This window comes from Malurus melanocephalus, unplaced genomic scaffold (assembly GCF_030028575.1).
Source record: "Malurus melanocephalus ecotype Western Australia unplaced genomic scaffold, MMel_1.1 scaffold_283, whole genome shotgun sequence".
Taxonomy (NCBI): domain Eukaryota; kingdom Metazoa; phylum Chordata; class Aves; order Passeriformes; family Maluridae; genus Malurus; species Malurus melanocephalus.
The window spans coordinates 5,342-76,926 of NW_026623515.1; the positions used below are offsets into that span (position 1 = coordinate 5,342).

General features: G+C 43.3%; 2 protein-coding genes and 1 long non-coding RNA gene across 5 annotated transcripts in view; all 3 read left to right on the forward strand.

Moving 5' to 3' along the window:
• The first annotated feature begins 8,913 nt into the window (after window positions 1–8,913).
• Window positions 8,914–11,286, forward strand: LOC130579641 (heat shock 70 kDa protein). Its single transcript, XM_057376595.1, has one exon. The coding sequence runs from the start codon at window positions 9,001–9,003 to the stop codon at window positions 10,903–10,905; it is 1,905 nt and encodes a 634-aa protein (XP_057232578.1). The 5' UTR covers window positions 8,914–9,000; the 3' UTR covers window positions 10,906–11,286.
• A 218-nt stretch (window positions 11,287–11,504) lies between these two features.
• On the forward strand, window positions 11,505–34,915 carry LOC130579642 (uncharacterized). 3 transcript variants are annotated; one of them, XR_008966033.1, is made up of 5 exons: window positions 11,505–17,241; window positions 17,557–21,073; window positions 23,599–23,747; window positions 32,232–32,388; window positions 34,284–34,915. It is a non-coding gene; the product is annotated as an uncharacterized LOC130579642 (long non-coding RNA). The 3 variants fall into 3 exon arrangements; XR_008966034.1 differs by lacking the exons at window positions 32,232–32,388; window positions 34,284–34,915 and adding exons at window positions 25,152–25,324; window positions 26,534–26,932; XR_008966035.1 differs by lacking the exons at window positions 32,232–32,388; window positions 34,284–34,915 and adding an exon at window positions 26,534–26,932.
• A 17,753-nt stretch (window positions 34,916–52,668) lies between these two features.
• BRF1 (BRF1 RNA polymerase III transcription initiation factor subunit) overlaps window positions 52,669–71,585 on the forward strand; it is a 171,584-nt gene continuing 152,667 nt past the window's right edge. Inside the window, exons 1-2 of the mRNA XM_057376599.1 lie at window positions 52,669–52,900; window positions 66,442–66,522. Of these exons, the coding sequence (XP_057232582.1) occupies window positions 52,714–52,900; window positions 66,442–66,522 (268 nt within the window). The 5' untranslated portion in view covers window positions 52,669–52,713. The remainder of the gene's footprint in view (window positions 52,901–66,441; window positions 66,523–71,585) is intronic.

Sequence of the window (71,585 nt, forward strand, 5' to 3'; positions counted from 1 at the left end):
ATGGCACAAAACAAAAGCCTTTTGTCCCAGCTGGCCTTTTTGCCCACCAAAAGTATGTGACATGGCACAGAGGGCAGCTAAAGGACCCAGACAAGCCTGGCACATGCAGTGAGTGAGTGAGGGTCTGGCCATAGTGCACACCAAGGTGTGGAGCACCACTCGAGGCTTTCCTCTCAAAGGTGAGCCAGGAAATTCAGCCCTGAGCTGGCCTGGAGGATGCTCTGGCAGGTAAGTAATGCAAAGAGCTGCTAAACCTGGCTTCATGTGCTGCCTCTGCAGGGTAGACACAGCCACGTGGGTCAGGGCTGCCACAGTCGCACAGAAACATCAAGGGTAAATTATCCAGAAGTGGCACAACCATATACTTCGTACAATATGATTTACGTGTCCTGAGAAAGAAGTCAATATACAAAAAAAAAAAAAACCCTGACAGCGCTGAGGATTGTCTTCAAAAGTTACATCCATGCATTTCCAATTTCTTGATTGTTCATATCAGACACAAAACTGCTCATATGTGTTATGAATTAGTTTGGTTGAAAGAGACTTACAGAAACTGTAACTACTTATATGATTTATCTGCATTTAACTTAAAATAAGAATTTGGTGTGTGTGTGTGTGTGTGTGTGTATTAAGTAAATACGTAACAGTTACCTCTGAGTTAGGCAAGATAAAAAAACCCACAACCAAAAATACAGGCAAATATGAAACAGTAAGAAGTATTCCAGAGTGGGGGTGTTCCAAACTATGAGTGGTTGAGGGGAAATAATACCCGTGCAATATTTTGAGCATCCACTAAGCCAAGCCATAACCACTGCTCAAAACTAGCACATGCAGTATCAAAAATAACTTCTGGGAGGTTTGGGAAGTGAAGCTTTTCCTCAGCAAATCTTTAGTTGTATGGAAAACAGAAGGCAAAGGAAAAAGAAGCAAAAGTTTCTGAAACAAGGTGATAACATTGCTTAAGGTTGTGTTCTGGTGGGATAGGGGTTGAAGGAAATGTGTGGCTTTTAAAAAGAATTCCTGACTGTGGTGGGTGCTCTGAATATAACTGAAGGATGGGTATTTAGAGCAAAACCACACATGGTGAGGTGGGAGGGACCACATCATGCTAGCAAATACAGTACTGCAGTGCGGGCTTCTGACTTTTAATATTTTTCTTGCATTTCTTTTCTGCATGGCAGTAGTGAAATAGGGACTTCTAAGCTTCTGAACAACTGAGAGAACCAGATTTGGAGAAGACATGAGGAAGAACTGGTCGGCAAAAGATTTCATAAAAACTCAGAACCACGTGTGCCAGATCTGAATTGGCACCACCTTTGCTTTTTTGACATACTACAGCAGTCGCAAAATGCACCAAAGCAGTCAAATTAGAACATGCAGTAAAAAATGTTTTGGACTCTTCTATGTATTATAAAACCTACTTCCTTGTGACTATTATTTACACCTGTTAAAAACAAATTTGAAGCCTTTCATGGAGCAGACAGAAAGAGGCAGATGCCAGGTGTTAAGGGCTGCACTGAAATGAATTTGCAGGATTTCTATTCATATGCTGGAGTGCTCCTTTTCTGAAATGAGGCTTCTTAGAGTTGCTGTCAAAAACTGTTTAGATTTTTTAGTTCAAACATTACAAGTGTATACTCATGTACAATGCTAAACTATCAAGTGTTAAAAAAAAAAGAAAAAAAAAGAAAAAAAGGGTAAGAGGTGAAAAAAATGTTAAAAACTGAGGACAGAGGGTCCATGAGGAAGGACAGGATGGTGAGAGAGAACCAGCTGACTTGATTTCCCCTGCTGCCATGATCATCACTTGCAAGCTGAAGAGGACCTTCCATGGAGCACAGTGCTTGTATGTGGAGAGTAAAGAAATGGTGCTCTGGTCTTATAGAAACTATGGTGAAAATTTTTAAACAAGGAGATGAGTAAATGTGAAATAATCTTCACAGGGCACAGGGTGCACCTTGTTCTGGAGCTAAGCCTTGCAAAAGCTGGCTTGAAGAAGAGAATCAGGTGTTCATGTTCAGATTTGAGCATTTTAGGAATCCTAATGTTTCCAGCTAAATTAATGGGGGAAAAAAAAACCCAACCAAAAAAACCAATAAGGCAGTAAATGTTCCAAATTAGGGCAAGCATGAATTAGAAAAATATTAATTTCTTTTGCTTTTCTCAGACAACAGTGGATCAAATTAAGACATGTAAGCAGACTAAACATGCTGATGATATTCTGCTGTAGTTATGCATCTTACTAATTCTACTCATGATTACAAAAGGATATTTCATTGTTCACTATAACTGTTATCTCAAGAAGAGTCTGTCTATAATTTTATTTATAATCGGCATCATTTTCATTACTGTTGTTACAAAGTGTGTACAATATTGTCTGTATTGCAGCTTGTATAGGGCATGTGTCTGTGCTTGCTTTACTCTTTTTGAGTTTATAAAGTTGCTATACAAATGCAAGAAAAGATGTTCAGGTATCTTTGAATGTGGTTGCTTAATCTAATGATGTAGCCCCCAGCATTTCAGCATATAGTTGTTGAAGGTATCAGCTCTATTAACACGTAACACCTTAAACATTGATGTAGGTATTTGAAAAGCTTTCAGTGCAGCACTGGAATGCTTACACTTCAGTCCCAGTGGCTGTATGGARCAAAGGAGAGGATGGTGAATATCTGGGCAAAGCCAGATACCACTGGGGACTCTGCTGGGAGAAGGCACAATGTAGCTGGGTTATCTAATAGAAAATGGGTGTCCTTTCGATAGAAAACATGAAGGACCTTCAGAGTAGGACCATCACAAAGCAGAAGAGAGAATGGAATACAGTTATAGCATCGCCTTCAACAGTATAAAGTGTAGGACATCTAGAACAGGCTGTTCTGTACCTTAGCAATTGCTTCTAGTCTATGTAGATATCAGTAAAGACATTCCAGGTTAGTTATCATCCTCTTTAAAGCTTATTCTGTGCTTTGCGACAGTATCTTTAATAAAATACTCTTACAAATCTGCTTATTATTCTCATTTAATTCCATCTTATACCTGAGTTAATAACAGTCCTGGCAACAGGGTGCAGTTCCAGTTACCACCTGCTTTATCAGCTCCTGTGTTTTTCCCATTCACCTGCTAATGACAAGAGGGAAACCAGAGATGAATAAATATCAAATAATCATAGAAATGAGAAAACAAGAGAAATTCATAGTCATACTCCAGTTCAATTATTATAAAAATCGTTTACACTAAGCATATCAGTAAATCTGARAAATTAATCACATACTGATCTGAGTATGAACTATGTCTTTGCCTGTATTTACAATACACCATTTATCTTGTTTAAGACAGCATAATTTTCCAGCTTTACAGTTACTGCCAAAAATTACAGAATATTGTTTAACTCCATCACAGCAGTTCTAGTTCAAATTCTCTGTTTTCATTTATTTACCCCCTGGACCATACAGAGTATTCTTTTAATATCGTCAAAGAAGACCAAACAGAGTTTAAATACATTAAGGGTAGAATTCAGAATAATCCTGGCAAGGTGCAGAGGGAATCTGAAAATATACTATTTAATAGGAACAAGTGCAAACTGGAATCATTAGTCAAATAAAGGAATAGCTGCTTCATTTCATAGAATCCTAGAATTGTTTGGAAGGAACTTTAAAGATCATCTACTTCCCCCTGCAGGGACACTTTTCACTAGACCAGGTTGCTCCAAGCCCCATCCAACCTGGCCTTGAACACTCCCAGGGATGGAGCATCCACAGCTTCTCTGGGCAACCTGGGCCAGTGCCTCAGTACCCTCACAGTAAAGGATTTCTTCATTATATCTAAACTAAATCTGCCCTTTCAATTTCTACTGAAAAGAACTGATGCATTATTTTGGATCATATTCTGAAAATTAGTCTGCAACATCATGATGTTGCAAATAAAGGTAAAAACTGAAGTGTAGAAACTGGAATATCATCTGCTCCTTCAGAATCACGAAGGCAAGAGCTGGTAATGTCTCCAGTTTTGAGCACAGCACTTGAAAATTAAGATACAAGGTRCATGCAGAGAATCCAGGACAAAACCGTGAATGTCTGGAAACTGAGAAAACTGCTTCTGAGCACAGGTTGAGTGCTTTTAAGTCATTTTACAGAAGAGGTGGTAGAGGGAAAACACAGTGATTTTCATATATAAAATCTTGTAAAGAAAAATGGCAAAACTGTTTCTCATATCCACAGTCAGTATGAATAAAAACAATTGCCTTAAATTGCAGGAAAGGAGATCTTGGTTAAACACAAAATGGGACTAAATGACCTGTTGAGATCCTTTTCTGATCTGATTCTGTGATTACTGGAAAACGTTTTGCTTTAAAGTAATTTGCTTAGGACTGTCAGTAGAGTTGGTACTGGCTGCAAGAAAAGGAGGCTGCAGTTAAAGGAATAAAGAATTGACTGCCTAAAATGCACAGCACACCAGTTTATCTAGTTAGCACTAGCAATACTACAGCTTTTAATCATGCCTCAGCAAACTGTCAGAAGTCTATGTAAATAGACGTGCTTTAAAACCACTTAATTATAAAATAATTATTCCTTGAAGCATCAAGCATTAGTTTAATCAGTGTTGACAACTTCCATGATTTTATTGAGTCTAATCAATCTGAGGCACCTTGGTTTCAGTTGTGAGATGGYGCAGTGAGCTATTTYATTTATTTAAAAAAAAATAGACCTGCAAATTACATGGAAAATCCTAAAAGTGTAATCTGAACATATGCTACAGATTAAAAAAAGGTGAATAAAGCCATGTATGTTTTTTAAACTCATAATTTTAAACTAGGTTTATAATTTTAAGAGATGTGACTCATAATTTTTGAACTCCTGGTTTGGCACTATGAAATTACAGTGCCCTATATTCTGCTGTTCTGAATATTTCCATAGTACTGATCATGCATTTGTGTAATTTGCCAAAAACACGTTACACAGATTTGCAGAACTTTATTTGTTATTCACAAAAACAAAGGAGCACTTATTTAAGTAAGATGATGTCTTGTGGCTGCCCTTTAAATTAAAAAGGAACAGCTGTGCACAAAACCTGGAGGTATATAAATACAAAGTAAGTTTCATAGTTCCCCCCACATACACTATGGTTTTTAATGCAACACCTTGTCAGAAGAATGTTGGCATTTTTTACACTGGTAGTTCTTGTCTGAATTCCAAGTACCAGACATAGGTTCRCAAATATAAATGAGATGAAGAATTTAAATGATGAAAGGTATTGTGACAGRGTATTACTTGTTCTTAGAATAGCACTTGCTTAGACTTTTTGAACTGGTTGCTGTGTTATAAAATAATCCATTCTCACTGATACAATCTGATTTATGCAATTTTTGGGATAGTTTTACTAAAGGGAAATGGGTATTAGGGAAATGGATACAAGGGAAATGCATACACGGATTTAAGGTCTAAGGTCTTCTGACTGCCAAATCTGAAAAAAATCATTCAATGCAGTTCAACTTTATCTTAATGATCCAAGTGGCTGATGTCTGATTGAACTGTAACTTGGGTTCAGTCCTATTTTTATACTACATCACCCTATGAAATACGTGGGGGAAAAGAATCTTCATTTTATCAAGATAAAGATAAGGGTCGAGTTCTCAGTTCTGCTCCAGATACTGAGGTCTTGCTTCACTGCAGAAATCTAAATATCATCTTCATTTCTGGCTGGGTGGTGTAATGGAGAATAGCCTACAGCATATTACATAACACTGCCAAACAGGAAACATGGGTGCATAATCGATCCTAAAAACACAAATAAATGGATCAGAAAGAGGTCTGCCACTTCCAGAGATGYTGAATTGCTGCTCTGGAAGTTGCTGTGAAAATATGGCTTACAGATTCAGGATGGGGGAATAACAGCAAATGTTTTTTTAAAGGGAAATTCAGACTTCAAACTTGTGCTGAAGTGCTCCCCATAAAGCTCACTCTTTAATTTCTGAACCAGTTGGTTTGGCTCACCTGTACCATGACTGCATATGAAGCAACATAAAAGGGAATCATGTGGCTCTTCCCGTATGAGAGGATGACTGCATGGATGAGTTGCTTCACAAACTGCTGACAAAAAGCAGGCTGGTAAATAGCTCTGCTGAGAAGAGAGAATCAGTCTAATGAGGTTTTAGAGGTCGCTCCCTCTTGTTAGACTGGACTTTCTCTAAGGGTGTCAGTAAGAGGTGATGGCAAGAAACCACGTGAACTTCTGATTGATTAGGAATGAAAGCTGAAAAAGCATCTGGGACCTGGACATCATAGTACAGAAGAAAACAGCACCTGCATGCCCAGCTGGAAAAGAAATGCTTCTGCAGCAGACTAAATGAAATATTGGGTAGTCTAAGTCCACAGACCTTTGAAATTTTCCTCAGAATGTCTCTTTACACTAGTAGCTTTAAAATTGTGTGCTCATGTGTTCCTCYGAGATCTTTTCCCCAGATTTACTACAGCAGAACAAATGACAAAATAAACAGGACTGAGGGAGTACTCCCAGGGTGGGCAGTTATCCAGTCAATGCAAACACCTCTTTAGCAGGTTATCAGCACATCTGGGTACCWCCACAACCGTATCAGGGCCACACTACTTACTGGGCCAAGGAAACCCCAAACAAGTTTTGTCTGGAGMTGTTGGAGATATTTTGTGCCTGGGCTGATAAAACATATAGCTAAAAGCTTTGGGCCAAATTAATGAAATGTCACTTTWAAATCTGATAAAACCTGTTCAATTATAGCTATAGTTAAATGAGACATCAAATTAATTTTSCTGCAAAGACAGTATATTGTGCTAATCAATATTGTGTTATTTCCTACTCCATGTTCTCTCCATCTACTGTTTTTTTACATGTTTTTGAGGCCGGAATCTTCTTTCAGCTCTGGAATAACAGGGTGTGAGTTTGTTTGTACTGCAGCTATTAAAACAGGGTTCCTGTGCATTACTAGTGCTCTTAAGGGACAGTCCTCACAAGGATACRAATAATAAACAACATCAACTTTTCAGCTGAAACAGAATTTATTATCCACCTCTCTTTGTATTGCTCTGGCATTTCTCCCTGTTCCACATAATACAATCAACTGAATGAAGTGGCAGTGAATTACAGGAAGAGATGGTTCAGTGATGAATCAGTCACTGGTCTAACTACAAGAGAAACCGACACCTTTCCCATCAAAGAAATATGCACACAGGATACACAGAGCAGCTCCTGTAGGCAGGGACAGCTGATGGTTCCCATTTTCCATTGACTTCTTTTGGATTTCTCCAAGGTCAGAACCCGTGTGCAAAAAAAAAAAAAGGACCAGGACCTGTTGAAGAGTAATAGTTATTTAAGTACATACAATATGTATGGTCAAAAATCCAGGCTCTTCCATCACAAAACTACATACACACTGCACAGAAWAGGTGGAGTCCTCATGTTTTGTAAAAAAGGCTTTGGAAAATACAYTAATGGAAACAAGGATGTTTTTGGACAGGAGTTACAGTGCCTGTAATAATTATGTGAATACAAATCACTCTGGGAAAAGCTGTAACACATTTTCTATGAGTCCAGGTACAACTGCTGAAGGCTGGGAAAAAAAATAAAGAAACAGGATTTAAGTGTACACGGACTTTAATCCTTCTCTCACATAACTCCTGAACTCTATGGATAGCAAACTTTTAGCAACACTTTTAAAGGAGCTGAAAAGGAGCTACTCACTAAGACTCCCTGTATTAAAAAAAAAACCCACAAAAAACTCAGGATGGTGTTTTGCCCTCCTTACTAGAACTGGGATATTTTGAGGTGTTTGTCTCCGAGTAAGGAGGCATAATTTGGAGGAAACCACGGCAGATTTTCATGTTTAATATATTTTCATCAAAGCACTTTCCTAGCTCCGAGTTAATAGCTCCATAGCTTTTGCTAAACGTAGGCGTGACGACATTTCACATTAGCGCAACAGACAAGAATTTGGAGGCGGCTCAAGAATGGTCACCACGCAGGAACACGCAGCAACAGGGTCCCCAAAGCCCCGCTGGTGCTGTTCCCTGAGTTCTGATCCCGCAGAAGGAGGGCACAGCCCGCTGCCATTCCCCGAGTTCTGCTGCGGGCACATGAGGGGRGAACCCGGTGCCACTCGCTGAGTTTTGGTACCGGGACAGACACGGGGCGTAGGTGTTGTCAGCCCGCCAAGTTCGGGCGAAGTAGGGCTGAACACGGGCTCGGCGGGGCTTTCCCTCAGGCACGGCGGGAGGGCGCGGAGCTGTGTGAGGGGAGGCGTTCCGCCATGACAGCTCGGGGGTCGCCGAGGGGAAGAGAGGCGACCGTTCCGCCCTGACAGTTGGGAGGGAGGTTGAAGGGTGGTGTGTGTGTGTGTGTCTGGGAGGGAGGGCGAAATTTCTGCCGCCCTGCGACCAAATAAGGGTAAATTCCCCAGCGCGGGGCTGAACGCTCAGGAATTACAAACACCGTGCGGCGAGAGCGGCCGCGAATCCCTGGCCCCCACACCCCGCGGAGCCGCGCGGGCGGAGCGCGGGGGCGTCGCGTAGCGACCACACAGCCCCGCCCCTTCGGCCCGTCCTCGCCTGCCATTGGACAGCGATGATGTCAATCCCCAGCATAACGTCATGTCAGCTGGAACTTTCTAGCTGAGGTTCGCGGAGGGGGCGGGGCCAGGGGACAGCGCGAGCGCGGATTGGCTGAGCGCSGTGGCGCACGAGAAAAACCCGGAAGAATCGCGGCCTTCGGGGGGGGCGGGCTGACGGGTGGGCGCTCGCGGTTCTGATTGGCCAGAGCGTTGGGGGCGGGCACTCCCCAGCGGCTCGCGGAGGCGATTGGCCAGACGATCGTTCTCGGGGCGTCCGGATTGGCCGTCAGGGTTCTGGCAGGTTCCAGAAACGGCCGCGGCGGGTATAAAACGGGCGGCGGCGGCGCGAACCGGGCACATCGCGCCGCGGCGGCAGCGGGAGCGGGCGGGGTGGACACGGGCGAGCAGCACCTCACACAGCCGACACCATGTCTGCCAAAGGGCCGGCGATCGGCATCGACCTGGGCACCACATACTCCTGCGTGGGTGTCTTCCAGCACGGCAAGGTGGAGATCATCGCCAACGACCAGGGCAACCGCACCACTCCCAGCTATGTGGCGTTCACCGATACAGAGCGGCTCATCGGGGATGCTGCCAAGAACCAGGTAGCAATGAACCCCACCAACACCATTTTTGACGCCAAGCGCCTCATCGGCCGCAAGTACGATGACCCCACGGTGCAGTCGGACATGAAGCACTGGCCTTTCCGTGTGGTGAATGAAGCTGGCAAACCTAAGGTGCAGGTGGAGTACAAGGGGGAGATGAAGACCTTCTTCCCAGAGGAGATCAGCTCCATGGTGCTCACCAAGATGAAGGAGATTGCTGAGGCCTACCTGGGGTGCAAGGTGCAGAATGCTGTCATCACAGTGCCGGCATACTTCAATGACTCCCAGCGCCAGGCAACCAAGGACGCCGGCACCATCACTGGCCTCAATGTGATGCGTATCATCAACGAGCCCACCGCAGCCGCTATCGCCTATGGCCTGGACAAGAAAGGAACCCGGGCTGGTGAGAAGAACGTGCTCATCTTTGACCTGGGAGGGGGCACTTTCGATGTGTCCATCCTTACCATCGAGGATGGGATCTTTGAGGTAAAGTCCACAGCTGGTGACACCCATTTGGGAGGGGAGGACTTTGACAATCGCATGGTGAACCACTTTGTGGAAGAATTCAAGCGCAAGCACAAGCGYGACATCGCTGGCAACAAGCGAGCGGTGAGGCGGCTGCGCACRGCTTGTGAGAGGGCGAAGCGCACCCTCAGCTCCTCCACGCAGGCCAGCATTGAGATTGACTCCCTCTTTGAGGGCATTGACTTCTACACCTCCATCACTCGTGCCCGTTTTGAGGAGCTCAATGCTGACCTCTTCCGTGGCACTCTGGAGCCGGTGGAGAAGGCTCTGCGTGATGCCAAGCTCGACAAGGGCCAGATCCAGGAGATAGTGCTGGTGGGTGGCTCTACCCGKATCCCCAAGATCCAGAAGCTGCTACAGGATTTCTTCAATGGYAAAGAGCTCAACAAGAGCATCAATCCTGATGAGGCTGTGGCTTACGGTGCTGCTGTACAAGCAGCCATCCTCATGGGAGACAAGTCTGAAAATGTGCARGATCTGCTGCTGTTGGATGTCACCCCCCTGTCCCTGGGCATCGAGACAGCTGGAGGAGTGATGACTGCTCTCATCAAGCGCAACACCACTATCCCCACCAAACAAACTCAGACCTTCACCACCTACTCAGACAACCAGAGCAGCGTCCTGGTCCAGGTGTACGAGGGTGAGAGGGCTATGACAAGGGATAACAACTTGCTGGGCAAGTTTGACTTAACAGGCATCCCCCCAGCACCCCGGGGAGTGCCCCAGATCGAGGTCACCTTTGACATCGATGCCAATGGTATCCTGAATGTCAGTGCCGTGGACAAGAGCACGGGTAAGGAGAACAAGATCACCATCACCAACGACAAGGGTCGCCTCAGCAAGGATGACATCGACCGTATGGTGCAAGAAGCAGAGAAGTACAAAGCGGAGGATGAAGCTAACCGGGATCGGGTGGCAGCCAAGAACTCCCTCGAGTCCTACACTTACAACATGAAGCAGACRGTGGAGGACGATAAACTGAAAGGAAAGATCAGTGACCAGGACAAGCAGAGAGTGCTCGACAAGTGCAAGGAGGTGGTCTCTTGGCTCGACCGCAACCAGATGGCTGAGAAGGAAGAGTATGAGCACAAGCAGAAAGAGCTGGAGAAAATCTGCAACCCGATAGTCACAAAATTGTACCGGGGAGATGGAGGGGCTGGGGCAGGTGGCTCTGGTGGCCCCACCATCGAAGAAGTAGATTAAAGAGGACTGAAATACAGACTGGTTTATGGACAGTCACTCCATTCTCTGCTTTGTTTTTTTTTCTAACGTTTAAGGAAAACGTCCTTGCCGATAACAGAGTTTATTCTGTTGGGTGTGTATAAGAGCAGATCTGTCAGCTTGGTTTTGATAAGAGGGAAGGCACGTCCTGCTTTATAAGGTTAGTAATAGACAAATGTTGTTAATTCAGATACAGCTGTTTGTACTCTGGATGTTTGTCTCTGTCTCTTCTAAAGTAACCACTTGACTGTTGCAGTTGACAAGTTTCAAGTTATGCATGAAAACCTTTACAGAAGTTGAAAAACATTTGCCAAATTTGGCTTCTGGAAATTTTGGTAATAAATAAAATGTATTAAAAGCATATATCTATCCTCTTTCTCCTCTCTGTGAAGGGGCAGTAGTGGCGTGGGGGGTGGTGTTTGTGGCTCTGGGTAGTGACAGCAGTGGAGCACAGGGGTTTTGGGCTCTGGAGGGGAGGTTGATGCCCCCAGAGTGGCAGTGGAAGAGAGCTTGAGGGCTTCCCGAGGGGAGCAGAGCTTGGGGTGGGGGCTGGCGAGGGGGTGYCCTGGTGGTGAAGCCCCCCAGCCGGGTTGGGAGTGTGGCTCCCGGGATTTTCACAGCAGGGAAAAGTTCCCCAGAGTTGCATGCAGGTGCTGTTTTCGGGCARGACCTGCCCTTATACCCGCAACTGGTGTCTGGGGCTGCAGTTCCCAGCTTGGGAATGCATCGTGTGCGTGTGGCTGGGGGAGAACGGCGGGGAAATGAGGACAACAGAAATAGTCCGGCTTGGCAGGTGGTGGGGCTTGATAAAATAGAGACCGGTTTGTGGGCAGCTGTACAAAGTGCTGAGTTATTCTTGGGTTCCTTGTGTGCACGCTGAGCTTTCGATACTTTACTGAATATGTTTTCCTCCTCTTAAGACAGTGTAAAATAGCACTGGTGAGGACACCCCCAGAGCTGGGAGTGCTGAGTAAGGAGCTGGTATGCCGAACTTAATAGAATAGGCAAAATCTGTAGTAGTTAAACTTGTCTGGCTTTGCTGCAAACTGTCTGCAGAGCTCTTCATTTGTATAAGAAAGCAAAAAACCTGGCAGGCAGCGTTAGGAGTCCGAGGCGCTGCGAGTTAATGAGCTCTCCTGCGGGAGCCTGATGGCACGCTCATTTCGGACTGGCTTGTCCTTTMAGGGAAAAAACTGCAGAGCAGTGGGCAGCCGAAGGCAATCGGCCGCCGTGTTTTGGTTTGTTGCTTGTTTGGATGTCGGGAGCGTTGGTGTCCCGGGAACCGTGGTGGGCGCTGCCCTGCCAGCTCTCCCTGCTGCAAACAGCTCCTAGGGCTCTGATTCCTTAATCTTGTAGGTGATGCATATTTAAAAAAAATAATAAGAATCTATAAAAAAGGTTTTTTGTGACGAGAAGGAAGAGAACAATAGCGTTATTCAGTATTTAATTATCAGCAGAGATATAAGRCTCTGGCTTACTGCATGGATTTCTCTCGAATTGCTTTCTAGGGCACTCACTGACTGGAGGTTGCTCTTAAGGGGTTACAGTTGTCACGGGGGGAATGTGAAACTTGTAAAAAGCTTGTTTGACAGATGTTGTTGCAAATKACTCAAAACTACTCCAGGTATATCGAGTGGTTTGCAGGTAAATGTCAGTGCCATCACAGTGAGATTGGAGGAGTCGATTGCAGCAACTTCAGCACCTGCTGTGGGCTTTAGAGAGATCTCCAAAAGYTGCAGGCAGGCTCTYGGTGTTCAGGTGTGCAGCACTTTAYTGGCTGTTTCCMGGTGCACTGCCTCTTGATTTCCAGGCTGTAACATGTAGAGGACCCCTGTGAATGAGAAGATACTGTGACTTTTATTTTTATTTTTTCCTTAGGAACTAATAGGTAAATAGGTTTATGAATGGCACTAGATTATCTGTAAATGAAAAGTTGTTGCTGAAAACTGTAATAGTCTGTCAGAYAAATTCTTCCTATCCAAAATCCCACTACCATGGGATGACAATAAGGAATAGGTAGCACCCATTTTCATTGTAAATGCAGGTTGAACTATTTTTTGTATTAACCAACTGGTAATTGCMCTTGCCACATAGTTTCCTTTACTTTTCAGCCCTTGGTTTGCATTCCTCAGCGACGCTTCCCAGTTATTAAACACAATTTTTTGTTATTTAAGTGTATTGCAGAGCTAATGTAGCTAAACACACACAGCAGACAGTTTGTCACACACCTATGCTATTGTCTGTCCTTCCACTCACCTCGGCCCTGCTGCTCTGTGCCTGTTCCAGCAGTGGGACAGGCAGGAAAAAGAGATGTGGAGTCCCCATCTGGATGGTGAAAGTGGCTGAGGACAACAACAGGTTAACACTGGGACAGTTGTATCTTTTTTTCCTACAAAAAAAAGATGTTTTTTGGTGTGACACACCTAAGGCTGTGTGTGGGGTATGTAAAGGATTGGACACTTGTGCYGACTTAAATGCTTGGGAAAAGATTTATAGTCTGAAGGCACAAAGTAGCCTTTCAAATATGTGAACAAGAAGCAGAAAACTTGAAGAGCTCAAAACTAGATTCCTTGCATTCATTCACTTAGTTTATAAAACAAAGAATAACTTCAAGYTGGTTTTTAGTATGTTGTACTAACTGCAGAGTGAACTCTGATCCTGTTAGTGGAAACATCCCACTGACTCCAGCGGGTCTCTATTCCCCCCACCGCCTTCCAGTTTCTTAAAGAAATAAAGTCAATTTTCCAAATGCTGCTCCTCATTTGCAAACAGGTGCATTTGGTGTGTACATGTTCTRGTGAGCAATTGCACATTTCAAATGAATTTGGCAAAGCCAGGAAAGTAATCTTGTCTAAAATCTGCAGTTTCACAGCTTTTGTGCTCAGCGTCTCTCATCCTGTGCCCTTCCTGACTCACAGGAATGCCAGCTGCTYCTCTGCTCCTGTCAGAATCATGGGCTTCTGAACTTTGCCATGTTGCAGCAAGGCTGTGCAAGAAAGACAAAGCCYGTAAGGGAGAATGTAAAGTGCTTTTAATTTTCTAGCACTTGTGCAACTCATGTTTTGGTGGCTCTGTGTATTTTCTGATTGAGTTTGGATGGTATTATTTTAACTAGAGGAACACCCGTGGCATTAATACTGGGGGGAATTTAATCACYCAAATTAAATCCCTACAGCAAAGCCATGCCTCCTGCATGTGGTGCAGGTCGCCCTGCAATTCCCCACCGTCGCTTTGCAGTGGAGAGGGGAGAGCCAAAAAAAAAGACAAATCCAAAAACATAACTAAAATAAGGCGCTGTGTGAGAGCCCTCGGAGGGAGCTGAGGACAAGGGAGCTGTCGGAGGGCAAGCACYGGGGAGCTGAGACGTGCTCGGACAGGCTGTGTCCACCCAGCCGGGTGAGTCAGGCCGGCCCCGCCGCCTCCGGAGCGTCTGTTTGAAGTTGTGCACACAGGACTCAGCAGACAGGCTGCAGCSCTGCTCATCCCTTGTGATACCATCTTAAAGGCAGGAATGAATACATCCCAGCAGCCTGCCTTTTATCTCTCGGGAGGCACTGCGTGGAGCCCTGCAGGCTGGGTAGTATTTCTCTCGGGAGCTGCCTGTCATTTAGGTTCTCCTTGAAGGTTTGGGGTTCTGTGGGGTGCMGCCAGGGTAGGAGATGAAGGATCTCAGGACCGCACCATAAATTTTGTCTTCACCATTGTGAGCCACTCCTGTGGATGCACAGGAGGAACAGAAAGAAAGGGAAAAAATGTTCAGGGAATTCCCATTTCCAGTCTTGGCACTCACATTAAATGCAATGCGTCACATTAAAAAACATGGGCTTACACCCATGCATACTTAAAGTTCCTTTTTTTCAGTCTTGACAGTGCGTTGCAAGGTAATAGCATTTCAAAGTCTACTTGTCTCAGAGGTGTYCCTTGTTTCTCCTCCTTGGCCCTGTGCCTGGCATGAGTTTCCCTCACTGTACCCCTTTGGAAAGCACACAGTGGTCTAATCTCTGCTCCGTCAGGTACACTGTACCTTGGCACACGGGCATCCTGGGATGTTAAACYAGCAAAGCATGTGGATGCTCTTACAGCAGCAAAATTACGTTCTGTAGYTGTTCATCACAGGAAAGTTATCACCCCTCCCTACCCCAGAGCAAAACAAGTTATGCTAGTAAAGCTTCTTTAGCACACCTATGTGGGTCAGGTATCACATCTCTCCGCCGCTCTTTTCCACATATTTATGCAGGCAGGAGCCTAGAGCACAGACCTGCCTCTRGAGCAGATTTTGCTTGCAGCAGCRTGGTGATTATAGAGTTGGGCAGGCCAGCATTTCCAGATGCAACAACATATTTCACTTCCACATATGAAACAGCAGTATTAWAACACCCGATGCACCCTTGAATGACCCATTTGCCTATACTCTCTCCTCCATCAAGAGGGTAGAGACAGAGACAAGTTGGTTCCTYTTGTCACCCTGATAACAGCACCAGCCAGGAATTTTAGAGAGGGGAGAAATTTCCTTCTGAGAGCCAACACTTTTTTTGTACTGTTAAAGAAAATCAATAGTACAGGAAACTTACTCCTTTCAGSAATTTTTTTKTGTGTGTTGGCCTCTGCAAAAGTTGACAGATTTCTTTTGCATTCTGGACCAAGCAGTGTGAGRTTGTTCTTGCCTGTGCTTTAGGTAGCAGTTGGCAGCACCCGGACCTTACCTGCTGGAGCAGTTAAAAATGTCACTGCTCCAAATCATTTGCAGGTCAGCAGTTAAAAATCTATTTTGAATAGGATTAAGAAGACAGAAACACTTCCAGAGGTGGCAATGCTAAGTACTTCAGGCAGCACTCTATGAAAACCTCTGTGGGTTTAGGAGATCTTGGTTGCCTTTCTATATTCACTGYCAAGCATCATGAAATACTTTCTGTCAATCCCTGTACGAGCTGCTGCACAGTTGCACTGACAGTCTAGYGATCAYGTCATGGCTGAAAGCAGCATTTCTGTTTGCCAGGCTGTATTTTAAAATGTAAACATATTTATTTCAAAACCACGTTTATTTCTCAATTGGCAGACTCCTTATTTTCCTGTTGCAGAGCTYGTTCATTTGCATTTGTGTTTGCAAGTGTTCCAACACAGCCTGGTTAAAGACATTTGATGCTAACTAGTCCTTAGTCCTACCCCAGAACTACAGGTGGGAGATAGCTAATTTAAAAATTCTAATAACATAAAAGTCTCTGTAATTCACTCAAAACTAAAAGTAAAATTTTCTGCCATAGTTTTATTCAAAGCTCACTGAATTGAATAGAGAAGAGCTTGTCTAYAGTACTTCTATACTAAGTTTTCATCTTTTTTCCCCCTCTATTTCTATAGCAGGGAGATGGTTATCAGATCCTGAGAAAAGCTAGAAACTAGGCTGTGAAATTTTTTGTAAGTTTCCTAGATTTCTGGGCACCTCAAAATCAAATCAGTATTTTGAAAATATCTTTTGAGTGTGAGGTACATTTTGATACTTCTTCCTTTCTGTCAGAGGCACTTTAATAACAAAAGGCTGATTGTTGGGGGCACAAGGCTGTGTGAAAAGGGCTGACAACTGCTTATGCTCAATAATTTCATCTGATAAAACCATGCAAGAGGGAGTAATGGCACGAGGAGTTCAGTAAAAGAATGTGCAGCTGGTTTTTCTGGCTTTCCAAAATCAGAGTGTGTGCCTGTAATTGGTGCCAGGCAGTTGCTGCCTCCTGATTTCCCTCAGTATTGTGGACTCAGGAGCTGATTCTGCCTTTTTCTTTCAACACCTTTAACCAGTCGGGTGCTGTGGATGTGGCTGTGAGGCCATGGGGCTCTGATTCTGGGGCATGGCTGTTGCTGGACATGAGGTGGACACAGTCTCTCTCCAGGAGCTGCAGTGCAGCTACCAAACTTTGGATTATCCAAGGAATGCACTGTTCAAATTGCTGAAAACAAGGAATTAGGAGTTTCCACCTTGCACAAATCTGGAGCGAAAACCTGCGCCAATGTTCTCAGTGTTTTGCCCAAGGACAGTGTTTATTCCATTCATGCAGCATGATCCTGTTTTTAATGAGCAGGCAGAGTCTTTGGCAGGTAAATGGCACGGTCATGGACAGTATTAGCTACTGTGAAATTGAAATCTGTGCTTGTGTGTCCAATGCAAACAGCAGGGCACACATGGAGTCTAATATTCCCAGAGAAACCAGAGCTGACATTTAACTGCCCCTGGGAAAAGAGGAGGAAATTAATACGGTGGGTATGGGAGACAGAGGCTTGACACAGCAAGAAGAAACAAGAGGCAGAGAAGAGGTGGATGACTGGATGGTGAGTCAGTGATATTTTTGTTGAGTTTATGCATGTGTTTATTTTCTGGGTGTGATATCCAAAYTAAACATTAGATATACCTAAAGAATGGGTACATATACATATTGTTGAGTGTTCCCAGCTACTGGGAYGCCCATGGACACACAAACACCACAAGAAACAGCTCTAAAAGAAACCTATTAAGGGTTCAATGTCAGTTGTTCAGAATTATGACAATTGGAGCAAGCCTATTTCTTGCTTTCTTTGTGCTTATGCCTCATAACCCAGTTTTTAATTATGCTCTAACAGGTTTTTCAAAATTTTTTTTTTCTGCAGGGCACCTGCCTCAGTCAGTGCACACGATGGGCAGAGTAAGCTCTAAGAAGGTAGAAGTGGTTCCTSGTTCAACAAACACCTTATTGTTGCTCAGCCTCAGTGTTGCTTAGGATGCTGYCTGTGGAACTCGTCACGATCACATCTTGAGTGTTTCACACTGTTTATTTGTTTTTTGCCCCTCAGATGTGTATAATTCTCACAGAAAGAAGGTGATAAATCAGCAAAAGCCAAATGCTATGTGTCTGTTGTGGCGTCTTCCACTGGCAATGCCAAGGAGCTGTTTTTCTCAGAGAGCTTAGTGTTAYACATTTCTTGGACTGTTCAGAGCAGATTTCCATTACAGTGGAAGGTTTGTCTCCCCTGCCTCCTGCACTTCAAGCACTAACACAGGAAGCCCTGYGTGTCTACAACACATCCCTCACTTGTGCCAATTCTTTTAGCACGACTTTTATTGGAGCCAAGGTGGACCAAGTGGGCTCCTGAGGCTGATGACAGCCCTGCTCTCTAAAAACAAGCCAATGAGCCATCAGTTCCATACATTCCCCATTCCCCTGAGCTTCTTTCTACAGTGCTGCCTGGCTGCCATGGATGAGATGTGAGGTTGTTCCCAAACCTGCTTCTCTCATCCTCTTAAATATGTAACTCGGCTGCCAAGTCATAGATGTRTACTTGGCAGCCGGCAATAGCAACTGGAAACACAACATACACAATGCAATTGTATAAAAAAATGGAAAGAGATGGCTGGAGAGAGCAGAGCCAGAGGGGAATTTTCAGGCTGTTTGAGATCCTTGCTTACCTATCCATGGATTGATTGTGTTTGCTCTAAAGAGTACTTACAAGAGAAAAGATGCAGTGTTTGGAAGGCTTTGGAAATAAGGGAAGTTAGGGACAGGTTGTTTATGGAAATCTTCTTTCCCCACATTTCATTGTCCATTTGTTCTTCCACATGCTCATGAACACCTGTGTTACTTTCAAGAGTATTTTTCCTAGTTAGAAACTATTGCAAAAATGACTGATGCCATTTTTTAAGAGGTGGAAACACAGGAAATATTCCTTTTGTCTTACTGACCTGACCTGTCTAAAAGTCTTAGATCAGGTATTTTCATCCTTTCAAAGTATTGCAGCAACATTTTCTTAGGTTGTAGCTGACCTGGTCTGCAAGGTGTGATCCTTCCCTTGTCCCCTTTTATTTATCTCCACTGGCCCCTGTCTGACTTCACCATGAACTGATGTAAATTGCTAACTCAATAGAAAGAGTCTCATTTATTTTTGCTGGATGACTACTTTTGACAGTTTAGGGAGCCGCCTTGCTGTGGGGTCAGAGAAGATAAAGAATCAACACAAAGGTGAATGATGGGAAAACTTTGATGATCAAGAATGCTTCTTCCATTAACAATTGGCTGTTAGGCTGGTTTAGCTGTAAGGTGAAACCTCACCCTTGATGGAGACTTGACTTCTATTGGCAAAAAGTGCTTTTGTTTGCACAACTTATCCCTATTTTGGGTGTGATATAAGCAGCACCAATCATACTGACCCACCGGGAAGAATGTGTGAGATTCTCTGCTTGAAAAACCAAATGCTACAAAATATCCCAAAGATTCCAAACCTCAAATTCATGCCCTAAAGTGATCTGTCTTAGTATATGAGAATTATTCCCAGGTGTAGCTTCCAAATCTTGAGCTGATTGATCGCATAAGGACCTAGGTCATGCTACRCACTTGTGACCCGGCAGATACATTTTTAAATCTTGTGAAGCCCAAAGCAAAAGCGAGTTTAACATTGAGAGAGCTGTCACTGCCCAGAACAAAAGGACCAGGACCACCTGCCCTCACTGCTGCCGGATCTGGGAAAATCAGGAAAACCTCTGCAGCTCCTGACTGTCAATGTCACAGTAAGCATGACTGTGAAGATGTTACTGCATGGAAAAATGTTTGTATTAGAATTTCCCTGTTTGGACTAAAATGTTACCCAGGAAAGCTTCCTAGCAGAGCTGGGAAGGAGCAGAGYACATTGGCCATGTGTCCCAGTGCCCAGAGCAGGCTGCAGTGGAGTTTGTGTGCTGGGATCTGCCGTTCCTGGGGTCAGCAGATGGTCACCAGGATACGGCCGTAAGCAGTGTCACCTTATCACCATCACTCCTGACAGTGTCCTGGCAGCTCTGTGCCATCTGTGCTCCTCCCCACCTTTCCCTGCTCCATCCTGTTGCTGCCGTTCCCGTTTCCCTCTGCAGCAGATCCCATGGGAGGGCAGAGATCTGTCCTGCTGCCCCAGCACAGTGGCTGGGGACAGCCATTCGCCATTTACATTAGTGAGAAGCAGCTGAGATGTATTTTGAAGACACAGGAGTGGAATTTTTTGCTTCCTGTGATGTGCTGGTAGGTCTTGCTATGCTGGATTACCACCTTTCCTATTTTTCTTTCATGGTTCATAATCCCTTGTGTGTAACATAAAGGTGYGTGGGCCTTTTCATCCAAGTGTGGTAAAACACGATTCGAAAGCTGAAACTGAAGACTAGAAAAGGCAAGTTGAAAGAACCACTTTTTGTCAAAGGATTAGAGCCATAATTTCCTCATRTTCATCTCTGTGGTCTCACCACTGCATGGGCTGTGGGCTGCTGACTTGAAATTATTCTGTTGTCCCATATCCAGCCTCTACTACTAAATTAGATTGAGTAAGAATTTGTGAGAGCTTTGTGGCTGCCTGGCTGATTGGTACGTGCCAAAAAGTCACAGGAAAGCTTAAAGTTTCACTCGGTTTAAATTTGTAAGCASAGGGATTTCAGCAATAAGAGTCACTTTGCTTTAAAGGTGACCTACAAATAATAGTTAAGGGTTTGGAAGACTCTCTTGTTAATTAAGAAAGGAGTAATAGACCTCATTTATTTCCAGGGGATGTTTTTGTTTGGAATTCTTAAAAATGTATAGATGCTCTAAAATGCTGTTACTAGTACATTTGTCCAGCATCCCCTGAACATTCTATCTGGTGTTTATTTAGAGTTCTCAGAATATAAGGAGCATGGATAATATATTCCATCTTTAAGCAAAGGTTTCCTTTCTCCTGATCCTTAAATTCTCCTRTTACATAAATATTATTAAAAACGCCAAAAGCATTGTGTTGTTTAATGCCTGGTTTCATTTGATTTCTCAGCCTTTACTGATTCACTGGCAATCAAAGAACTGATGTTCTTTAGCAAACTTCCCATTAGTTATTCATAACCTGAAAGACAAAAAAGGATAAATGCACATTTTTCTTTCATTTTTATTTCTTACACTGGCAACCTTTGAGAACTTGTGTTCAAATAATTCACACACAAACAACATCTGGGGGAAAAGCAGACTGAAGAATGATAGAAAGTGCCCCATATGCACAGAATTTGAATTATAATTACTTTGCTGGGCTGAGAATATGAGCATGGATTTATGACATGTACTTTATACATTGTTCCCTTGCAGGAGATAAAACTGACTKGAGGTGTGTGGTACTGGAAAGCTGATACTAACACCGTTGAATATTCAAGGTAAAAGAATGATGTTCAGTTTCAAATTATGCAGCTTTAGGCCTTGATAGATACAGCAGTTCCAAGTAAAATCAGTCTAATATTTTTTTCACCYGAGCATCAACTGCAGGACAAATTCTTACATCCCATTAATGGAGTAAAGGAGAAATACGCATTAACTCCATGTGGCTCTCGAGATAAACTGTAGAGGGACAGCTAAAATGTGTCAGAAATGTGCCCCACTGGGGCAGCAGTGCTGGACAYGAGGGCCAAATGCCACCCCAGGTGTCCACTCCAGGAGGTCACCAGAGTGATGTTTCCTGGTGTTGTGTGTGATTCTGTGCCATGGTGGGCACCGGAGGACTGCAGACCTTTAGGGAAACCACAACTCTGCAGGGGACAAAGAGCATTAAACTCTGCTTGGAATGGCTGTGGCAGGTGTGGATTAGGGCATTWTCAGGCCTTTTRAACCATTAGGGGRAAAAAAACCCAAAAAACTTTAAAACCCCCAAACTATCCCTCCCCCTGCTCTTCTCTCAGGGGCAGGGAACTGGTGGAGGGAGGCAGTGGGTCACTCACACACTGCCCACTGCTCCCTTCCACCCTGCTGGGCATTTTCCAAGCCTTAGTCCTGGTGGAGCCAGGCTGCTGAGCTCTCTCCTGGTCACACAGCTCCAGCAGACAGGTGCCTTTCATGGTCTGTGTCTCAGAAGCTTCAGCCAGCTTCTCCACTGGGCTTGGGAACGCTGCTGACTCTGCCTGGCAGCTCTCCAGGGAGAGGTGCGGGCTCCGTGGTGACCTCTGCCTGATCTTCCCTCAGTGATCCCAAAGAAGAGCTCTGGAATGGAGAAGTGTGCATCTGAAATCTTCCTAAAGCCACTTGAGACCTGCAGGAAGGGATTATGTCACAGGGCATATGGGGCAGGAGGCAGAGCAGGAGGGACCCTCAGAACCCCTTTGTTCTTTGCTTCTGTATTTTTGAAAGCAGCATCTCACGTTGGCCTCACCAAGACCCAGATATTTTCTTAGTGTCAACTAGAGGCCAAAACAGATATATCTTCATGTTCTGGTGTTGACCTCTTCGTACTGCTGTTAATAATTTTAAACCATACTGCTGCATGCTCATACCCTGTATTTCAGCTCCAACCCARCAGCTGAGGAAAAACCTCAAGGAARGAAAAAATGCTCTTTTTCAGGAAATGCGTGTTAAGACATTAAAAGAGGTATTTCAACTCGATGAGCCTAGCTCAAAAAGAAACAAGATCATTTGGGTGGGAATATTTTCACCCATTGTCTGAGGATCATGTCTGAACAAAGCACACGAAGCAGGAAGCCAGCTGTCATTTCAACAGGGTGGATGAGTGGTCTGAACACAAAAACGGAGCCAGACATGCCTGGTGTTGAATGCCAGCTCAGGCACTAGCTGGGTCTGACTTTGGTAAAGTCATTCAGCATCTTTGTTGGTGTTTCCACATCGTTCACAACGAGGTAATAATTCTCATCTGTTCCAAAGAGTATTGTGAGGTAATTAATTCATCTGTGTAAGGCACTTCAAAGATTAAATTATTATTATTGTTATTAATTTTATAAATTCATAACATGGTATAGCTAACTTTTATCCATTACTTAAACCTCTTTGATCTAAATAACACAGTTGCAATTTATTATATTAGCAACTAAAAGAGCAACTTCAGACGCAACCTTAGAGGTGAAATGTCCTGTTTCTCTCAACATCCCCAGCCTGGTTTGTAGGTCTAATAGTTGAAAGTTAGTTCAGGATGCCTGCCAAGCACATTTCACTGCCTGTCCCTTTGAAACTGAGTGCAATGAAGAGAGCATGTACCAGGCAGACAAAATTCTCAGACTGGAATTAGCATCATGTCCTTGAATGTTATGTTTGGTCAACCACCAGCATCTTCCAGGATTGCAGTGCCACGCTCCCTGAGAGAGGGCTGGCTGACCAAGGCTGTCCAAGTGGGTACAACATGACTCGGTGACGTTGGATGATGTCAAACGTGAGCAATTGCTGGTGTTTCACATCAGCAGGGCATTGCCTCTACAAGTTAGAAAGCTGTTTCTGCTGACACTAGCAACGCTGAGTTTATTTCGAGAATTTTATGTGTGTAGCTGGATATGGAGGGACCTCACTTCGGATTGAGAAGCAGAATAGGAGATATGAGAATGATTTAAAATCCCTCATCTGCGAGGTTCAGTGGGAAGCAATATCAAATTCATGTTATCCTGAACACATGCAAAGAAATAATTCCATCACCTGTTTAAAWGCTTTCTGTTCTGTTGCCTAAAGGAAGGTGAAGTGCAGAAAAAATGTTTCTTGGAAATAGGTCTGGTAATAYCCAGTTCAGTCCACTCTCCAGCATGTTTATTCGACTGTCAGTAATTCTCTAAAACCCTTCWAAGTGYCRGTGTGGGGTGGAGTGCTTGCTACAAACAGGTCTCAGCCATTCTGATCATATTTGGTATAATGCAGCCCTTGAGCAGAGACTTTGTTCTTCCTCATAATGCTCTGGTGSTGTCTCTATCTGCAGATCTGCAAACTTCACAGTGACCATTCCACCTTCTACTTAGGAATGAGAAATTAGATGAGTTCCTCACAGCCCTGCTCTTCCACCTACCTTTTCACCTGGGAAAGATTGCCCTGGAATGACCTGGAAAAGGAATGCAGATCCTTGATTTTGTGAGTACATGAGGGGTATAAGTACACAGAGCTTGCCTCAGCAAATCTGGAATCATAGATCAGACTTTTGGGTCAGAATCAGTGGGATTCTGCTTTTGAGCAGGTACTACTTGCTGTATCGGGATATATGGGATTCTACAGAGAAAGACCCCATTTATGTCCCCATCTCCCTGTCCTCCATGCTCTCCAGGACATAGGCTCCTCTGGCTATGGAGAGGCAGATTTTCTGGCAGGGTTTGATCCCAGCCCTTCCCTGAGTGKTGAATGCTGCTGTCCACGTGTCACAGCACCACCACAATCTCCTGTTCAAGAGGGTGGCTGCAATGGGGCCACCAAATAATTTGGGTCCTCAAGGCAATGCTGCAATTTGAAGAAATCATTTCTGCTACCACTGATGTTAAATCTATGTGAGTCCCCTGGACCAAATGATCATCCCTTAATGCCTTTCCCAGGAATAAAATTAGCATTCARCCATTTCTGCCTGCAAAACAGAGCAGCAAATAGTCACAACTCAGTCTGCTGGGTGTTAATTTGTGCTGTGGGTGACATTGCTTTAAGACTTCATTTCTAAATACTTTGCAAAGCAGGTTCTGATGACTCTTAGGTGCTAGAAACATGTTACAGCATGAGGAATAAGTGCTAGGAAAGCAGTTCCCAAGTCAGGGTGTGTGACCACATTTGCTGCCTTGCAGAGTGGAAGTGGGGATGCCAGGGGAGCAGATCAGGAGCTGCTGTGTTGGAGGGTTGTGTGCCTTGGGAGAAAGCACTGCAGAATTACAAGCCATGATTTTAACAAACTTYTGTGATTTTCTGGAGTCTGTAATAATTTCTGGAATTGATTCACCATTTTCTTAAAACATTTAATGATTGCTTGCTTCACAGTTCATGAAGCTTTGCTATAAAGATGTGCAGATTTATGTGGATTGAAGAATAAAGTGTTGGAGGTTTAGTTTCTCTAAGGAATTGATTAGTTCTACATCCATAAATTTACAGGTGTTTCTTTCATTGCTCAAGGGAAAATTTATAAATAAAGAAAACCATCAGCATAGTTCAGAACACAAAGGTGATAGCTGAAGTGCTCTGGGCTGCAGTTCACAGAATAATTCCCTCACCCTCAGCTGGTGGAGGACAAGGAGGCCACGCCATGGGTCGTGACACCTCACCATATCATTGGGTGATGTGGTAAATGCAACAGCAGACTGAAACACAGGGGAGTTCGAACTTTTTGCAATGTAGGGTTGTATTTCCTGGATCAAGGGACCTCTGGTTAGTAGGGATCAGCTTTAAGCTAGTGGATAAACCCTGCCAGATGAGACTTTTCAGTGCATTGTGCCATGCAGTGCTCCCAAAGTGATCCCTGCTTATTGGTGGGAAACATACACTGACTGTCCTTTTCYACAATAGGGCTTTATTTAGATTCATTACCATCCCTGAAGGGAAGTGCTGGCTTGTCAGGATYATCTGAATGGAGTGTTAGGAGAAGATTAAAGAAGAGGCACTTACCATGCAGAAGCAGGAATTCAGGATATTGATCTACTGAAGTATAAATAGATGTCAGGAAAATGAAATTACAAAAGGTCATTTTAAGTCCTATTTAATGTTGAAGTTCAACCTTAATTGTTGTAGTGCTTTAGCTGAATTGGAGAAGCAGAGAGATGTTAGTTATAATGTGAAGAGTTCTCTGGTATTGCATCTTCTTTCCTTGTTCAAGACCTCCCATTTCTTGTTATCCACATGGTATAATTATTTCAAATCAATTGTATCAAGGACTGTCTTTCCCCTCCTGTGGTGTAAAATTCTGGAATGGTCTTCCACTGGGAAGTAGTGGGGACAGGCAAGAAAACTGCTGTGCTTCTGAAGATGGAGTTGTGAGGGCTTGTGAAAGGGATTTCGTAACGACAGAACAGAATCAGAAAATTACACTTGTGATAAGAATCCTTGGGTTTGTGATATGCTGATGTATTTGGGCAAATGTGAACAACGATTGCGTAGCCATTTGTTTTCCTGCATCTATCCCACATAAATCCCATGCTCAGGGCTGCTGCTAGTGACCTGCTCAGGAAGAAAACTCCACCTTCTCCCTCCCAAGATATAATTTAGTTTCAGAGGCTCTTTTGCTTTCCTGTGTAGTGCTGGCAACGTGCCACAAGGAGAGACAGACCCGAGGCAAGACATGCCAGTGCCATTTCGAGTTTCTCGTTAGCGATGCCTGTAATTTGCTCCCAGTTAAACCCACAGACAGATTACTGGGAGACAGGGCTTGGGGACCCACCTAGCCCTTTGTCAGCCTCATGTGCCATAAGACAGGCATATCCAACGCTGTGCAGTCCTCCAGCAGCTCTCCTTGCAGACCCGGTGTGATAACTTAACCACACCAAAAACAAAGCTGGTAATTCCTGCTCCTTGCTGGTGTGTTTGGGGGTTCCTGCCATTTGGGCTGCCTGTTTGAGAGACTTAGCTCATCTGTTGGGTCTAATTTTGTCCATAATGAGCCAGACCTGATGGTCTGAAGAGCTCCTTAGCTGCCCTGAACCTAAACCACTGATACCTGTAGAAGCATCAGTGTCCACAGCTCCTCAGGGGAGCACCTAAGACCACCAAGGCTTCAGAATTCATTGTTTCTGTGCATTAAACTGTCTTTTGAAATTAAAGTATTGGAAGGGGTTGCTATCAGAGAAAGGATAGATCTGGACACCTTTCTTTTCTTGTGACTTTGCCTTTTGTTGATGCCCTGCTGATTCTTTTTAAATCCAGCCTGAGGCTTTGATGTTTTTTTTTTTTCCTAGATTCAGGAAGATCTTGTAAACTAACTTCAATAACAACCAACCATYTTTCCAAAGCAGTGAGCATGAGGCACTTCCCCACTGGAGACAGCTTGGGAGGATTCATCTGTGAAATATGTGACTCTCAGAACAAAAACTCACCAGCGGTGGATGAGACATGAATGGAACAAGGSCTATTATTTCTGTCCTGCATTTTATTTCTCCTTTAGTTTCTGGTTCTGCTTCCAACCCTTTCATGTCTTTTGGGGGAAATCTGCTGAATTTTATTAGCAATTATCCTTGAGAAGCCTGGAGTAATTGTTCTAATTTATTAAGGAAGGGTTGGGTAGGAAGCCTGAGAGCTGGAGCCCATCAAGGAAGGGCAGATAAAACCARCTCTCCTGCGTGTGAGAAGAGGCTGGCAGCTTTTAGGCCAGCAGCTAAACGTTCCCAGGAAACGGCAGACAGTCGTGTGGATTACAGGGGAAGCAGAGGAAATAGAAAACCCTTTGGTTTGGAATTTCCTTAGTGTTTGATCTGAATTGGTTTAAAATACAGGCTGGCGGTGTCAGCYGTCCCTGTTTCGAGGCGGTCCCAAAAGCGCTTTGTGGGCCTTTTTGAAGAGCAGTAAGTGGTGACTCTGGGAGAGCCAGACCCACAGCTCCAGGCTGCYGGTGACAAAGCCACCCTTGGGGATCCCTGCCCCCAGGGCTTTCTGCTGCCTTCAGGAAGGGCTTGTAAGCTCTGCAGGATCAAAGACAGCAGCCTGATGGGCTGTGGGCATGCAGCTTACACATTGTGTGGGGTAAGAAAGATGTTCTGGGCTCAAGCCCCAGCCCCTGTGGCCAAACCAGCACTGCCCAGCTGCTCTGGAAGCATCTGAACCCTGCAGAGGGATCCCTTCATGGTGGTGTCAGGCAGAATGTTGGTTTGGGTGCCTAAAATCCACACTGACTTCTCAGAAGCAGTCACCCTTTTTGCATCCCTACAGTCCAGAGCCCCTTCCCTGAAATAATTTTTGCCTTTTTGCTTTAAAAAGGACTATGGTATTTTTAGGGAAGGTGTGCTGGTGAAGTTAGGGATGTCCAGGTGCCAACATGGATTTTATCCTCATCCTTGGACAAGGCATGGCACAGCAGCACCCCATGCCCAACCCTTGTGGGGACTCTGGCTGTGTCAGGCAGCCCAGGGTCAAGTGTCTGTTGTGTGACACGAGTGGATGCCCAGGATAATAAAYGTCTTGTGAGCCAAGGAGTCACAGAGAAGGGGCCATGAGACAGAGAAGTGTCCTGATCTTTCTGCAGCTCTATTTTATCATATAATCAACTCCCAAAGTGTTTCTGGTGACCTGCTGACAACTGATTTGGGCACAAAGAATTGTAGCAGAGCTCTGGCTACCAGACTGGAAAGCTCTTGCCCTGGTATGCAGAAGCGTTGCTGAATACATGGAGCAGAAAACTTTAATGGGCTCAACATGAAGGTCAGCAGGGCAAAAATCAGTGCAGCCCTGAATCTTACCCCTGCCACTTCCACTTAATCTTGAAAGCAAATCACTGGGTGCCTGCTGGTTGCCATTTATGCTTGCATAAATCTTCTCTGATGCCAAGTCTGAGAGAGTGTAAAGACAAGTCCAGCAAGGGAGGGAGACTATGAACCTGAAGTGCAGCAAGTGCAGRGAGTTGAGGTAAGAAGAGGTTGTGCTTGGGTGTCAGGAGTGTAGGATCCCCCTCTGAGCGGGGAAGGTGGTGCTTGGCTATTTCAGAGTGGTGACCAACCATTCTTCAGAAGTGACGGTCAGCTGTGGGCTGACATGGGAGACAATCTGGTAGTGAGATTTAAAAAAGAACCTGAAGAAGGTAGGAGAAGATGAGAGAGTGCTTGAAAAGGGAGAGAAACTTAGGGAATGATGAAGACAGGAAAAAAAGGGGATTTTGAACAGGTGGTGAGGATGGTGTGGTTTAACCCTGGCCAGCAACTCAGCACCACACAAAAAAAAAAAAAAAGGTTAATGGAAGGAAAAAGTAATGACAGAGAGCTCGTACACTGTGCKGGTGCTAGGCATTCTTTCCTCCTCTTTCCTTTGTGTGCATGTCCTCACACAATGTTTCTTTTCCCTGGCSATACAAAGGAGCCGTCCCCACACAGAACTCCAGTTCCTTGGGATCCTCTCGGAGCAGTTTCATGAAAACTTTCAGTCAGTTGGTGTGACACTGCTGCCTGCTCCCCAGAGGAGTCACAAACATGCCCCTGCCTTTCTGCAACACAGCTCCAGGCAACCTTGCTCCTGGCTGGGGTGGGGGAACCTGGGTTTCCTTGTAATCAGGAGGAAAACATAACCCCTGAAATGATGGAGTCAAAGGGGAACTGAAATTGCTGTCCCAAAAGGGCTTCCATTTTACTGTGTCCCATAGTGACACATCATTTCTTCACCAGGCCACTCTGGGAACAGCCTTCTCTGCCAAATTCTCGGTCCCAAATCCTGCTGAGCAGAGCCAACCTTCTCTTTGGTTGGACAGGGAGGGTCATGACAGTATTTCATTGCTTGTTGGTTGGCTCTAATGTCTGTGCTTATGAGAGTCAGTTGGAGGAACTCATTGCAGTAACTTGGATTCAAGGGATGGATGCAGYTGGATAAAGCAGTCAGTTATCTCTGCTGCCTCCTCAGCCCCTCAGATTGTCTGCTGAATGGGAATGACTGAGACAAGAGAGAGATTTGGTGGTGAAACACCACCAGCRTGAGGGCGAGACTGAGTTCTTTATATTCCATTGAGTGAGGGTTGGAGGCTGGGTTGGGCTGGGGTGTTGGTGTCCAGGCTGTGCCAACACAAAGCTGTAAAAGAGCCGTGTCCTGAAGCCTTCACAAAGGAAGGCAGGGGAAGAGAGGGCTCGCTGAGTTACTCATGGCAGGGTGGCTGACTGCAGCTGCCTCAGAGCTGGGCTAATGCTGAGCCTGTTATAATATAGGACACTTCCCATACCATGCTGCAATTACATAAACATAATCTTTTCCAGGCTGACTCATTCCAGCCTTAAATGTTATCTGGATCCTCCCAGACCATTATATGAACAGCCAAATACAAGAGCTAAAGGACAGAACTAGTTAACACTCTTAATTATAAGATGGTTAGGAATTTTTTGAGCATGCAAGGGTTTGGTTGAAATGGAAACTGTAGGGAAGGTTACTTTTTATGAGTTATTTTTTTTTAGCATGAAAAATGTTTATATTAAAAAGCTGAGAAACTGTTGGTGGTGTATCACCCCCAGTTTTACTGTATTTACTTCTAATCCAGTGATGGGTTCATGGTGGTGTTGAAGCTGTTGCTTTTCATTCCAATTCACCATAGCAACATTTTAATGAAATCTTATACTATGTTGGCAAAGTGCTTTCTCTGCCAGATCTGCCAAATGTCTWTGTGCTCATATGAAACAAATGATGTTTCGTGAAGGTGTTTTCTCTGAAATTGTAAAAAGGTATGCTTAGGTGGAGACCATCTTCAGCTTAAACATTTACATGGTTTGTAAAATGCAGCATTAAAATCCTGTCTTGACACTATTCCAGACTGGAATTTGAGAGTTCCTCCAGACCTGTGATTTGTATATGTTAGCATTAGTCCTTTTGTGCCTCCAATGCTAAGGAAGGAATAGGTGTGTCTGGCTTTCTCCTTTTAAGTTACAAGGATTGTGCAACCTTTCTGCAGTGCCAGTTTCCTTATGGGCATTTGTCACGATGGGAAAAATACAGAGTGTTCCCGAAGCTGCAGCAGTGGGGCAAACAGGGCTGTGCTATCCTCCTCCTTTATGCATGAACTCACCCTGTCCCCTTCACAGCTCTGAGAAATCAATATTGCTACGCCAATTCTGTAATAAATATTACTCTGTTACTGGAAGCCATGATGCTTTTTGCTCACTCTTTCGAATTTCTTACAAGTCCTGTCCTGACGCTTGTTGCTCCAGGATGTTTTCCTGACCCTTTTCTGTATTTTTCTAATTAGCAACTGTGCCCTAGACATGGGAGGTGCCTCCTAGTTCAATACTTATTTTAGGAAACTTTGCTTCACTCCAGTCTTTTGGCTTAGTACTTCACCTCAGGGAAGAAAGCACTGGGAGAAAGAAGGGTGAAGACCCCTGGCCTTCTTTGTTGCTAATTATTAGTGCTATTTTCTGTTCCTGGCTTTTACATCATTTTCTCTGCTAAACTAGGAACTTATTTCCCAGACACCACATGAGCTGAATAATGTTMAAAGGTGAATCTGGGTTTCCTATTTAGATTTAAAAACCTGGGGTCACTTTAGGTTTCTCTTCTCTGGTACTCTGCAGACAGAATGCTGTGCTTTACCATAAGGAACCAAAATAATTGGAGTTGTTTTGGGAGTTTTCTTTGGCAAAAGGCCATACYGTGCATGCAGAGTCAGGCCTCTTTTCCCTTATGTGAAATATCAGCAGGATTGTGGCTGGTGGGAGCCAGGCATGGAGATTCATGGTCTTCTTGATCAAAAAAATCAGTAAATCAAAGTCCAAGGATGGTAAAAAGAGCTCAAGGGCTGGAAAGTATTATTCTCATGCACTGCTCTGCATTGATATTTCTGGGTTGATGGCAGCTGGGGATCCTCTSAAGGTGTGGACCGCTTGATGTTCTCAGGAAGATAAGGGACACATCAGGAGYTGGTGGGTTGATGTGCAGACAGGCTTTCCTGGGYATCTGGCAGGACCAAGCCAGATCCRAGGGATCTGTAGGCCAGCAGGGAAAATGTKCTTGCATTTCCACGAGGGTGAGTTGTGCCATCTCCAGGAGAGCTGAGTGGCTGCTGGGATGTGTGCATCACCCTTTGCTCAATGGCCAGGTCCATGATGGACCGTCATTTGGCTTTGTGTGATCATCCTGGGCTCAAGTGGGTGGTGGGAACATCTCTCAGGCTTCCATTGGGCRAATTGCTGCTTCAACAAAGGCTCTTTTTCGTTCTTGGGCATGTTTTACATTTCTTCTGGGAGATGCATCAGGCACCTCCTTCCTGGTTTTCAAGTTTATTGTCTCAGCACTGTCCTGGCTTTGTGCCCCCAGYAACTCTGCTTGTTGCTCTTCCAGTGATGTCAGGATGGGTTTTTTTACTGACTTCAGTGGGAACTGGGTTAGATCAGCACTGACCACTTTTGAGGGGCCCACGCAGAGAGCTCAGTCTAGATAGCACAGCAGGGGAGCCTCGCCTGCTCATCACAACCAGCTTTGTTCTCTGTCAGATTTAATTAACTCAGCCATACAACATTTTGCATTTTCTTCTTCTGAGGCAATGCAGAAGTCCCTTCTTTCTCTTGGACAGTGGGTCTCCGCGTGCTGTTAATGAGGATCCACCGGCAACAACTTTATTGCCCTGGTGGAAWGCCAGCTTGGCATAGCCCCATGAGTCACATTCAATGCTCTGTTCAGAGAACTGAAAGGACGACTGCTGCTATTAATTTTGTGCTCTTGTTTGCTGCCTTAGGAGAAAAACATCATTGCACAAAGATCGGGGCTTCTTTGAGGGAAGAAAGTCACAAAGATAAACGGAGAGTGTGGCTGAGTGCCAGCCCAGAGCGTGTCCCTCCCTTGCCCATACACCCAAATTCTCCTTTCCTTTATCRGTTCACCCAGTAGCTTATTTGTAGGGCAGAGTGCATAGAATGAAATTTTACCTGTGGGGCCTCATTRTCCCTGTAAAATATCACCTCTTTGTTCTTTGCTCTTCAGCCCAAACCTTTTCCCCTYGGAACCCTGAGCCTGGGGAGTTTCAGTCCCTTGGTGCCTCTTGGACTCCAGGCTGTTCCCACCACAGCCCGAGATCCCTCTGGGAATTCTGCTCTGTAGATTTGCTCTCATCATTGGCCTCACAGTTTCATCTCTGTAGGTAAGAAATTTTACAGTCTTTCATTTCTACTGCCCTTGGTGACATTGGTAGATGCCAGTAAGCTCCCGTGGTCTGACACAAACAGCTCATCAGCCATTTGTAAGACTCATCATACAGCAGGACTTCAGCAGATCAATACAGAACGTCTGGGCCCAAATTATGCCTTGCACTTATAAACTGGGAGCCTTTTCCTTGAAAGAGGGGAACTGTGGATTCAGTTCCAAGGATCCCCAGCAGCCCCAGTGATGACATCTTCTCAAGAACAGACTTGGCAGAGATCTGATTTATTGGGAGTTGATTCAGCTTCTGCCAGGGATGACAAATGTTAGATAGTAGTGAAAAGCCAGATTTTGTTTTTTTTAATCAGCAAGCAGAGRTGTGGAGGTGAGATGCAATGAGCTGGTATTTGGTAGTGGTATTTTCTGTGATCATAATGCTGTCATTCAGGGTGGGGATCATCTCGCCCACCTGCAGCTGCCCAAACACTGTCTGTCCAGTCAGACCATGGCTGTGGAATAAAGCTCAGGCAAAGGGTGAATTGTTACCCTTGAGATAGATCTGTGTGATAGGAACCCACACTGAGTGATTTATCCCATCAGTCTCTTTCCACTGATTATTGAGGGAAACTGGGCGGTGATCTCAGATTAGAGACAAACCAAGACTAAGCCAAACTGGTCAGAGTTGAGCAAGTTGAAATCCATCTCAGCTCACTCTGTTTCTAGCCTTGTCTGCATACCTTAAAAAAACAGTGCTTTCAAATCTTCACTGGTCCATGCGTGGATTTGGTAGCACTATGAGGAATAAAAACACCGAAATATTTCTCACTGGGAGAGAGGCCACTGGACCAAGGATTTGGTCTGCACAGGAGGAWCAGGAGTGTGGGTTCTGAGAGGCTTGAGAGAGCCTGAAGCTTGCAGATGGTTATCTGATGGCAAAGTATTTACTTCCCATTGTAGTGCTTTGTTAAAAATCGTAAGGTTTCTGAAGAAAGGAAATATGCATTAACATAAACTTGAGCAGAAATTAATCAAAACTTCTGAAAAATCAAAATGGGATTTAMTTCCTTGCTCATGATTCATTCCAGCTTCTTCAGTCTTCTTGACTTCTACTTTTTAATACTGTTCTGATCAGACATTACTGATATACTTTATTCCAAAAAAGTAATTTTGTTACTGCATTGTACTTRAAATATGAAWTTTTGATGRTAATAGAAATAGAACCTCTTCTCCYGATTCAKGATAAAYACAAAATMTTTCAAACCTGGATATGCCATAGGAGAGGARTTCCATTTCCCATCCAGCCGTGGTTAACAGCAGTATCACTGCAGTATTTTTAAATGTAATAACTCATGCAAACAGGATCACTGCAAATCAGCTTTGCTCTGTTGAAGTGTATGGAAAGCTCCWTTTAAGACTTAAATCTTCTTTTGCCTGTAAATGAGAATTTCAGAATTGCCTCCATGAATGCTACAGCATTGCACATGCAAAATCCTCGGACATGCCTACAGCACATGACCAGCGAGTCTGGTATTTCTTGAGAGTGTGAAATTTGCTGCAAACGCACACATAATTGTTTTGTGCATGCTCYGGGTGCATCCCGAGCATCTTGGCTTTATGCATTATGCACAGAGTCATGTAATTGGTATGTAAAAGAACCAAACTCTCAGGGAGMTTCACTGGGATGCCTGCAATCCATGCTGTGTGCATGCTCACTCCAGACAGGAACATGATGGGTTTTCATGGTGCTGAGGGTACAAGCACAGCTATTTGTTTTCCCCTGGGGCAGAGCAGACATTCTCTGCTAAAGGAGACAAGGTTGTTTGCTGCTTTACCTGGGAAACATTACCAACCTGTACCCCTTTCTGCTGTTTTTCTTTGCTTCATTGTGTCAAACAGGGCGGGCTTCACTGGAGCTCATTTTAGTGAGTTAAAATCCTGGATGAGCACACCCGAAGRGACAACGGAGGAGAGAAGGAAGAAGAAGAACAAGAATGAATAAGGAGTGGTTTCTCTATCATGACCTCAGTTTTCCACCCAAAGGAAGGCTGAGCAGTTGGAGCTCTGTGCTCTGAAGAGCAATGGCAGAAGGTGACTGCAGTCAGAGCAACTCACAGCAGCAGAGTCCGTGTTGAGTGGTTTCACTTTGCTCAGTAAATCACTTTGAARTTGCAGCTTAGGATGCCCAACTGCTTTGTCAGAGCTGGGGGAGTTTGACACACAAGGGACTGGGCTGGGTGACCGGAGACCTGGGCTGTAATTCATGGTCCTTCATCTTAATGCCTTTGCTGGGCCGTTTCTGAGAAGATTATTTTCCTGGCTGATTTTGAGAAGTGCTTGGACGCCTGCAGATGAATGTGATTAATGATTTCAATGTCAATCYTGTTTTTGTAAAGAGCAAAACAACCAGAAGACATGATTTTCTACAGCCAAAAAATTGGTGACATTTTCCTTTTGAAGGAAGCTACTCTGGATTTTCTAATAAATTGTGTGTGCTTTTTTTTTTTTTATTTTTATTTCCATAATCTCCTTTTTTTTTTTTCTTGGATAGAATTAGCTGAATTAACCTTATTTATGACTATTTTACGTATAAAACTATTTGTACCAGCTAATGTTAGTGTGGAAATTTAGGATGAAATCCTGACTTGGCCATAGCCATTAAGAATAAAATGGATGGAAATAATGGATGATTACAGGGTGGAAGAAAATCAGAAGTGTAATATTTCACCATTGCTAAGAAGAGAAATATGACATGCTAGTGCCAATTTGGAAGTTTTTAATAAAAATATAATGATGCTGGATAAGTATGTTACCCTTGCACTATCTGGTTCAGTTTTTAAAAGGATGAAAGATGAAAAATGTACTTCTTATGGAGTAACCAACAGYCCAGGGACCAGATCACTTCTGTGGGCTGGCCCTGCACTGCCTTACTGRGACAGACACTTGCAGTGCAGGTTCACAGCTAATATTTAGTCTCCTCACTTAGACTGGCACATGTGATATTAATGCCTAAATAGCATTGTGGCCTAGGCTTGTTTTCCATGTGTCAGGTGAGCCCTTTTGCCATTGGATGAGGCTGTTGTGGCCTGCAGCTTCTCTCTAAGCTTTTCATTAGACATCCGTTCTGGTACACAGCACAAATATTTAAATATAACCTCTCAGAAATTTCAGGGGATGGAAACCTTCTCCCAGAGAAGAATAAATATAAAAGATATTTAGAACTGTGTTTGRCTTCTGCATCTTCCTCATACACATGATGGTATACTCTTTATTCTTTGAACAACCTGGTCTAGTGCAAAGTATCCTTGTCCTTGGCAGGGGAGCTGGAAATAGATGATCTTTAGGTCTCTTGCAACTCAGACTGTTCTGTGATTCTATTAAAAATTAACATTTCTAGGTTATATCTTCATTTTGGAAGTTTTTCATCAAAATATATCAGTGCTGGATAAGAATGATACAATTTATTTTTTTTACCCTTACAATATCCGGTTCAGTTTTTAAAAGGATAAAAATTTGCAGCACAATTATGATGGGAAATGTACTTCTTCTGGAGTAACCAGCAGTCCAGGGACGGTATCACTTCTGTGGGATGGCCCTGCACAGACAGGTTTGTGATCATATGGTCTGGAAAACAGTGATGAGACCTTGAGATGGTCCTTTAGCTGCAGTTTTTTTGAGACCCTTTCTGGGTCAAAGCACATGTGAGTGGCTTTCCCAGCTGCATGGGTGACTCCTGGATGGTGGAACACGCGAGAGGCAGCCGTGGTATCACTGCAGTTTCCCTGTGGGATGTAGCAAGATGTTGGCCAATACCCAGAGCCGAGGGAGGCTTAGTCTTGGGAGAAACCTGTCCATTCCTGCACTGGGATCCTCTGAGTGCTAAAGGRCAGGTGCAGCTGTGTCCCTCTAGCTCCATCACAGGGCCCTGTGGGATCTGTGGATTGACACCTCGGCACGCTCATCCTTGCAAAAGCACCTTGCTTTGTCACGGCATGGCAACAACGCATGGAGCCTTGGAAAGAGCACAAGGGCAAGGTGTCCTTTGGCACCTGTCTGCAGGGCAGTGCWCACTGTGCTATGTGCTAATAACTGGTGTTTGTTATTAGGGCCCGGGGCAGAGATTTCACAGAGTTGCGCACTCGGCCGGTGGTGGGCCCGGGGGGACAGGAGAAGACCAAAGGGTGGAGCACACGCTCACGTAGGCAGCAAAGCTCCTGGATGCAAATATGCTTTTTGTGAGTGGCCACTTTCCTGCAAAGTCCTTGTCACTGCAGAGAGGGGAGCGCTGAGCAGCTACTGGTGCCGCTCAGGAACAGTCAGTTCAGCTATTCACACTCTGAGATGGTGTTCAATGTGATGTTTGCCCCTCTACAGATCCAAGACAGGTTCCTCACAGGCTCCTTGAGGAAGCAGCACCATGAAATAGTGAGCAACAAGGGACTTTTTTTCACGCTGTTTTCCTCGGACAAAAAGCACCTCTGGACCAGAAATGGTCTAAGTTACTTCTGTCTGCACCTAGAATGTGCTGTCTGGCTTATTCCACAGGATTTACCTGGGTAAAACCTCATGGTCCTAKTGAGCCATGGTTTAAAAACACTGCACTCACCAGCCAAGTCTCAGTCACGGCTTTGGGTCTAAGTTTTTTTGTGGTAATCTAACAACAACCTTGAACTTTTCAGAAAGGGTTGAGAAATACCTTGAAGTTCAGGTCCTTTAGTCAGCAGAGTCCTTTCCAGGGCTGCCTTCTCAGCAGCAAGTGTCTGCTTTYTCTGAGGTTATGTGTGTCTAACACAGAGGACCCATGCTTGTTTTAGCATGTAAGCAAGACCTGGCAGCCTTTCACACATGACAGTGAGTCACCCTTGAACAGGAGAGAGTGAGTCAGAAAGGGCAGTTGACAAGCTTTATTTATCACTCTCCTGTTATTTGGCCCAGGAGAATTTTATCCTGAAAAATCCACCCTCGTTAATAATAGGCAGAGCTCAGACCTATATCATATGACTACTGGCTTTTTTTTTCCCCCACAGGTTTTGCACTCAGTTTCATATCAGGAAATCATGACAGTTGGCAATTTCTGCAAATTTTTATATTTAAAGGGGTTCTGAACACACCAGCTATATTGGAATAACTCACCTCAGCGAGGGTTACTCTAAAGAGGACAAACTGAAATGCCTCTGAGTAATGAAAAGAGCCTGGGGGCGTTTACAGAGTTCCCATTTACTTTCTTCTCTTAGGGCTGCTTTGCTCATAGCCTAATTGAATGCTGCTAGCACGGCCTAGTGTCTTGACTCTCTTTTGATTATGGTGCTGCCACTCAGGCTCCATATAGGGTGTGTCAGGCTTTCCAGTGTAAGTATCTATTTTCAGAAGTTAGATGGCTCTGTTGTAGAAATTCATTCCAAGCAGAACATTGGCAGGAAATGTCGYAACTCAGAAACATAAAAAGAGACAGAGAAGAAAAAAAAAGTCTGCCTGATGATTAATTAAGGAAAGTTTGCCCTTGGGAGTTTCAGACTTTGCAGCTGTGAGAAATGTGGCAGTGTASCAAGGGGAGCCAGCTGGATTTGGGGTGACCATGATGTGTAGTGGTAGCTGCCTCTCCAGTTCAGATTGTTCTTCTTGTCCCATTAAGGGCCAGTGCCTGATATACATGAAATMCTGAAGCAGACTGGGCCTGAACATTTTTCTGTGCAGGCCAAAACCAGCATTTCATCAMCAAAATAACAGGATTTGTCCATTTTTGTTTGGGATCATACACACATTTTAGTAGTGACACCAGTGAGCTAACCCTTCTCTGTGTGTTGAGGAATGTGTCTGTTTGTCACTGCTGGACAAGCAGGGACTCACTGGGGTGCTGCAGCAGTTAAAGATGCCATCGTGTTTCCTGATCCCACCAGTGTTTCCTCTCTGCCTGGGGGAAAAATRTTCTTTAGCCCATTCAGTTAACTTCTCTCTCAGATAGACAAAAGCACTCTGTGAATCTTTGTCAGAGCTCTGAAGATGTTTCTTACTGCTCCTTTTCATTCTGTGGTTTGTCTCCCTYACCCTCTCAAAGSCAAAGCTGCACYAACCAAGCAACCAAGCAACCAACCTCCACTCAAGAAGGACCAGTAGCAGCTCCTTGGAACAGGCACTGCTGCAGCATCACCTCACTYGCTSCTCACCTGGCAATGGGTGTGCTGCCTGTGTTCCCTTTTTACCTGCAGGTGTACTGCGGGAAAGAGCAGCAGTCAAACTGGAAACTGGATCAGGCAGTGATTTACAGCAGGAAGAGAGGTTGTCAGTCTGGATTTCYTTAAAACCTGGATTTCCTTTCTGGATTTTCCTGATTCCAAGTGCTGGCGATATGTGCTCCTGCACTGGCTGGGACTGAGACCTTCATCTTGTTAAGAAACTGCAGTGGAAGCATCACAAACCAGCTACGGCTCCTGTGGCTGAAACTGAATTATAAATATCTGCAGTGAGATTTTTACARCTTGAAGCAAAGAAACAACTGCAATTTGAAGAATTTCAAGATGTTCTTACTCTAATTCTTCTTCCATGTGAAAGAGATCATACTAAGGCTCAAAAAATGGGCTGTAAGTATGCTGGCACCTGTCAGCCTTTCTATTTGGAAAAGACACTGCTCATATAAATGTAGTGTATTTCTCCCTGTGATCTTGTTTATTTACAGAAGGATAAACAGTCTTTTCCCCTTTCCTTGAATACAAGAGAAACAAACACAAACAAGTAATTTCTGGACTTAAATTTCCAAGTCTGCTGGTCCTGACAAGGTCTGACCTCAAATGGGTTCCCCTCTGGGAACCTCTTCCTTTTCTCTCTCCTGTGTGAAACCAACAAATGCACATCAACCATGACCATATCTGGGCAAGCAGGGAAGGCCTTGACTTTGTGAAGGAAATGGAGACTAGATCTTTGAGACAGGGCTTTCATTGTTCATCTGCCTTTACTGCATTAGAAAAGAATAGTTACTCTTTCTACTGAACCTGGAGGAGTATGCATAACATGCTTTTGACTATAATGGGATGTGTGGGGATTGTGGATTAAAGCCTTGCCCCAAGGCTATTATTATCATTTTTMAGAGTAATAATCAAGAGATGAAGGTGCACCATCTAATTTAGGTGTTTCAGCAAGTCATCTCAAGACAGTGCCCAGCTCTCAATATTGATTGGATTGAGAGACACTGTACTCACAGCATTGCAGACCTGGATAGGCTGGGGATTGACCCACCCATTGCTCCTTTGTACTTAGAAACTGTAAGAGCTCTAACAGCTCCGGTGCTGTGAGGGGTGGATATGTGCATTTTAGAAGGAGGAAGGTGAGATGTGGAAGACAGTTATGTTCTGCACAGAGAAGAGAATGGACTGTGTGATAGCTATGAGCAGAGGGAAGGCAAACACGGGTAACACTGTGGAAAGCATTTACTACAGAACACTGGCCAAGAAGACAAAATAGAGGAAGCCTTCTCTGATTAGTGGAAGAAGTGTCGTTGTTTCAAGCTCCGGCTTTTTTAAGGTTTACTGCCTGATCTAAAATCCACTGAGCAGGAAACACTGTAGGGCAAAAGCAATCCAGTGGGTCAGGGATGATTTTTTTGACCCTTTAGGTGTGCTATGGACACTGCAGGACTTCCTATCCTGAGCTCACTCAAGGTGCTGGTGAAGGACTTTGTGAGTCTGTAACAGTTCCAACAAGAGTCCTGGGTGGGCTGAGACCTCTTTGGCACTGATTTTACAYTGACATGATGAACTGTGGCAGCTGATAGTGGATCTGTTCTTGTTTCSCTGAGCTGGCAGAGTTTACAGTGGTAGTTTACAGTGAAGGACTTGCCACTTAGGAGTTACCAGCAGACAAGCTCTCTGAAACATACCCCAAGCAGACCTCGGATTTCTTGTTACGCTTTTACTTTGTCCCTGAACGGCTGCTGCTTCAGATGTTGCACAGTTGYTGGTTCAGCAGGTTCATAGGCACAGACGGCTACCAAACTGCTTCAGGATTATTGTAGGTTTAATCAGTGTTTTGGACATGTTAACATTTTTTTATTTCAACACTGTTTCAGAAGGGTTTTGCTGGAGGCTACTTAATCCYCTGGAGACTTCTGTCTGGGAGCATGAACAGTTTTTCCAGGCCTGAAGCAGCAGATGTGTATCTGGGCAAGCAAGACACTGCATCCCCTGCTGACTGAGCACATGGAACCATGAATGTCCTGGAGCAAAACTCACAATRTTTCTGAACCGTCTCTGTGGATGATGAAATCTGGTGGAGCAAAACCCAATAAAAACTGATCTTAACTTTGCAGTGAGGATGTAACTTCAAACAGGACAAAGTTGCATGTGCCTGTTAGAAATGAAATAGACCATTTAGCTCATCTCTTTGAAGAGTAATATTTCTTCTTTATGTTAAGTCTGAGCTATTGCATGATGACAGTCCAAATGTCATTTCCAGGTATAGTCTTTCAGCAGAAGATGTGTGATTACAGAAAGGTGAGAAACCTTGCTGAGAGCATATCTGCATTAAAATAATTGCTTTCTGTGCAATTCTAAGTGTTTATTTCCAAACAGGGCTTGATTGCTATGTCACCATCCCCTTGSCATGAGTAGAACTATATTCTTTTTTGGTTTATGAGCTTCTCTTCGCAGTCTGAAATACCTGACTGTTGTGACTACAATAACACTCGAGGAAATTCTCTTCAAAGAGAAAACCAATGTACTGCACTGAGCAGAAGGTTGGTAGCAAAGCAGAGAAGTAAAAATCCAGGAACCCAGCTTTAATATCATGAGTAATTTACTGCTTAAAAGGGTTTACATGTAATACAATAATGCAGGATAAGAATTGTCTTTCTTTTATTATTTTGTAATTGGAAAAGATCATTAAAAGATTCCTTTCAAAATGAACATCTCTGTACCCGGGAGAGCAAAACAGATGAATTGGCTTCGAGTTCTGGATTTCTCCATAATGTTCTAGTTTAAAATAGAACAAACAAAGAAAAAATGAATCACTGTAATAGTAACTTTGTAGAGTAAAATAGCATGATTCAAGTGCTAAGAGGACACTTACAAATATCATTATGAATGCCAAAACATTGTTTTAGCTTTCCAGTGAGTTCTAAATATGAATCTTTGTCAGTTCTATTGAAGATCAAGAACTTGTCCATGTATTGTATTTTGACAAAACACTTCTCAGTGGTTCTCATYTGAGGTATCATTCAAGCCAGGCTTGTCCCTGATGAATTAATATCAGTGGAGTCAGATGCCAGGAGTGAGGCTCTTTCAATACCTGTTAGTCTAGGGTCAAATTGATATTTAGTTGGTCCAGCTTGCAGAACGAACCCCTGGCTCTCACTCAAGCCCCTCACTGCWGCAAAACATGCATATTATAGGCCTATTGCATCTTTCTCTCTCCTCACAGTCCCAAGCACCCATAGACTTTCTCACCCAAATTGATGAGATACATTCAGGTAGCATACACCAATTGACTTAGCCCAAACCTTTTTGTCACTCTTCTGCCTGTCAGTAAGATCATCTGTATGTTTTAGTTCATTTGTGCCATCCATAAACCTCCTCTGGGGRTACAGTGCATGGGTGAGACCCCCAAACAGGGCCCTGGCAGAGGGGGCTGCTGAACATACCCTGTGACTGCAAGGGAGGGAGAGAGAGGAGTCCATACAGGAGYTCATAGTTTTGCCTGGGGTCTTCACAGCTCTGGGAATGTTGGCAGATGCTGGATATCAAACACTGCTACTCACAGTGAACTTACAAGTGGGTCCCAGCTTCTCAATGCTGCCACCTTGGAGGGACAGAGAGGAGCCCCATGGCTTCTGAAGCCACACRTGCTTTTTGGCTTTTGGTAGAAGACAGGACCCTGTCTGGAAACAGCCAGTACACAACAGCCAGCAGGAGGTACTCACAGTGAACAGCATGGAGTTATTTTGGTCTCACACAATGCACTATCTTTGCTATTTATCCTTGAGTGTCTTTTCCTAGCACTGTGTTTATTTATACTCACACAGCTACAACCCCCTTGATGACAATATCAATAATTCTCAGTGCAATGGCACTTGTAGTGGTGAGCAAAGAATCAAGTAAGTTTATAGGAAATTTGGTGATCTATGTATGTCAAGGGCTTCTCATCCTTASAAGGCAAAGCTGTTGATACTGCACTTTTTAAAGGTCTTTCCTGAGGTATGCCAGATCAATTCACTCCATGCTCTCATGTTGGTATTCCAGTTTGGCAGAAGGGAAGTTCAAAATTCATTGTGTCCAACAACATATTATTTTACTCTCTTCAGGAAAGAAGTGATTCTGTGAGAGAGCAGATTCAACATACTCAGTTAATATTTACATCAAAGAAATGAGCTGGTCCTTTTGCTGACCTCTGAAAAATGAAGCTGGATTTGTTTCGCAGGGCATTTTAAATGCTTAAATCTTATTTGGTAATATTATGCAATAATCAAGGCACACACAGCATCTGGACCTGCATGCTCTGTTGGTAAGTGTGCCTGCCTRTTCAGAGGGGCACAAATTTCCTGGCACCAACACGAGTGATACCTCAGGGCTTTTTGAGGATTAAGCCTTGGTTCCCTGTGCTGACATTCTCCATAAAGGTCAGTTAGCTTTTCCCATGTTCCCTGTCAAACTCACTGACACTGAGCCCCTTTCCTTTGCTAAAGATGATTCAAGCCCTGGAAAAAGCCCTTGACTAAGGAGCTATTTTGGTTCCAGAACCAGCTGTTTCTCTGGTGCAAATTGTTGTAGTTCTGATTTAGGTCAAAGTAGAAGAGTTTGGCTTTGACAGTAAAACCTGCACCTCCTCCCAGGCGAGTCTGTTCTCCCTACAGTGCTAATGTTCTCCCAACAGCAATCCCTGTCCCCCAGCTCCACTTCAAGCCACCTGCATGGATTAAGCCTCTCCTTCAGCCCCCAGGCTTGCCAAAGCTGGGCTTTCTTTGTTTCCTGGATCAAGTCACACTCATCTTTGAAAGGATTCTTACATCTCATCTGTCCCTCCCTGGATGGTCAAACAAATCTGCTTCTTGGTCCATGTCGCTATGTAACAATACAGGAGAGCCAACCAAAATAGAGTAGGGGGCTTTAATTAGCCATATCTCCATTGTACAGCTGGATAACTTGGGGTTGGCAATGTCTGGTGAGTAGCCCAAGGTCATAAAGAAAGTCTGTGTCAGAACCTGCAATTATATCCAGYTTTCCTGAATCCTAGACCCTTATCTGAGTCATTAGAGCATCTAATAACAGCTCTACAGTTCTCCCTGCATGTACTAATGAGTATTTCCCTTTCCATATTTAAGTTTCAGTCATGAACTCTTTATTACATGCTCAGATGCAGCCATAAAAAAAAAAAAAAAAAATCCATGTTTTCCCTTTACTAAGACAACAGAAGCATATACATCTGATGAAATTTGGCTTCTTCAGCTAATGGACCAGCAAAGCTTTTCTGCGTTTCTGCATTTTCCTCAATTCTTGAAATCAGTTCTGAGACAAGTCCATTTGTGTGACATGTGCTTATAAATTGTGATCATGAATATAAAATCCAGACTTCTTACATCAGTCTGAACATACCAGACATTCTCTAGGTCGGGATTTGGGAAAAAGYCCTCACAGGCAGCTTATGGGGCAGGACTGGATTTCATACATATGACTTATAATCTAGTTTTAGCATAGGAATATCTGAAGCATGTATCAGTGATTTATTTGATCAAATATTGAGTCTTGAAGCAAGAAAATGGTCTTGCTGATTGTGTTTTYGTGCTTTCTAGTGTGTGTCATGGAAAAAATCAGCTATCGTGCCGAACTTTGCCTCCAAGGAAAGTCATACTCCTTTAGCACCTGTTGATTAACACAATACCTGAAACTCCCTTCTTTACTTTTAATTATTAAGCATGATTGAAACCTATCTGTATTTCTAACAGTTGCTGGAATGYTGAGAGAGTAGATATTTACCTGTTCTGGCCTGCTGGGCTGGAAAAACCCAGAAGTAGTCATTTGTTTACAYTAAGATTCCCATTCTGATGAAGTTTTCCCTGAAGACTCGACAGCTGGAGGATGTTAAATCTATGAATGTCCTGATCAGTGCTGCACTGCTCTCCCAGATGTCCTCAGGGCTGGTTAGTTTTTGTCATTTCAGGCTCTCAGGGCCTTTTCTTATACAAAGCCTCTTACTCCCAGGAGGAAATGTCAYCTTTTTCAATCACAGAACTTGCTGGATTGGATTGGGTTGATGAAAACATGCAGGGGACCCAGGGTAAGCCGTGTCCCTGTGGGTGCTGCATGTCAGCATCCCTCTCATGTCAGTATAGGAGAGCAAAGCTCTGTTGATGTGGAGAATACGTGTCTGGAGCCAGTTACATCAGCTCTGTCCAGGCTGCCAGGCTTGTTGTGGCAGAAATGCAGGATTTCAGCAATGCTGTTCAAGGTTCATAGGCTTTTCAAAAGAATTGTCAAAGCAGGCCAATGCTGTTGTCATGGAGTGAAAAATGGTGTGGAGGGAACATAAATCATCAGGTTAGGATTTTATTTCTGAACTGGAAAATGAATATTTGCCTCTTTATTTCCCAGCTTAAACTTTATGGGAACATTGCTCAATTAAAAAAAAAAATACTATAATTTAATTGTGTGATTTACTTTTACTCTTTGGAAAAAAACAACCAAACCAAAAAAACAAAAAAACCACCACATGAACTTTTCCGTTCTGTTATTCAAAAGAAAATTTGTTAGCAGGATATATACACTTATTAAATTAGAGTATTTATTAGTTCCTCATTTATTCCTTCAACCATGAGAGGAAGTTTTCTTTTTCCTCTTTTTTCCCAACATGGTTCAGTCTGGGAAAGCTGACAAAATCTCACTTTTAAACTGCAATTTCTCCCCCTGTTTTAGGCAGACTTGATGGTCACAAATGAAAGGTGACCACAGAGGGAGTGGCTACAATGCCATTGTTGGTACAGGCTGATGATCATTAGTCATGGTATATATTGGGAAAGGCTCCTCATAATTTGATGTGCCATAAAAATAGTTTGTTTTTGCTCTGAGTCCACTRAATTGCTGTTTCATCTGGATATTTGTTGCAGCTTGCTGCATTACAAAATCTTTGGTCATCTGGATAGTATTTCTGTAGCASGGGTGAGAAGTCATGGTAGTAGCTCTAAAGCTTTATTAGGAAGAAAGTTCCACAGTTACTGTTTAGCATGGGATAAACTGGGAAGGGAAGAKAGTTTATTTGTTAGAAATGCCAACACTATAATTTTTTTTTTTTTGGACATCCTTTCTACTGACATCATATATAAAGGCCCTTTCAGCAGGGGCTTTATATATGTAAAAAATCATAGGTAAAGACAACCTCTTCTAGCTTTCCCTTCCAAAGGAAAACATATAGCAGTTAAGCTTTACATTTTCTGAAATACTGCATGCATGTGGCTGTGGAATTGAACATGCTTAGAGCTCTCTGAAATACTTCTCATGATGCTATAAATAGACACACTTTACTAAAAACTTGCATTATAGACAACATTGTTGTTTGCTGTACTCATTTCAAAAATAATGGTTTTGTGTAATTCTCAGCAATATGATACAAACATAACCCCTGTAATGAAAACTGGTTCAAAAAGGGACTGAAGACCTCATTGTTTGGTCGAATACATAATCTGCTGACTGCTCTGTTCAATTTGGGCTTCAGACTGTAAACTCCYGGGTCAGGTTTTTTATAATCTTGGTGTGAGCTGACTGATTGAAGCACAGACAATGAAAGGGCAAGCCAAAGGCTCCAGATCTTACTGGCATATTGTTATATCAGATTCCCACTTTTAATTTACTGAAAAAAATACATGTTTAACTCATGAGATGGGGAAGAAGAACACAAAATTGTGATTTTAAWGGGGATAGGTGGTAGTCTGAATCTGCAGCACCTGGAAACAGAGAACCAAGAAATGTGAACCAAATGATCCTCTCAGGGAAGTGKTAATTTCCAGACCTGTCCCTCACTCAGACCATCAGTCCTGTGGCTCCCAATTCACAGCTAAGGAAGGTGAACTATAAAATATAGAAGAGAGAGATGATCCCGGCCCTTTCTCAGTAAAGCAGAGATGGGTATGGCTGGTGACAAGCAGCATTTCCCCTTTGTGCTACTGATGTAGAGTTTTTTTCCTCAGAAATGGCAAGATTGCTGCTTTGGGGATGGATCTTGTTTAAAAAACTTCCTRCCTTGGGGTAAGAGTGGGGAAGGAAAGATGTGGCTTGCACAGCACTAAAACTTTCCTCTTAAACTATATTATAATTTTAAATCATTGAGACCTACACTGATGATAAATGTCTCATTTTTAAAATTGTTTCCAAAATTGTGGCAGATTTTACTCTTTGATAACTCCACATTTAAAGAAAATAGAAGTGATTCTTTTTTCCTTCTTTTTTTTTTTTTGTAATTTAGGCTGACTCAAATTGTTGGTATGAAACAGCTTGATTTACTCAAGACATTTTTATGTCTGCCCTCTGAAAAATGTTACTTGTCTAATTTATTCAACTAATTCAAACTAGGAAATCTGCCAAATTCTTGAAAATTCTCCAGTGACAGGAAATTATTATACTGTGACTTCTCTAGGCCTAATGGTGTTTTTATTTAGCCTGCTCATAGCTTTAGACTGTAGACAGCAACTTGTAGTTTTGACTGATGGTTCCTTTGGCACTGGGATAACTTGGGCATATTTGAGGTACTGGGACTCTCCTGTCAGAAAAGTGGGCAATGACACATATCTCATTCAAAGGACGATTCTTTGATGTCCTCTATGACCTAAACAGGAGAGGACTGGCCTCACCCACAGGCCAGCTTGTATTTATCCAAGCTGCCTACTCCATCATAACTTTCCCTGGCACTAACGGGCTGTGTGAAGGAGGACACTATGTTCCTTACCCTGTTTCCAGCTTTTCTTCCATGCTGGTGAAAGCAGAGGCCTGAGTGTGGYTACAGCAATGTTCTCTCTTATCTCTGCAGGTTTCACTCTGAAAGGAGTCTCTGATGGCCAAAAGACTGGTGACATTAAAAAATACACACTTTTGAGTCTATGCTGACACACAGACATTTCATGGTCTTCACTTGACTGGCATATTCTTTTGTGATGCCAGCACACTCATCCTGATTATGGCAGACTTCTGCCTAAGAAAKGCCAATAAAGAGAGTTTGGATTATTAATACTGCCTGGTGACAGCTGGGTTTTTAATGTCCTGATACAATGCTAGCAAACTCCTGTTTAAGTTGCTGTCTCTTCTCCTAATCCTATTTGTAATTTGCCAGGTATAATTTGTAAATGGTSAACATCATCTTACGTACTTTACATAGTTTATGTTATACATACTTTTTAACTGCCCTGAATCTACTGCATTGAATTTAACTTGGTGCTAAAGCAGACAAGCACAGCTACTTTTTCAAACTTATTCTTCAGAACTTGTTTACTTTTTGATATGCTTCCAACTAATTTAGTCTGAATTTTTGGTTTTCTGTTCCAAATTTGGGAAAACAATAGGAACTCTTTGTAAGACCTGTGGTTTGCTTCTGTGTTTTAGTATGTAGAACCATTCAGTATGAAGTCCTTGTTTTTTTTCTCTTGAACGTGAGTATCAATATTTAGTGAAGGCCTCATTTTTAGACAATATAGAAGATGTATTTGCACCAAAGTAGCAATTGTGCACACARAAATGGCACCTGTAATCAGGCACTTCCTCATTTGAGTTCAATTTCCATATGCAGACAGCTGCTTAAACAGGCAATTGGCTGACTGAAATGGTTCTCTGGYGGTGATTGATGAATTCATTAATGTTTTAATAAATGAATTTCAGAATACAAGAACTGCAGACAAGCAGAGTTGCATTTTTACAGGAATATTTGCCTGTGCTTACATCCCCAAGTGATGGAGGCCTGCAGTTATTCCGTGCAGAACAGAGCCAATGTTTCACTAAAAACGGTTTCCTCTTAAATTACTCCCTGAAAAGTTATTATGTGTTAGGACTGTCTGATTAGCATCACACTACTTATCTGGAGAAAGACTTGCTCTTGTGAAGTGATCCTGATTGAGGGAAGCTATAAATCAGGAGTAAAAAATCCCAGCTGACATGAAAGAGATGTGATGGGAGCAACTCTTCACCACTGATTATAGTGTAAGAACTCAGAATTGCCAAATGAAATGTTTGGGCCGTTTTTAAACATTTGCACTTGCTACCCAACTATACTGGGATACACCTCAAAGCACCAGATGCTGTAGTTCTTGAAAGCATACACAGATAAAAAATTGATTAAAGAGATGAAAGGTCTGCTGGTGGCTATGAGCCTTCAGCTGGTGAATCCTTAAGTYGCAGATTGCTAGAAACTAGGAGGGCACATCTATTTTTACCTTGCTTACATCCTTCTTAAAAGCWCCCACTGATCAGTCATGCATCTTCAAGTGGTGTGTTGGCAGGGGCAGATGTTCAGAGCAAAATAGCTGCTCACAGCTTCCAGCTGATGAGAGACTTCCTCAAGTGGTGGCAGCTTCTGGATCTTTGTGCTCAGTATCTTTGGACTTTTCCTCTGCTAATTTCTCGGGAGATTTTTCAAAGTGACAGAATTTGAGCTTTCTGCCGTCCTCGTGTACTAAGAATTGTACCGGGCACAGATCCTGGGAAAGCAACTGGGAAAGCCACGGYGTCTCTGCCACATATTCAGGAATCAAGCTCAACTATCAAGTGCTAACTGGACAGCAGCGATGTGATTTAGTAGATGCCCAAATGTTTTMTTCTCAGAATGTTCCCCCTAAAGCTTTTTCAATTATCATTTATTGATGACTGTCACGAAAACAATGTGAGGAAATAATTACAAAATACACAGACCGAAAAAGGGGAAAACAGGAGGAAAATCAGCCTAACCTTCGGGAGCACTGCGGCTCCTCGACGATTTCATTTCCTCGGGTGCCCTCTCGTGTCCATYACTAGTGTAGCCGAATGCTACAGTTCGAACTGACACAGGCAAAAAAAAAAAGAAAGTATCCATTTGCTATCACCTTATAAGGTTAATTCATTTCAGAATCCCTTTTTTTCCCACCCCTCTACCTAATATCCCCATGACTTCATCTCCAAAGCACAAATTTTCAGGTTGAGGACACAGTTTATGCCTTATCTTGGGCTGTCCAAACCCAAAGAAGGCTTCCTCTGCTCGTGTTTTTCCCCAAGTTATGTGCATTTTCAAACTTCTTGAGAGATTTCATCAACGCTCTTAGGCATGACTTCAGGAGGGACATTTCCAGCTGAAATTCCAGAGAGCTGAGGATGCTGACAGAAGCTGATCAAATTAAGGGATTAAGCTCTSTTCACCCCGCATGAAAATATTTTCCATGCAGGCTGGTGTGTTGGGAGGCTCAGTTCCCAGAAGGTTATGGCCAAAAATCCAGAGAAGCTCTGGCTTTTCTGTTATTTGACACTGAAATATCTTCTTCCAATCTTTATTTTCAGAGAGGAGAACACATCTCTTGTGGAAGGACAGGGATGTGTCATCAACTTGCCCTGATATATTCCCTGTTGTGCTGCACAGCATTTGCAGGAGCAGAGTAGGATTCCCTCACACTCCACTCGGGATTTGTACAGCCCACTTGCATTCTTCCTGATGCTGTAAGAGCAGTAGAAGAAAAATTAAAATATAATGTTCAAGTGAATGAGAACAGTTCCTCTCTTTGAAACCCCAACAACTGAATGTCAAAAACATACACCCACAGGTGGATAATRCTTGAGGTTTTTGGAGGCACAGCAGGAAGGAAATTGGTTGGCCTTGGGTTAACAGACATCCTGATCACTATTTTTTGCCACACATAGGAGTGAAAATGAGAGGTATTAAATATAAGAGTAGGTGATTTTGAAAACAGGTCCTTTCCTCCTCTTAACTAATGGGGCAAAATAATGCAGGGAATTTTGAAATGAGCAATTCTTACTCTCAGGCTTAGGACAATTTACTAAAAGATTCTTTTTTTAGCCTAAATGAACAGAGCTATGGCGCAATGCTATAAAAAAGTTTTATTAATCCTCTAGAAAGCAGAAAGAGCAAGGAACCTACAGAGGTAAAAAATTACTTATATTTTGGCTGGTAGAAAATGGTCCTACAGAAATGTTTGAAATATTTAAGGGGTATTGAATATGAAAGTTTTCATGAGTGGGAGGCAAAATCTGAATCCTTCTGGGCTGAATCTGTTTTCTTTCATCATCACGAGCCTCACCTTTTAAGAAGATAAAAATTAAAACACWCATCGTTCTTCAGTATGACATTAARTGAGATTTTTATTTGGACAGCAGCTGCACCTCATGCGCTCACAAGGGCCCTCTGCTGCTCAAGTGAAACACTCAGAACTTGTTTGGGACTCAGAAGTCTTGCCACACTTAATTGAAACATCGGCAATTTTCAAAGGGATGTAAAACGTAAGTCCTCATGAAACAGGACTATATTAGTCTCTACCTAAGTGAGGGAACAAAAAACTTTTTTTATGAAAAGGTATTTCAAAACTGCTCACTGTAGGATTTCTCGTGTTCGTGCTGGCCTTTGTCAGAGCCTATTGGGGTCGCTTATCAGGAATATAATTTTCCCYTGATATTATCTACACAGTGCATAATTTTGTGAGATCATGCTTGGCCACTGTGGCACTCATTACCCCATCATAATCAGGAGGAACGTCAGAAAGGAAATAACCTCCAGAAGCAGAAGGAATCTGGAGAGACCCAAAGTTTTATTTCAACRAATACACCTCTCTGAATAGAATACAAAGAAAGAAGTTCAACTGTGTACATAGTGGTACAATGTCCATCACGATATTGCTGTTTTCCTTTTCAAAAGCACAGAAGCTTAAAATTTTTAGGCATGTGACATAAYTTCAGGCCTACGAGATGCTCAGCTYTCTGGATGGWATGATATTGCTGAGTTTGTGCCCCAGTGTGCCTCTAAATAAATGTGCAGGTCATTTGGTACCATGTACCTGGTCAGTTCATGGAGATCTGATACCTGTTTGTGTCTGAGTCATTTGGTGGAAGGCAGATAATAGTAAGTTTGTAAGGTGAAAATTTCTGCTTCTGCATTAATTGTGCATTACAAAAGCTGACAGATGGAAGTCTRTACAAACATCCAGCTACAGCAGCTATTCTGCTCAGCTTCCTTCCCATCTGTGTTATGGTGCTGATTTGCGACACGTGGGTTGAGTGCTGAAGTGAGCAATAACTTGGATGAGAACTGCGTTCTTTGACTCAGTGATTGTATGAGTCAGGACATCGACCCACTGGAGCAAGTCCAGAGGAGGCCACCAAGACAGACAGATGGAGCACCTCTCCTATGTGGAAAGGCTGGGAGAATGGGGATTGTTCAGCTTGGAYAAGAGAAGGCTTTGAGGTAACCTRATTGCAGCCTTCCAGTGCCTGAAAGGAACCTACATGAAAGATGGAGAGAGACTTTTTACAAGGGCATGTAGTGACAGCACAAGGGGGAATGGATTAAAAGTGTGAGAGTGTAGATTTATATAAAACATTGGGGAAAAAATCCTTTACTATGACCATGCTGAGGCTCAGCACAGGTTTCCCAGCGAAACTAGGGCTGTTCCATTGCTGGGAGTGTTCAAGGCCAGGCTGGATGGGGCTCTGACCAACCTGAAAAGTGTCCATTCCAAGACAGTGAGATTGGAACTAGATGACCTCTAAGCTCCCTTCCAACCTAAACCATTCTGTGATTCTACAATAATAAACAAAGAGKTCCAAAGCACTGGATTTTGATGTTACGCTGTCTTTGTCAGGTCGGGTTCAAAGGGTTTTAATGAAAAAAATTCATTAGGCCTCAAAAAGCTTTCAGCATTACAAAACGATTGATAAGGTCTGAGTGATGAATTTGAGTGATGAATTTGATTGATGAATTTGATTGACACCCAGAGGGTGCTGAGGCCCTGGCACAGGCTGCCCAGAGAAGCTGTGGATGTCGCATCCCTGGGAACGTTCAGGGTCAGGCTGAATGGGGCTGGCCTGGAGGAAAGTATCCCCGGCAATGGCAGGAGGGTGGATCCAGGTGTTGGGGGACGAGGCGGAGCCCCCGAACGCCACTCCCCGGGTTCCCGGGGCCGTGAGGGCGGTGAGGGAGGAGCCTCGGGCTCCGGAGGGCGGGAGCGGCGGGCGAAGCCTCGCGAGAGCGGGCGGGGTGGCGGCGGCTGCCGCGCTCCTCCCCGTGCCGGTGCCAGCGAGCGAGGCCTGTGCCGGGCCCGGGCCGGGCTGTGCCGGGCTGTGTTGAGCGGCGGGAGCGGCGGGGCGGCGGCCGGGCCCGTCCCGGTGCGGCGGGCACCATGCCGGGCGGGCGGGTGTGCGGCGCCTGCGGGTGCGCGGAGATCGAGGTGGACGCGGCGCGCGGGGACGCGGTGTGCACGGGCTGCGGCTCGGTGCTGGAGGACAACATCATCGTGTCCGAGGTGCAGTTCGTGGAGAACAGCGGCGGCGGCTCCTCCGCCGTGGGGCAGTTCGTGTCGCTGGACGGTGAGTGCGGCCGGGCCGGGGCCGGGGCAGGGCGGGGGGCGGTGTTGTGCAGAGGGGCCCGGGGGCACAGAGAGCGGGGTGTGGGGAATAACGGGCCGTGTATGAAGGGAGGGTGTTGCTGGCACAGGGGACTTGGCAAAAGGGGAGGGAAGGGTGCTGGAAGAGGTGTGGACAGGGACGGGGTGAGTGGGCTGTGAGCTGCATGGGACCAGGGACAGGGCACAGGGGTGAGGGACCTGGTGGAAAAGGAGCTGGGGGTGCYGGTGGATAGCGGCTGAACATGARCCCAAGGTGTGTCCAGGTGGGTAAGAAGAGCAGGAGCATCCTGGGCTCTGTCAGGAATAGTGTGGCCAGCAGGACCAGGGTGGTGGTGATCGTCCCCCTGTACTGGGCACTGGTGAGGCCAYACCTCGAGTGCTGTGTCCATTTCTGGGCCCCTCAATTCAGGAAGGACATTGAGGGGATGGAGCATGGCCAGGGCAGCAGAGCTGRTGAAGGGTCTGGAGCACAAGTCTGGGGTTATTTARYCTGGAGAAAAGAGAACTCMGGGGAGACATCACACYACAACTCCCTGACAGGAGGGTGGAGCAGGTRGGGGTCGGGCTCTGCTCCYAGGGAACAAGTGACAGGACGAAGGGACATAGGTAACACCGGCGGAGGTTTAGGTTGGACATTACAAAGCATTTCCTCACGGAAAGGGTGATTAGACACTAGAATGGACTGCCCAGGGCAGTGGTGGAGTCACTGTCCCTGGAGCTGCTTARGGAAAGGCTGGATGTGGCACTCAGTGCCATGGTCTGGTTCACAAGGTGAACAGATTCAGTCATAAGGTGGACTCAGTGATCTTACAGGTCTTTTCCAGACTAATTGATTGTGTGATTCTGTGAGTTCAGGGACAGGGCATGGGGGTGAGGGAGCTGGGGGCAGTGTGGGGAAAGGACAGGGAGATGCTGTGCCACAGGGTGGGGTTATGGGGATGCTGCATGGAGGAGTGAGGACAATGTATAGGGGAGATAAAGACGCTGTGCTGCCAGATAAGGACAATGTATAGGGAAAAGGGTGCTGTGCAAAGGGGTGTGAGGGACAGACTGGAAAGTCATGTTGTGCAAAGGAGGGATATGGATGGTGCATGTGGGAGCTGGTGCTTCCGAGTGGAAATGAGAGAGGCAATGCATGGGGAGAAGGACAGTGTGCTATGCAGGGTGAGACAGAAATGGGGTGGGGGAGTTGGGATGAATAGGGAAAAAGCTGCGCAGGATGAGAGAGATGCTCTGAGTGATGGAGTAAATGCAGGAGGGACTGGAGCAGGTGTGTGAGAAGCTTTGGGGCTCTGTGGAAGGGCTGGGTGCACAGGGAATGGGGAGTTAGATAAAATTATTTGGGATAGAGAATGGGAAAAGTTGGGTTGGATTTTTAATGCGGAGAGGAACGGTGTGGAGGTATGGTCAGTGACAGGAGAAACAGGCTGGAAGTGAAGGGTCAAGAGACTCTTGTCAGTACTTGGGCTGGGGTGTTTGTATGAATGCTCTGGGGGATGAAAAATGTAGAAAGGCCATGTTGAGAAGGGATAATGTTTGGAAGGAGAGGGAATGAAAATGGGTGTAGGGAGAGAGTACTGTTTGAAAGGGGAGAGGTGGAAAATCTGTATGGGGAATGTGCATACAGAGAAAGAAACATAAGCAAAAGCACGGGAAAGAGCTTAGCAGTGAAACAAGAGGCTCTGATGGATTGTATAGCTGTGGGGAAGAAAGAGGAATTGTGGTGGAGAACGCAGCACTGCAAATTGGAGTTTGGGAGTTTACTGTAGGCTAGGATTTGTCTGATGCCATTCCTGTCTTCCAACTCAGGCTGCTGGCATTACTTTTTTATAGCTTATGAGCAGCTCTTGTATCCTTCACTTTTTCCTGTTGTGATGTGGAGACTACATTTTTAAGGGCTTGTGCTGCTTTTTCCCTCCCACCCAAAATTATGCAGGACAGATGGCATGCAAGCTAGAGCACATTTTGGGATGCCTTCATCCTTAAAAAAAAACCAAAAGGAAAAGAGAGAAATGCAGGATAATGAGCCTTTTTCACTCTTGTGGGTGAATTGCACAGTACTTTACAAAATTTCTTTAAGAGATAGCCTTCCTTTTTTTTTTTGTGTAAGTCCTGAGATACTGCTCTTGGCTAGTCTTTTTTTCCTGGATAGTACATTAATTCTTTGCTCTTGTATAGCTAGTTAGTTACTTGTGATATRTTACTTATATGTTACCCTGCAAAAGGCTAGTGCACATGAAGGCAGATAGGCACCCTAGAGGTGGTGGGTGTGTAAAAATGTGATTGCAGCACTTTCTGATGTGCTCATGGTGGCTTTATCTGGCTGGCACAAGGTGTAGTTGCAGTGCCTGCGCTGTGTGTTCATACTGTGACCCTCTAGCAAGTCCCCATGTGAACTGATGTGTGTGCTTGGGGGAAGTGTTTGTGGAAATGACAGAACAGGACTTTCAAAACAATGCTGTTTGTAGGTTTGTTAAGTTGCTGYGAAGATGAATGAGGGTGAGGCACTGGCACAGGGTGCCTGGAGAAGCTCTGGGTGCCCCATCCCTGAAAATGCTCAAGGCGAGGTTGGATGGGGCTTGGAGCAATCTGGTCTAGTGGAAGAAGTCCCTGCACGTGGCAGGGTATTTGGAACTAGATGATTTTAAAGGTCCCTTCCAAGACAAACCATTCTGTGATTCTGTGAGTGCAGGCCCTGTTTCACACCAGAAATATTTTAAAGAAATTAGGATTTGGGTGTCTTATGCTGGTACAATTCTCTGTGTTCCAAAACAGGTGCTTCTGTTGTGAATTTTTTTTCCTGATGTAAACTGAGTGATGCAAGCTAATCTGAAAAGATGTATTTGTGCTGCAATTACAGTGTCTTCAWCATGAGTACTTGTCTATTAATATGTGTATGACTGATTAAAATCCTCTGGAATGGAGAGAAAAGTMATTTACTGTGTAAGAAGGACTTTGTATCTCTACAGAGGGTGGAGAATTTACAGAGGAATGTATATTTCTTTTAAGTCAGAAACAAAACACTTGCTGAAAGCAGCATTTTCAGGTAAGTTTCATCTTTCAGTGGCTTCTGATTATATTAGCAAATTTCCATGAAAATAACCAGTTTTTAACACCTTCCTGTCATCTTTCTCAACTCTTTATGTTTAGTCCTGAGGGATCCCTTGTGGATGAAATGCCTTGGTCTGAAGCTCCTTGGACTGTGGTATGGTGATCACACACAGCCTTGCTGTGTGAAGCATTTGCCATGTCAGAAGTGTCAAGGTTGYTGTTTTTGAGTCTCTGCTCATGGTTCATAGGGCTGGGTGTATTGGAGAATGTTGTCTAGGGTTTGCAAAGGATGAAGGATGCCAAGTTCAGGGCTGGGAAATGAATGGGGCTCTTGGTGTTTGTGGACTTTAGAATTTCTGGTTGTGCAGCAATATTCCCCAAATCCTTCCATGATCCATGACAGCTTTTATTTGTGTGCTAGTACATGTTGAATAGTTGCAGATGCATTTATTAATAATTTATTTTCACCTTCATCGTAAAAATGCATAAAGGAGTGGAAAGCACTGRGACACTGATTTCTCTTTCTTACATGTAGCAAAACCTTTTATTTTGCCAAGCTATCTGTTAAGATATCAGAATCTTGAATTTATTTGCTGAAGGAATGAATCCTGTGTTTCTCTATATTAGCACAAAGTGGCCAAGTCCCTGCTAATAAAGTCTTGTAGAATCACTATAAAACATCAGAAATCCCTTCTTTTATTCTCTTAGAGTTGGAGGAAGGTGTGAGATAACAGGTAAGTTTTCCCAGGCACTATTTACATTCAGCTAATTATGTGCTTGATGGAGGAAGCCACAACCTCACCACCGATGCCTTTCACAGAGAAGTTTGGTGTAGCCAGTGTTTTCCGGTGAAGGTGTGTGAGTCTGTTCTCTTCCATTGTTTTGATGGTTTTAGCAACTGAGCTTTGGTGTGCTGAGAAAGTATAGACTTATGCTTGGCTGTGAATGAGGGATTTTGCTTTGCTCTGCGTGAAGTCTTGGGAAAAGGCAGGCTAATTAAGTCTGTTGGACAAAAGGGTAGAACATTTAGGTTAGAGGAGAAGTTTAAGATCATCGAGTTCAAYTGTAGCCCAGCACTGCCAAGTCCATCAYTGAACCAYGTCCCTGAGCGCCATATCTTTATGCATAGGATGAGCTAACAGGATAGAAGTAGTGAAGGACAAAATAGGTGTTCTGTACAGGTAAATATAGGGTAACAGTGCTTTTTGGCAAAGGGGCTGGCCTCGCAGATCCTTTGGAGCTTTCTAAGGAAGTTGGTAAGTGGGCAAAGCAAATGGTTTGATTTTCAAACGAAGGTCAATGAGATCTTTCACCAGAAATCTGGTTGGTAAGTGGACAAAGCAGAAAGCTGGATTTTCAAAGGAAGGTCCACAAGATCCTTTACCAGAAGCTTTTACAGAATCTGAGCAGTCCTTGATAAGGAAAAATCCTTACCGAGCAGAGTAGCTCCTCAAATGGTAAAAAATATAGTCTAGACAAAAATAATATATTTCCTGAGGAAAGTGCCAGTGAAATTCCATAGAATCTGGACTGATGATCTGGAAAACAGGTGAATGGTGAGTTAATGGGTTTTGTGGGCAATACTAAATTACTTGGGGTAGTAAAGACTGTAGAAGGACCTGTTGCTTTTAGTGGATGCGTAGTAGGATAGCAGATGGGATCATGTGTTGCTGTGAGAATTAGGATTGTGCCTTTCTTCTAAATATGCAATGGTGTCTTCTACATSCAGACTGGCTAGGGTAACTTTGCAAGGAGATCCCTAATGGATAGCTCTATAAAAACTTTTAGCTCAGTGTTCATTCATGGTTAAAAAAAACCCCATGAGTGGGGAGGGGAATGGTAGGAGTTAAAAGAGCACTTACCGCRTATCTGTACACTGTTCTGTATCCACAGCATTACCTCCAGCTGAAGTGCTGTGTGCAGTTCTGGCGGGTTTCTCTCTTTTCTTCCCCATTCTCAAGAAAACCTCTAATTGAAGTAGAAGAGATACAGGGCGGATGATGGGGTGATTGAGAGCTTCCTGAAGAGCTTCTCAGTTAGAGTGACTGAATAGACTCAGCCTCTTCAGACTGGAAAAGAGATGATTGAATGGGGCCATAGTAGAAATCTRTAAATGCAGTAGAATAACACAGCGATGCTGCTCAGCATCACACATTTCAAAAGCTAGGGAGWGCTAAGAAATCCAGTATCTAGCTGATTGCAGAGGTAGTGGGTAGGAGGTTCAGAAGCATTAGGAGGTTTTATTTGGTTGATTTTGGTTTTTACAGAAAAAAACCCATGTGAATCTGAAGTTGGGGATGTTAGAAGTGTACATGAGTTTAAAATTATTGGACAGACAGAATAAAATGTGTAGTGGCTATTAAGAAATWCATTATTTCTGGTTTAGGAAATCCTTGAGCCACAGATCCTAGACAGTGGGAGATTGTATGAGAGAATTGTGACAACAAGCTCTCCTCCTGTCTTTTGTGTTCACTTGTAGGCATACATAATATTATACATAATAATATACATTATACATAATAATGTGTATTAATGGACTTTCTCATTCCATTCAGAGGTAGGATACTGGACTAGATAGTCTTTCAAGTCTGATTTGGCACAGCTGTTCTTTTGAGTCTTCACAGGAAGGTCGTGTTCTTTGAGCTTTACAGAGCTAATCCCACCATTCCTTTTTATGCTGTCTGTCTCAAAGAGTGGCAAGTCAGTTCTTCCTGCAAGGTACCTGTCACTTCCTGGGTCATGAGCTGGTAAGTTCTTTAACTAGCAAAGGACTCCTGTATATTGTTTTGTTGATCTTTTGAGAGGAAAGTCCTCTGAAAGCTTTCATAGGCCCCGTGCTGATCTAGTTAGTTGTACTTCTTAATTCTGTTGTGAGTRGTCACAGTCAGGAAAGAATCCAGCCTCAACACTTCACTATGTTACTGTCTTGAAGTTTGTGAAGGCCCTTCCTTGAAGTTGAGTTTCTGAACCTGACTGATTTGACCCTGGATAAGTCAGGTATTTGTGGAGAAGSGTTGCCATGCGAGCTCCAAGGAGCTCTGTTAATTGCACAGAAAGTGTTTGAAATGTCATTTTCCTAGCCAAGTCTAGTTTTGAACAATAACTATTCACTTTATAATTGACAGCGAGTTCAGGCCATCTCAAACTAGCCCAAGAAAATGTCCTTTCTGACTTAAGAAATTTGGAGAGCTTCTGAATTCTGGTAATTGGAATGAATGTGCCTTGCTTTTTGTTTTTCTTCATACCCAAGTTCTTAACAGATGCCTATCAGTCACTACATTTGAACACATCCCAGCAGGAAGTACAGTAATACAGGGTCTAAGAGTTTCTCCCTCTCCATTATGCTATAATTGCATCCTGGAAGATGGAATTACACTGAGCCCTTTGCCAGTTTGTACTGGTTTGATGGCCGCTGCTTTTGTAGAAAGGCAAGTTAAGAATTGTGTGACATAACTGAAGGTGTGGAGTTCTCTGATTGCTTTTTTACTGTGTCTGKGTGGGAGTCCCCTGTCTTGTGGTAGTTGTTGGGAGAAACTGTTTTCACAAGTATTTTCTTTGAAGCTGACAGKAGTAAAACTGAAGCTGAAGAGAGTGAAAAAGCTGAGCATGGAGCAAACCTGACAGTCCCAGATTTCTCTTCAGGTTTTTTGTTTAAAGAAGCTGAGAAAGGTGAAATCTGGGACTTCTGACACTAATCAAAGGAGAAGAAAACAGTCCCACCTGGGAAGGTTAATATTCAGGCAGCATGGCAGCCAGCTGGAAGATGTAATGGGAAGTAAAGCACAATGAAAGAATGCTTCAAGGTGTACTGTGCTTGTGATGCTCGAGCATACTATATCTGCAGAAGCTTAGCTTCTTCTGTCCCAGAAATTGCTTTTAAATGTGTGGTAGTAAGTTAAGAAAAACAGAAATGATAAACTTCTTGGTCACAAACCAGGTGCTGCTGGCTCTTGCTGCCCCTGACCAGCTTCYTTCTGGATTTCCCCCAAGGCTGCCCATGGCCCAGGACCCCATCCCAGACCTCAGGGATGTCAGTCCCTGCTCCAGGAACTGCACAGCAGGACCAGTTTCCAGCTCCCCACAGCCTTGCCCTGCCTGCCCTTGGGCTCGGTAGAGCCAGGCTTGTGTCTTGTCTGGCTTCAGCCCACCCCTTTGGCCCTGCATGGACATTCTGGGGCTGTGTCTGACCTTGTTCACTTTGCTGGGCCTGGCCCTGACCCCCATGTGCAGTGTGATGCCCTGCCTGGCCTCAGCCCATCCCTGGACCTGTGGAAGTGCCCGATGCCCTCAGCTCTGCCTGTCCCTGCCCTGCTACAGAGTYCAGGATCACATCTCTAGTAAAAATTTAAATTAGAATTTTTAAGTCTTTTAACTTAGTGAATAAGCCTGGAGGTTTCAGGGCAGTGACAAATATGCAGACACAGTCACAGAAAAAGGATTCTGCCATGGGCACAGACAGCATCAGTTCAACTTCAGCATCGAGTCAGGATCGCACAGAGCTCCTGGCTCTGGTACAGCAAATGGGCATTAACACTCTGCATCTCCAAATGTACATGAATTTGCAGTGCACTAATTTGAGGCTGGTGGGAGGTTATCTTCTTGCTTTTGCTCATGAGGAGAAGGGGAAGTTGTGAACTAATAGTTCTTAAAACACCAACAAGTGTTTATTAAAAATTTTAGTGTAGGAGGTTCCACAACATTTGTAAGTAGCCTGCTTAAAATTTTARAACATCAAGGAAGAGTTTATTTCTACTCTTACCGGTTTTTTTTGCAAGTAAATTACAATGAACTTACTACAGAGACACGTTAAAACTGCCATAAATGCTGAAGGTGTACTCTTASTCTGCAGTGTCCCATGACAAATTTAATGTATCTCTCTTTAGTAAAGCTGTGGTAAGCTCAGTGTTTCAGGTGTACCTGTGGAAGCTTAATGAAATATTTTCTATTTTATCCTTAAAATCTCTTACGTTTTTACATTGAGGCATGTGAGCCACATTGACCTCACAGGCAGAACTTGGACAATAGTTTTCCTTGGTCTAAATATTTGTCTTTAGGGGATTGTGGGAATGGAAAGATGTGGTCAGCAAACTGGATAGGAGAGAGGGACTGAATACATAGAGGAAAAAGCTTACATAAAATTTAAGCTAAGCTTACTRGTCATTCATCTTCTGTACCTTTTTGTTATCTAGAACTTTATAAGGTGGAGAATTACTGTCACAATGAGTGCTGGTGAGACAGTTGGGAAAGAGGATGAACTCTGTTTGTGTCAGATTCTGTACTTTTGTCTACTCAGTTCTTACGCATAATAAAGGATTATTGTGTATTTTTGAATATTAAACAATGAAAGAAGGGTTTTGTTTTTATTGGTAGTTGTTAATTGGTTTCCATGTAAGATGTTGATAGACTCAGTCCTGACATTAAATGTTTCTTACAGTGCAGCTCAAACAGTCCTGAAGTGGGCTCTGCCATCTTGAAATGAAAACACTGGGTACTGGAAAGTTAAAATAATGTTAATACMAACAAGTTTCCTCATATTTGTGGCCCAGCTTTTTAGACACTATTTCATGGTTAATTTTAAGTTATGCAGAGTGGTCATGATGTCATTTGCAATACAGAGAAAAGAAGTATAAGTATGTGGGATTTACGGACCTTTTAAGGGAAATCCTGAAGACTATCATCCCATTTTACTCTGTGCTAGATTTTCTTATTGCAAAACTAATTCGTAATCATGCTGTTTCGGGAAGGAGGAGGGGGAAGTTCCATTTAAAATAATTACCTGCTATGTGTTTTAATGAGATGGATCAAATCAATTTTGCTTCTCTCCCCAAATCCTCCAGGTGGCAATCGTGCACCAGAGTTAATATGAARCTTTTTCTGGCACTGAATCTTTTCCATACTGTCCTTGGGATGGCAGCAACAGAGGACAGTAGTTGTCCTGCTGTCAGTCATGGCAGTGCAGGAACAGCCACTTAACTTGGATGCAGACTGATTTCATAGACTTGGGCAGTACTAAASTGGGTTGTGGTGGATGCAACAGTATATTTATCTCTACAGTTGCTAGTTATGAAAATAAGCCCTTGAAAATAAGCTATGATGGAATAGRTTTAAAGTTTGTCTAAGGTTATGTGGCAGTACTGTTTCAGCAGGCTCCGGTGCCTGCAGATTTGTTAATTTCCCTATAAAAATGAGTGAGAGAAGAATTGTTTCAGTTACAAACTTCAGAACTTGAATCACGTAATTTTGCTGTCATAGGTATGAATTGTAGTGAGGGGTTTATTTACCTTCCYTTTTACTTTTATGGTCTAACTTGAGTAGGAAACTCATTAATTTTTTTTATGTTAGATTATCTAGTCTTCCCTGATTATGAGGCCATTGGTGTGATGCAGTCTGCATTATTTACCAGACCCAGATTTTATGCTGGGTCTATAAATACATGAATTTGAAATAGTAGGTTTTGCCCTACTGTGTCCTGAAGAAAGGACTGGTGGCTTTTGGATTCAATTTTACAGGGAAGGRTTTAGTAGGATTGGTCCTATCAGGTAGCAGGTACACTTCAGTTCAGGCTACAGCTTCATTCCCTTCTTCACTTGCTCATTTATGTAGAGGAAGCAAAATCTGTAATGCTGGGACTGACTCTGTTTCTTCTCCAGGTGTTAAATCTGAAACTCATCATGTCACTACCTGGCAGAAAAGTGCCCTTTAGGCTGCAGATGCCCAAGTGGCTGCTCTTTGCCTCCACTGTATGGAGTGATTTGATAAGTGCTGTTCCTGTTACCTGTTGTTCTTTTGTTGTTGGACCCAGACTTCAAGCTGTGCTTGGACCTTTTACAGCTTGAGAAGCATTTTTGTAGAGAAGCAGAGTGATGTGACTTTCTTTAATGGAGCAAAACAGAAGCTGCTGAGGTGCTTGTGCTGTGAGGAGCAGGGTAGAGATGCCTGCTTTTGACTAATGGAGGGAGAGTCACTGTAGAACTATATAATTGTTTAGTTGGAAAATACCCAAGACCTTTAAGATTGTCAAATCCAGGTGTTAACACAGCTCTGACAAGTAGCTCAGTACTCGAAGTTATGGTCTGGGCCAATGTGAGCTTTGACCAAGTATCATCAAGTTTCCAGAAATTATCTCCTTCATCTTCAGTCATGTTGTGTTAGGACACAGTTGCCCACTGAGAGGACAACAAAAAAATTGCAGTAGCTGTATTTCTGAGCTGCMTAACACATCTCTCCACACCTTCTGTTGTCCAAAATTTCTTGTGAATGTCGAAAGCAAACTTGAAGAGAAAAGGAACCTTCAGTTACACAATGCTACAAGTCTGAGTGAGTTTTTAAAAGTAGTTATGGAGTCATAGAATACCCCTTGTTGGAAGGGACCCACAAGGATCATCAAAGTCCAGTTCTTGCCCCTGTACWGGACACCTCAAGAATCACAGCAAATGTCTGACAATGGTGTCCAAATGCCTCTTGCACTCCATCAGTCTTGGTGCTGTGACCACTTTGYTGGGGAGCTGTTCCAGTTCCCAACCATCCTCTGGGTGAAAAACTTTCCTAGAGGCCAACCCTAAACCTCCTGACACACCTTCGTGCTGTTCCCTCATGTCCTGTTACGGGTTACCAGGGACAAGAGCTCCGTGTCTGCCCCTCCTCTTCCCCCCTGGAGGAAGTTGCAGCTGCAGTGAGGTCTCCCCTCARTCTCCTCCAGGCTGAACAGACCAAGTGCCTTCAGCTGCTGCTTGTATGACTTCAGCTCCAGACCTTTCACCATCCTCATGGCTTCCTTTGGACGTTCTCTAACAGCTTAATTCCTTTTTTTGTATTGTGCTGCTGGTGATGCTGTCCCTGATGCTCCCCAAGGACATGGCTGTCCTCCCTCAGCCGATGAGACGAGTAGATGGCAACCTTGGGAGGCATCACCTCATGAAGGAATGTACTTGGCTTAGGGAAATGTTAGTGTTAATGTTGAAGATTTGGCAGGCAGCACTTGAAGACACCAAATACTTCTCGGATGTATTTTTGTGTATCTTGAAAGCTGAATGTGAAAAACCAAAAGCCTGCTTAATTCACTTTTGAAGTTGTGGGGGAAGAATGGAAAAGGTCAAGAAATGTAAAAATTGCAGTTAAGCTGGGATGTTAATTTGGTTGTGCCTAGCAATTGCTGTTCTTTTCCTTTGTACTTTTTAAATGACTAGCTTTGTAGGGATTTTTGTCTTCAAATGAATTTGATGATTTCAGTTGTTTTTTTTAAGAGTTTATCTTTTTATTACCCAGCTGAACAGTTATGTTAATGAGTTCGGTCTGCATTTTGCTTGTAAGATTAAAGCTGATGGTGAGRCTACATAGTCAATGGCAACATTAGTTTTGCAGTTCTGAGTGTGTAAGTGCTCAACGGACTAGTTTTCTGTCAGTTTTCAAAGCCAAATGCTAAGTARAGACAATCAGCCTTTCCAGTTAACTTGCTGAAAAATGGGCACATCAATTCTGATAGCAGAATCTGTCTTTCAGATAGCTCTGCTGGTGTCTGCTGCAATCTCTATAGCTTGGAAAGAAATTACTTTTATGTATGATGTTGTAGCTTGATGTCTAATGAAAAAGAATCTTAAAGGACAAAATCACTGAAAGCTCATCTTCATTTAATTTTGCTGATATTCTTCCTGTTTTTTAGCTTCTGAGTAAGTTAAATTATTTAGTTATTAGTATTGTTTATCACCACTATAAGATGGTTTTGTGCAAGCTTTTTAGTAGTAACAGGGAAATGTTTGAAAGAGCTGTTTTGCCAATGATAGTCCAAAGCAGTTCAGTATTTTGGTATATTCAAGGATAGAGGGGACTGGGAAATGGAGCCTTTGTGCACTGGGGGGAGCAGTAGTGCTTGGTAACCTCTCTCTGGTTTGCTGCATTCGTTTTTTTGCAACTGTTTGTGGAAATACGAGGTTGTACCTGTAAGAATGGCAAGCAGATGTTGCTGTCTCTAATAGTCAAATACAGAATTGGGAGTTACCTCTGTAGCCAGTGAGGAGATCACTACTGAATGTTTTTCACTTCTAATTAGGATGTTGGACTGAAATACTTAATCTGTGGGGCATTTATGTGAGAACTGATTATTGTTTGTTGAAAGGATCTGTTAATGAAGTGAAGTTGGTTTCTGTTGTGGATAGCACTGGAAACCTAATTTAAAGGTTATATGGAAAAATAACCTTTGAAGGCTGATAGTAATTCTGCTGTAATATTAGCTTAYTAGCTTTTCTGGGTTTTGGTTTTGTTTGGTTTTATTTTTCTCAATATAGATGCACATTAAGTTCAGCTGAGAAGAGACTAGAGCTACAGTTTAGGTCACAGTTTCTGATCAGGTATATCTGCTATGGAAATATCTTATTCAGGTGTATAGAGGAAATGCCCTGAACTGCTTTAAAGAGCCACTTCATTCCCCTCTCTGTGTCTATCCCAAGGCCTTGCTATTTTGTTCTGAAGAGCTTTTGTAAGAGGAGAAAACAGCCACAAGAACTTAAGGAAAAGCTGTAGGCATCACAGACAACAAGATGACTTTTTTCCCTATCATGAAGACCAGACTACTTGAATTAAGTAGAAGTCCAATTAGTAACAAATTACTTGTTTTCAATCTTGTGCAGTTTAGCTTTTTGGTCTCATTTGCTGTTAAGCTGATAGATTCAAATATCCTACTTGAGGTACCCTSATTGTTTTGAAAAAAAACCTTCCTGATTTAGTGGCTGACTGTTTCTGTCCTTGGCAGTTTAACTCGCTGTTCTGCAAGATTGGTTTGCATGACTAGTTCCACTGACTCCCAGCAGTCTCTGCATTCAGACTGCTCAGCATTGGCAYGGATGCCCAAACCAGCCTCTAGTTTATGCTGATTTACAACTCAGACTTCTTTTAGTCTCCAGCCTTTCAGGGTGTAATAGTAGCAGTTCCAGACTTGCAGTTTTTGTAGTCTAAGTGTTGCTGTGTTTACCTAATGACAAACTGAAGTTGCTTTAAAGTAAGTGTTGTGTCTGTAGTAGCCAACACAGGCAATTATTGAATGCAAAACCTGCTTTATGTTCTGTAGTGCCAGTAATTACCTGTTGAAATTTTGTAAATTCTCCATTGARTATTCTTCAGAAAAGAAATATTAACTAAGCAATTGTCTTAATTTTGAGAAATATTTTTCAGTATTGAGTTGCATGYTCTGTTTAAAATAGGCATTGAGAGATTTTTGTACTTTCTTTTGAGCTGAGATTGGGAGGGTTTATGGAACCATATAATTCTTAGGGTATTCCAAGAAAGAAATAATTTACACATTATTGGTACTTGATTTCTTAAGTCCTTTAARACCTTCTTAATGTGATTTGGCATATTGTAGACTATGCAGATACTGAATATAGTGGCACAATACGTTTTATTTTAATTTTTGAATTAAATGATCCCCTTTTTCATGTTTGGTTTTTTCCCTCCTAATAGGTGCAGGGAAAACACCGACTTTAGGAGGAGGATTCCACGCCAATCTGGGAAAGGAGTCACGAGCACAAACTCTACAGAATGGTACCAGCAAATTTTAGTCTTGTTGATAAMATTTTTTAAAAATTAATATGGTTGATACAGTTAATTTTTAGTTTTGAATGTGACCTCAAAAACTTGGCAGGCCCATCATTATTCAGTGGACAGGTCTGCCTAGTGCTGATTTTTCATTTTGCTCTCATTTGGCTGCTACACCTGATTTATGAGTTCATGTAGCTGACTGACAAAGGGTAATGGCACCTGACAATACTACTGTAGTTTAAAAAGGCTTTTTCAAGGTTGACATGCCCGTTACACCTTTTTATTATCTGTTAGAACCTATTGTGGTTTTTTGTTTTGTCAGTTTTCAGGGTCCTTGAAATGCTTTGTTCATGTTTATTTTTAAGTATAATTCTTCAAATATTTTTGGATTTAAGCAATACAAGTATGAGTTAATGCATATAGGTAATCATCTGCTTAATATGTTATCATTGAATAGAGAAAGGAAAAATGGAAAAAAGGTTTTAGTGCACAGACGACATTAAAATAAATATTCTCTCATTACATGCTTTACATTTTAATTGAGATCTCCATAATCTACACTCTTTAAAGAGAGTGAATAAAACCAGCTTTTATTCCATGAGCAGAATGGTCTTCCAGTTTGCTGTTACTCATATCAAGGGACAGGAGTTGTCATTTTTTAGCTAATTAATACTCCCGTCTCATGACTCTTGGAGGTGACAGCTGATGGACTGTCATAGCAGAGTCTCAGAAGCTGACATGTAATTAACCAGGGATGTAAATGGGTTTTACTGATAAAGTACTCATTTGGGGGTATATTTTAGAGAAAGGTATTTTCCTAAATTATCTTACATTTGCAATTCAACACAGAAAAAACTTGCCTATATTATGCCTCCATAGGTATATGAAGAGTAAGATTGATCTGATATTGTATCTTCATAGGGTATAGACAGATTAAGATTGATCTGTGTCATTGAAGTACAGTCAGATTACCTTACTCAGCATTATTCAGCTGATGTATATACAGATTGTTTTATATACAGAATGTTTTATTCAGCTGCTTGTACTTAAGAGTATTGAGCCCTGTTTGGCAAAGTAAAGCTTGCACTTCAGGTGAGCTAGKTTCAGTGTCAGGTCTGAAGTTACTATCTTAGGAGCTCTAAATTTCCTKTCTAACATGTAACTTATATAAGCAGCAGGATAAAGCCACTAAACTTAGTGAAGTCTGGTTTTGGTTTAAGGCACTTTAATCAGAACTGTAATTTGGAGCAGGCATTTAAAAAATAAATTGGCTTTTTGTGCATAAGAACTTCACAGTTGTCTCTAATTGTAGAAAAGTGAAATGCTGATGGAAGGAAATCTGTCTCATTGCTTTGTGGAGTGTTTGAATCCTTCAAAAGCCCTTTTGGTTATGCCAAAAGGTAATCACAAGTAAAGACAGTGTAGGCGTTTTTCTAGAAACTAAACACAGCTTTTTTTCTTGGATGAGTGTTTGCTGGGGAATATGTCTGAGCATCTTCCTTCCCCACAGCTTTTGTGTGTGGGGCCTCYCGGATCAAAAACAACGATTGTGACTTGGCTGGAGTATATCAGTATCGTATACAAGAAATTTTAGTTGCTTTAAATGAACTGATCTCCCAAAGAGTCTTGAAACAGAAAAATAATTTGTCTTTTTGCTTACACCTCTCTGAAGCTCTTTGCAGGTTTTCTTCTCTTTCTCTCTTGTATCTATCTTTTATATAAGGAGCAAGTATTGGGTCTTTGATTTCTGTAGCCAGCTTACATTTGTCATGCTGTCAATCTGTCTCTGGGAAAGTTTTTTTCGGTAAGTTAAGTGATGTTCTCGCTCAGTCCCAGGCATGACAACAGCAGCTGATATTTCAGGTAGAGCAATTGGTGTTTGAAAGGCTTTTCTTTTCTGCTGCTATATAATGAACTGGTTGTCTGCTGCTTTTAATCACACTTCTGGCTTTACATAGTTTTTAATTGCAAATTAAGCTGTGGCAATGAGCTTACAAAATCTCACCCTGTCACTGTGTGCCCATGATCATGGCTTTTTTGGGGGGGTGAAATTATGTTATTATCTATTAWGGTTAGACTTGAAAGCGTAGCAAGRTAAATGAACTTACTGTGTTTATTTTAAAAGAGAGGTATGGAGTTCATTGAGTGAAACTGAAGTACAAGGGTAGTTGGCTGTATTAAAAATGAACAGTTATCTTTGGAGGGGTAGAAGAAATGCTGAGCTACTTATTTATTTGTTCATTTATTTGCTGGTGCCACTACGTTGGCATTTCCAAAGTCAACTGTGCCACAAAGGAAGCGCTGAAATTCGCTCCCRTGGGGATGCTGGCGCAGCACAGCCTGAGAGCAGCTCTGGGATCCCTGGTCCTGCCCTCACTGGTGGCTGCAGCCTTTGGTACTGTGAGCACACAGTTCTCTCCTGGAGCATCGATGCTCCATGCAGGCTCCTCCTGGAAGAGCCAGGCTGTGGGAAGCAGGGATGGGCTGCGGATGGAAGTCCCCAGGGCGCTGGAGAGCAGCTGAGAGCCTGTGTGTGGTCCGAGAGCGCTGGCAGGTCTCGCTCTGCGCCTGCTCTGCTTGCCAGCAACCTGCAGGCCTGACTGCTGGGAGAGAAGTCCAGCAACAGAGCAACAGAGCAGGGACTTGCTGGGTTTTAAAAAACAACCACCTCCCCCTGCTCTCCCTCCATYCCCCCACTCCTTCCCCATGTAGTTTGGGCCAAATTCTTCCTTACTGTAAAGTCTGTCTTTCCAGGGGAGGTGGAAGAGAGCTGATSTGGACTCACTGTCTCTTGTTTAATTACCAGCAAAGCAGCTGGGCTTGGCTGAATGTATGATGCTGTTGGTTTTTGAGGCTTTAAATGAAAGGATGTTTAGAATTAGATGAAGAACAGTTTTGCATTAGAGTGCTTAAGGTAATAACTTTTTTTTTTGTCCATTCTAAAGTGAGGAAAAGCAAAAGTAAAATTTTCCAGTAACTGCTCATCAGTTCTGGACTCTTCTACAAAATCATTTTGTACATTGGTATTTTTATAAATAAATATATATATATATATATATATATATATATATATGCTCTAAACAAAGCCATGGACAAACCCTGAACATTTTGTACTTTTCAGCTTTGTGTAAGAATGTCCATTACACAGAAGCAGTCTCCTCACCACATGTGCCTTTGCTGTACCTTTCCTCTCTGTTGATAATGCAGCAGGGCATGGCAGTTCGTAGTTTCTCCCTTTCTTTGCTGAACCAGCTGATGTTTGTGTGTGTTCGTTTGGGAATTGGCTGCTTACAGAAACTGTAGTCTTGTTTACACTTGCTAAAATATTTATGCAGGGAAGACTTAATACTGTTGTATTTGTTCATAATCACTTTGATTTTCAGAGTGCAGTACTGTGCTAATTGAGTGTATGAAGCTCCACAAGTTCAGCAAGCTCAGGCCTACAAACTGCTTTGTMTCTGTGCATACAGACCTCATTTTTGTAGTAAAAACTTGCACACCTCTGAGATGATGTGGTTTTTCAGCTTCAGCTTTGTTTTAAAGGATATGACAAAACAGCTGGTATTGTGAAAAAGAAGAATTATGAATAAAATACCAATTCAGATGGGGACTCTGACAAGACATTTTCCTCTGTGTCTGAGCCTCTTCAAATTCCTGCAGTATTGGTCAACTCCTACAGTTACTTGCAGGGCTGAAATGCAGAGTGATGTCTCTTTAAATCCCATTTTACAGTTCCGTGCTGCATTACATAATCTCTCTAAATAGCCAGTTTATTCTTGTTTCCTTGCAGGCAATCTGCTCTCACTATATCCGTGTCAGAGTCGTTGTTACAAGGGAGTTGTTCTTGACTTGGAGCTCTGATACTTTCAATAGTCTACAGTGACCAAAAAGAAAAGGGAGAGGGGATGGAGGGTCAATGGCGTGATTATAACTTGAAAGCTTCAGTTGCAGATATTCAAATTTGGTTTGAACTAAGTTTGAAGATTGCAGCTGCATCTAGCTTAATCCAATTCCTGAACTGTTGTGCTGTGTTTTTAATTATTTCTTTAAATGAATGTATRTTTTCCCTCAGTCCTCTTAAATACCAAAACATAGCTAACAGTGTTTTMATGCTAAATGGGAAAGTGTTTCTGATGATGTTCTGTAATGCATTTTTTACTATTTACATTTAAACTATTTGCTTAATTCTTTAATATTTTCTGTCATCACTCATTTTATAGCTGGTTTATTAYATGTGATTATGGCAGGCTCTGCTTCCTCCCAGAACTATACATTGTGAATTAGACCAGGACAATGCATTAAACACGTGAAGGACAGCAGTATCCAAAGGGGAGGAACAGAGAACACTTTAACAAAATGAAAACAGCAAGAGAAAGGAGAACAGTGGAATAAAGAATAACTGGGATTGGAAGAGACCTGGAGGCTGACAAAATGGTGGCTTTGAAGTTGCATTAAGATGCTGAGGGCCTGGGGCAGCTCAGCCCCGGTTATCACCAAGGAAGGATTTAACACAGTTTCCCTGGACAACCTGTTCTCTAATGGTTGGCTACCCTCACTGTGTGGAATTTTTCCTTGTGCCTCTTGTCCTTTTGCTGTGCATGTCTGGTGATGCAGCTCTGGCTCCATCTTTATAATCTCTCACTGCATAGCTGAAGGTACCAAAGAGATTTGTCCCTCAGCTTTTTTATCTTGAGACTGAGCAAATTCATCTGTCATCCTCATCCATGTGCTCAGTCTCCAAATCATCATATGGACTCTCATCTGGACTTGATCCAAAATGTCAGTACCTCTTCTGCAGAGGAGTCCAGAACTGGACAAAGTCCTCTAAGAGAGTCTCACAAATGCTCAGGAGGGGATGATAATCACTTCTCTTGACCTGGCTGGCTGCAATCTTAATAACGTGGTTTCAGGATGAAGCTGATCTTCACCACTGTGATTGGATGCTGCTGAGCCATGTTCATTTTTTTGTTCATAAGGAACCAAGATCCTTTYCTGCAAAAAAGTCAAACAGTCCCCAGCCTATGTTTTTGCTCTGTAGTTCTTCTGTCCCAGGTCCAGAAAAATTG